We start from the raw sequence: 58,516 nt of genomic DNA, 5'->3' as shown, positions 1-58,516 counted from the left end.
CGAAAAATAACTTACGAAGACAGCTTAAATATATTTGTTATTGATAAAGCTTTCGATTCTATTATCAATCACTCGGTCAATTTAGGCGGGTTAAGGTGTCTCATATGATATTACCTGCTATATCAGCTCTAATCTTTGAACCAATCCGATATAGTTTCTTTTAATATTTGCTTTCAGATCATGGTCCACTTGGTATGACAAGTAGCAACATTATCTCAATGGGCTCAGAATCGACATCCTTGATTTCAAGACTTTGTAGCGGCATGGAAGTCTATGTAAGACTCTTACTGGTAAGACTGTCTCTTTAGAAGTGGACCCATCAGATTCGATCGAGATTTCAACGGGGCGGATGACAAAAATTAAAAAAAAAGAAGGAATCTCACCGGATCAACAAGGTCTCATCTTTGCTGGTAATAACCTCAGAAAGATGGCTTTACTCTGGGTGACTACACATGATATTATTGAAGAAGCGAGTTTACATGTGTTTTTAAAACTTCGTGGTGGCCTGAAAATCTATGTTAAGACTCCTATAGGTACAACTATCAGTTTAAGAGCGAAACCATCAGACTTGATCGAGGTTGTGAAAACAAAAGTTCAAGACCAAGAAGGAATCCCCCGGATTGCGGCAAGTTCTCATCCTTGCTGGTAAAGAACTTAAAGATGGTCTTGGTTCTGATGACTACAATATTAAAGGAGGAGACACTTAAAACTTAGTTCATTAACTTGTTTCTCTTGCCTATATTAGGAAGATGAAGGAACATCGCTCTTGAAATAGAACCATCTTTCCCTAATAACTTTGATTTATCGAAAGGCATCAGAATCTTGAAGTATGTAAAAAGATGTAAGAATTTAAATTATGATAGTCTTTTCCGTCTCTGCAACATATATCAAATTGACCACTTATCTGTACAAGACATTGTTTCCGGATTTGCGACAGTTTTAAGTATTTCCTTCTTTCTAATACTAGATTTGTAACACAAAAATTGAAACAAAACCTTAGTTTTCGCGCTTGAAAAACTTGAGCCCACACCGTTCTCTGATAGGAATTGAGCGTAAAATTATGGTGGCAATCGTAAATTTTTCCGTTGTTGCAAGTTTTGATTTTCCCTAAATATCAGAATTGTGATTTGACGGGCGGTGAGCGTTAACATTTATGAGAACTCTGAAACGTCTCAACTAAATAAGGAATTTTTCCACAAAGAAGGCGCGGAGTCAACGCGTGTAACTTTGGGGAAGTTGAAAGCAAATCGATGAGACGGCGGAGAGTTTTTCACATCTTCCCTTCCCTCGACTTCAATTTTTCAGAGGAGAATTGTCGACAAGATGCACTCTTACAATTTCGAAACATATTTTCTTGACCAGCTAAAATGTCAACGTAGATTGTCGCTATCGGCGGTCCAGCTGAGGCAGATTCCATAAATCTCTGGTGAAATAATGAGAAAAGATCATTTTCTCTGTGTTTCAAGCAGCTAAATCCAAAGTTTTCAGGCTCGATCGCAGCCTCATGACGGAAACACCGCATGATTTCCGAGACCAATGATAATATCCTGAAATTAATGGATTTTTTTAAAATGGTACGTTTCTTTAAAGTGCACCTACACCCAAAAATTTTTTTTCGCTCAACGAAGTAAGCTTATTTTTTTGAGTGTTTCTGCGCAAAAATTTTTTTATTTGCTCAAATCTTCAATTTTCTATGCCCAGTCAAAATACGGAAAATCGCCCGCCATCTTGCCCCACGACCGAGTTTAAAGAGGAATGGCTCTAGTGGGTAATGTGACGTCAAATCGAGAACACGAAAGTCTGCATTTCACACATTTTCACTTGTTTGGGAAGGTTGTAGTCGATAATTGTCCGAAAATATGCCGACTAAGTGTGTTGTAGAAGGATGTAGCAACGTGCGAAATTTGCAAGAGGGTATCGCGCTTCATACATTCTTCATACGACACACCTAGTCGGCATATTTCGGACAATATCGACGACAATCTTCCCAAACAAGTGAAAATGTGTGAGATGCAGACTTTCGTGTTCTCGATTTGACGTCACATTACCCGCTAGAGCCATTCTTCTTTAAACTCGGTCGTGGGGCAAGATGGCGGCCGATTTTCCGTATTTTGACTGGGCATAGAAAATTAAAGATTTGAGCAAATTAAAAAATTTTTGCACAGAAATACTCCAAAAAATAAGCTTATTTCGTTAAGCGAAAAAAAATTTTGGGTGTAGGTGCACTTTAAGAGGTAGAACGAAACATTTTGGTACAATGTGATCTGGGAACGAATTAGCGGTCGAACGCTTCTTTCAGCCGGTTCACTGATCCATAAAATTGGCTTATTCCGCCTCACCAAGGTTCCGTACTCAGCGACGCAGGACACTTCCCCCTCACTGCAAGAAATTTCTTCAGATAGCCAGAGGTATGTTGAAAATATAGCTTTCATTAGTTATTCATAACATTTCGTCACAAAGTTAGTAACAGTTCGCAGTTGTTGCAGGCTGAGTTGCACATTGTCAGCACAGATCTAATAACAGACTATTATCCGTGTATTCATGTTTCTAAAGTTGTCATTTTGAGAGCGTTTGTCAACACTATGCCCCTCAAAAGCTATAACCAATCACAAGAAAGACACCAGGGACAAATAAACCATAATGAAATGTAATTTCATTCGACTTTGTTGCATGTCAGTTTTATGCGTTCAGGTATAGACAGTAATTTGCATTTCCGCCTTTACGCGACCCTAAGAGCATAATGTTACCTTCTTTACAACTTAATACCAAGATCGTTCAGTTTAGAAAATAGATTGTATCAGATCAAGGTTCATAGTTGTGTTGGGACGTAAGTGTGGGAAGGGGGTGGGTGGGGGGAAACAACCTCGCTGTGTCGAGGCTTCCAAGAGTCTGAATCTAAGAACTCTGTACTTTGACGTGCCACAGCTTTGCCGCGAGAACTTCTACAAAATTTCCCTGTGATCTATTACTAAAAAGGTTCGTGCTTGTTTTATACTCGCCTGTTTAATTCGTGCTTTGTCCTTGGAAGGTAGCACTACAGCTTTACTCTACCCACTATAGTGTAGTACTTCGTGACAAACAAACTGAAGGCCAAAATGCTTGAAAAATGACCTCCGTCGTAATAAGTACTCGCAAGTGCGACCTAAATGATGATGCTATTTTGAGCAAATAAAGCAATTAAAAAGTGGAGGTCATAGAAACATAAAAATCGAGAACAAATTACAAAAATTTTAATTTAAAAATTAAATTCGTGTTCTAAACTATTCAACACAGTGTCTAATCGGAAAAAATCATACGTATTTAATACCGCAGTTCAAAATATATGAACTTCATATATTCATTGTATCTGATTTATCATCACGGATTTATTACGAATCAACTTAACGGCCTGCTCCCAGTTGGCTTGTTAGCTCAATTGGTAGAGCGCTGCACTAGTATCGCAGAGGTCAGTGGTTCGAATCCCGTACAGGCCTGATTTTTTTCAGGTCTGATTTTCGCTATTGCATAAATAGCGCTATCTACTGCGAAGGTCGTGCATCATATGTATTTAATACCGCAGTTCAAAATATATGAACTTCATATATTCATTGTATTATTCATCTTTGTTTGGAACATTTTCAGTGTCCTGGTTCTCGGTCGTTCATCATGCAATGAGCAAGAAATAACTCATTTGCATAGAAGATACAAATCATTGTTTGAAAATCACGAGTTCTAAGGTTTCGGTAGTCACTGAAATATTAAAAAAATACCCTCGAGTTGACAAAACAGCTGCTGTATGTCTTAATTTAGTGCCATTACATGTGTCTCACGAAACAACTGCTGTACTAAATAAATTACTCGTTTTTCGTTCTGTGTAAAAGTGCAGCAAGTCATACCCCACGCGTTTTAAAATGGAGTTGGTAATGCTTCGAACCGTGTGTAAATTAAAGGGTGCTTCCATTAGTCAACATTTGAGTCTTTGACGTCAGCTTGTGGTTACCAGGACGATATTTTTGTTTACAAAACATCGACGTTATGTTCTCTTTGTCAGTGAAATGGCAGACCCTTGAACAAAAGGAAGTAATCAAACAACAATAGTTAAGGTTACGGAAATAACCGGTACTATACTGAAAGAGTAGACTGTTATTCCTTGATGACGCCGGACCTATGTTTTTATTTGTTATCAGTATTTGCAACTTAGAAAACCCCTTAAATTTAAAATCGTGCTACATGTGTTGGTCTCGCTTTATATTTACTAAGTATTTATTTGAACAAAAATATAACTCACAGGAAGCACAACGATCGAAACCTCGGTGAGCTTGCCTAACGCTTCTACTATTTACGTGGAGCTTTTCAGCGAAGGGGCAAATAAAAAACAGGACCAGCGCTCGAAAACATCAAAACAAGTCATTCCTGATTCAAATTAAAGCAAAGCTTTCTGCTGTAGCCTGTTCGGTCAAAAAGGAACCCGGCCAGTATTCATCGATCTCGACCTCAGGCCTGCTTAATAACGCATTTGTAACATAGCCAGCGAGTGGAAGAAATTTTTTTTAAATGTTCTTAGATATATCAACGTGTATAAACAGCCGAGAATACCAGTTATCCTTTCATTGTTAACGCCTTGATAATCCTAAAATTGAAGAATCCTGGATCATCTACGAATCCGAAAAACTCGCCTCTAGTGTTAACTTCGTCTTATTTCAAATAGAAAGCTCTAGACAAAAAAAAATCAGGAAAGGGGAGTGTACAGGTATGAGACGATTTGCGTAGAATATAAAATAAAATAAAAATTTAAAAAGCGCTTTTGTAAAGGGTTCCACTCTTTGAACAATATAAGGTAAGCAATTGCATGTCTAGAAGTCTTGAAAAGTGAGACTGACCAAAGGACGACAATTCGATGCCCTACTATCCCTGCCCTTATAATATCTTTTCGTTTTGCTTTCCCGTGATACGTTGCTGACTCATTCACTTCCGCTTGTCACTGGTCTTGGGACGATCAAATTTGCAAAAACTGATTGCATACCTGAGATATAATTCGAAGGAACAGGTAAGACGCTTTCTTCTACATTTCCTCTGCATGGGCGTGACTCTAATCCTTTAGTTAAAGTTTTCTTGAAGATCTGTTGAAGTTGTAGATTTTTTTTATTGAGAAATCTGTCAGATGAGTGCGATGTAAGTGAGTGATCCACTTGTGAGAATCGGCATCAAAATCGAAAGTTGAGAGAGTTTCATAACTATAGAAATGTCATTTGTGATACTTGAAAGATGATTGACCAGCTCATTCAGTATATTACTAATATTTGGAGCCTCGTTCGGTTCCTGTTCGATGATAATTTCGGTTTATTTCTCGACATAGAATGATCAGAGCGGCCGGTGCATCGGGATATTTACTCATTATCATTATCCCGCTCAAGCGAATAAACAAAACCTTTGGTTTTGATAAATGATACATCATACACTTTTACCTCCGGAGAGAATGATGATATGTAATCTCTGTCGCACGGTCCAAACAAACATGGCGAGCAACTGCGCTACAAGTATATGTCCGTGTTAAAACACACGAAAGGACTCTAAAGCACACCTCACTCTGATTGGGCAGAAAAACACAAAGATTTTCTGGCACCAATCAGATGGCAGAACGACTGCGACCGTTTGGAACTAGTCTTGTAAGACAATGTCCCCAGGGGCTCTTCATGCCCTAACTTGAAATCTTCTCAGCCCCTGGGTCTCCGAGGATGTAATTAAGTATGTGGGACATGAGATTTCAAGTCACTCGTTGGACTCTATATATATTTCGCTGTTGCTAAAGGGACTAAGGTCAGAGTATTTCAGGTACTCTTGTAAGAATTCATCTTCTTACAGGATTAAAAAACACTTCAGAGTTGTTGAACAGCAGTTCCTTGCCAATAAAACCATACCCACATAACGTGGATAGAAAATTTCTAAGTATCATTGAGAGGAATCCGTTTTTATTCTCTCTTCTTAATCATCCACCCATCCTACTTAAGCAGGGAAGTGAGATTTACCGTTAACTCCGTTAATCTCTCGCACAGTTTGTCCTCTTTAAAAATGGCAGCCACTCTGGATCCAGATCTTTTAATGTTAGCAAATTTTATTCAACTTTGTAATTTTATTGGAAATGTGTATATGTAAATTTTATAGAAACCAGGGTCCCTAAGGATACCAGCCTCGCAGCTGACTGGGCCACCCTGGCTAAATAAAATTGTCTTGTCTTGCGTTGTCAGATGTGGTGCTTCGTTCTTCGAAAGGAAGAGATAATTTTCAACGAATGGCCCGGCTTTTAATAAGTGGAGGTACTGTGCTCTTGAGGGAGGTTTTTGACATCAGATGTCCACCGAGTAATCTTCCCACAATACTTCAGAATTCAGCCAGAAAGAAGTTGCTGAAGGCAGCAAAGCTCACCAAACCACAGTGAGACTGCCTGTGCCCTTCCCCGGGGGTGTATGGAGAGTCAACAGACTTTGATCTAACTCTCCTTTTCCGGTTGTTGAGGACGATATGCGGCCTCACCCCTCCTGCCACGGGCTGGGATTGTTAACCTGCAAGTACAGACCACAGCTTTGGAGCCGATTTAGCGAGAATTAATGGTCATGTGAACGAGAACTTGGAAGTAGTAGATGACGAGTTTTCAGATCTTTGGAGAGAAATCAGAGAGGCTCTGGTGAGAATTGCGGGTCAGATCAGCCCTGCAAAGGCAAAAGAATGGCAGAATGCTTTTGCTACATTTTTAAAAGATCCTCTTACTGAAGACGACATGAGACATGTGGAGGAATTGCAGCGCTGGTATCAGAATGATACAGAAGTAAAAGGAATCATGAAAAAGGTAGAATCTTCAATGAAACAATTGGAGAAAGAAGTCGAAGGAACTAAACGAGAATTAAAAGCTTCAACTTTGACTTGACTTTTTGACTTTATCATTATTTTTTTTTAAATTAAAGATATAAAGGCTTTTGTAGCCCGCAGTTAGCGTAGCTATTCTAGGCGGGCTACCTAAACAGACACTGTATAGGCTCTCACATACACACACACACACACACACACACACACACACACGCAAAAATGAAATAAATAGATAAATGAGCAAATAAAAATAAATAATAAATAATAGTAGTGATAATCATGTTCAGGGTTTTAACTGGGCCAGTCACACAAGGGAGTTTTTAATAGGTCAAAGAGAAAGCTAATCAGTTGAAATACAAATATAAGCTAGAAAGGTCAAGGTAGCGCACGTCAACATTCATCTCCTCAATCTCAAACATTTCAAAAGCAAGTGAGTTAGCTCACGTTTAAAAGGTGCTTTCCTAAGCTTACGAATTTCAGGGGGGATGCCATTCCATATTTTCGCACCAACTCTAGAAAAGTAAAGCAATTGATGATTTGTTCTCGCCTGTTTTATATAAAAGCTTCCAGCTACTGAGAAACGAGTAGAGTAGGAATGAACCTTTCAGAGTGAGTAAAAAGTTCAGAAATACTGGGAGGAGCACAGCGATTTTTGATGTCATGTAACAAAGAGGCAACCAATTTGAAGTAAAGCCTTTTTATCGGTAGAATTCCCGAACGACTAAAAAGAGGAGCACTGTGAGATGTATAATCGGAAAAGTACATTAGACGAAAAACCCGCTTTTGTAAAATGACGATTTTCTTTAGATGAGTATTCGCGGCTTGGCTCCAAGCAACGAGACTATAGGAAATATACGGTTCAATGAGCGAGCGGTAAATGTTTCAGCCCAAGAAGTTCTGTATTTAAGACAAGAAGTTCGAGATGAATCACAGGGAATCAAAGATCAGCTTGGAGAGAAAGTAGAATCTACAGCCCAAGAGGTACAGCGGTTAGGACAAGAAGTTCGAGAAGAAGCGCAGAGTATGAAAGATCAGTTCGGAGGAGAAGCAAAAACCACGACCGAAGAGGTACGACGCTTAGGTCAAGAAGTACGAGATGAAGCCCAAGGTATCAAAGATCAGCTTGGAGGGAAAGTAGAATCTACAGCCCAAGAAGTACAGCGCTTGAGGCAAGAGCTTCGAGATGAAGCCCAAGACATGAAAGATCAATTAGAATTGGGTGGCCGACCCAAGTCCGTAGGTGGAGGTCAGTTTGTTGATTTTTTCCCGTTATCTTTTATTTAAAGAGTATTTTTCCTCTAACACAGCCACTTACGCATCGTATCAGGGTTACCTTACAGCGCGCACTGTTCATTAATTTTGACAGAAACGGCCTCGCATATTTTTGAAGCGGAAAACGATGTCAATTTGTTATAGTTACCTGATTACACCCGGACGACCACTCATATTAACAATCTCTTTTGGCTTTGTTGTAAATGGCTAGTCGCTTCAATTAATGACACATTTTCTCCTTACAGTTAAACTTCTAATGTGGATGAATTTTGAGACCATCCCAGACCCTCATCCGCAACGAGAGACGTCAAGGACAGTAGCCATAGCCTCTCAAGGTACCCAGGCTTGTGTTGAGGAGCTGGGAGTTACTGGAACCTCAAAAAGAACGGATCTAGACACACAGGATACCAGGGCAGGAAGACACGAAAAAGTTGTTACCGGAGTAAAGCGTAAGGCAGTGGAGCCTGTTATATCCGTTGGTCTACAACGAGCAGGAAGGCCAGAAAGCGTCGGAGAAGCAGGTGTTGGAAGCGATGTTGTACCCAACTCACAACGAGTTATGAGTTTCATCGCACACATGTACTTTCAGACCGTTGACACAACCAAACCAGAGGAACTAATTTTGTACAGTATTTAAAAGATGTGCGCAAAGTTGTGGTCCTGGACTCTCAGATAGGAAGTTTGATGATAACAGTACTATGTACTTCACAGGAGATACTGGACGCCCTGTGGTAAGACTATTGCACAGGTCACCTGAATGATATGGCACAGAAATATCTTGTGACAAAGGACGTTCTAAAGGAGTTTGACGTTATTGAGGTGAATATGACGACAACTATTCAGATGGAGGATTATATGCCGGCACGTAAGTGTTTTTTGCAGGGTTCAGGTGAGCAGGTACAAAGTACGTTGGAGAGCTGCCTTTAACCGAATAAATGGAACATCCTCTTTCTTAGTGCTTTAAAAACATTAGGAGAGGTTTGTTTGTTATGTCTTTCTATTCTCTACCCCCGAGCCTGTTACAAATTTATTCTTTCACTAGATTCAGACAAGTATCATTCGAAAGAATGAACAACGAGAGGATATTGTCTCCATATAATTTTACGCCGATTTAAAGCAAACTTCTTTTAATGACCAGCAGAGAAGTGTACGGCGCCGGTGATTTCCCGGAGTTGCGCGTCTATTCCCAAGATCCCTTGGGTGTAGTGAACCTAGCATTCCATTTTGGTCGCGTTGGCAAGCGTTTGGTAGAATTGGCATGCGTGAGTACAAGCCTCACCCCTTGCTGTGCACAGGTGCCTTATAGTGCGGGCGGACTCACTCTCACGCATGCCACTCCGGCGCCCGTGATTTCCCGGAGTTGAGCGTCTATTCCCGAACTCCCTTGGAAAGAGTGAGCCTGGATTCCATTTTGGTCGCGTTGGTATGCATTTGCTAGAGGTGGCATGCGTGAGTACAAGCCTCACCCCTTGCTGTGCACAGGTGCCTCATAGTGCGGGGGACTCACTCTCACGCATGCCACTCCGGCACCCATGATTTCCCGAATTTGCGCGTCTATTCCCAAGTTCCCTTGGGTCTCGTGAGCCTGGGATTCCATTTTGGTCGCGTTGGCATGCGTTTGGCAAAAGTGGCATGCGTTAGTGCAAGCCTCCACCCCTTGCTGTGCACAGCTGCCTTATAGTGCGGGCGGACTCACTCTCACGCATGCCACTCCGGCACCCCTGATTTCTCGGGAATGCGCGTCTAATCCCAAGGTCCCTCGGGTCTAGTGAACCTGGGATTCCATTTTGGCCGCGTTGTTATCCGTTTCCTAGAAGTGGCATGCGTGAGTACAAGCCTCCACCTTTGTTTCGCACTTATGCCTCAGAATGCGGTGGGACTGACACTCACGCATGCCACTCCGGCGCCCGTGATTTCCCGGAGTTGTGCGTCTAATCCCGAGGTCCCTTGGGTCTAGTAAACCTGGGATTCTATTTTGGGCGCGTTGTCGTGCGTTTCCTAGAAGTGGCATGCGTGAGTACAAGCCTCACCCCTTGCTTTGCACACGTGCCTTTAACGCAGGTGGGACTGACACTCACGCATGCCACTCCGGCGCCCGTGATTTCCTGGAGTTGCGCGTCTATACCCGAGGTCTCTTGGGTCTAGTAAACCTGGGATTCCATTTTGGCCGCGTTGTCATACGTTTTCTAGAAGTGGCATGCGTGCGTGCAAGCCTCACCACTTGCCTTGCACATGTGCTTTTAACGCAGGTGGGACTGACTCTCACGCATGCCACTCCGGCGCCCGTAATTTTCCGGAAATGCGCGTATATTCCCGAACTCTTTTGGGTCTAGTGAACCTGGGATTCCATTTTCGCCGCGTTGTCATGCGTTTCCTAGAAGTGGCATGCGTGAGTACAAGCCTCCACCTTTGTTTCGCACTTGTGCCTCAGAGTGTGGTGGGACTGACTCTCACGCATGCCACTCCGGCACCCCTGATTTCCCGAAGTTGCACGTCTATTCCCGAACTCCCTTGGGTCTAGTGAACCTGGGATTCCATTTTGGCCGTGTTGTCATGCGTTTCCTAGAAGTGGCATGCGCGCGTGCAAGCCTCACCCCTTGCTTTGCACATGTGCCTTTAACGCGGGTGGGACTGACTCTCACGCATGCCACTCCGGCGCCCGTGATTTCCCGGAGTTGCGCGTCTATTCCCGAACCCCCTTGGGTCTAGTGAGTCTGGGATTCCATTTTGGCCGCGTTGTCATGCGTTTCCTAGAAGTGGCATGCGTGAGTACAAGCCTCCACCTTTGTTTCGCACTTGTGCCTCAGAGTGCGGTGGGACTGACACTCACGCATGCCACTCCGGCGGCCGTGATTTCCCGGAGTTGCACGTCTATTCCCGAACTCCCTTGGGTCTAGTGAAACTGGGATTCCAGTTTGGCCACGTTGTCATGCGTTTCCTGGAAGTGGCATGCGTGAGTACAAGCCTCCACCTTTGTTTCGCACTTGTGCCTCAGAGTGCGGTGAGAGTCACTCATTCTTACTATCATTAAATTTTTGCACTGCCTTGAATTGGGTGTCTTTTATTTTTAAATCTTTGAAAAGAAAAACAAAGGGGAAAATACAATGGAAAAGAAAGTGGTCTTTTCGATTGTATGGACACTAAAGATTGCTATATGATGCTTTATATGAGAATGCAGCTAAGTTAAACCAAACTACATAATTGTTTGGAAACTTAGAAACTCTATATAGGTGTTTTTTTTTTCTTACAATGACAATCTTTCATTTTCCGTCTATTCTTTTCTCATGTATAATTGTCTTTAATTTCGTTTTATTTCCAATGTAATTAGATTAAGTTAAGTAAGGTTTGACCCAATAGCAGGCAGGCAGGCAGGCAGGCAGGGAGGCAGGCAGGCAGGCAGGCAGGCAGGCAGGCAGGCAGGCAGGCAGGCAGGCAGGCAGGCAGGCGTTATACCTGCCACTTGCTGCCTGGTTGATATCTAGCTTTCTTTCTTCCTTGTACGTCCTTCCAAAATTTCGTATCTTAAAGGAATATCTTGTAGATATAGAGGAAAATAAAGTAGAAGTAATTATCATTTTTATTTTAATGCTGGCTGGCTGGCTGCCTGCTTGCCTGCCTGCCTGCCTGCCTTATTATTGACATAACTGCCTTGCAGTTATGTCAATTTGCAGGGTAAATTCTGGAATAACTGAACAACTAACATTTCATTTTTATCATTTCACACTTTCAACATCCTTCCTTTCCCCTTATTACCAATTATTGTAAATGAACCCACTATTTCATTCAAAGGTTGCTTGATAAATCTGTAGCATTTTTTAAAACAAGTCAATTTTACTTTCTTGTTATTTCTTAGCACTATTTCACAGTCAACAATTCTAGGCAGAACAGGAGGCAACTTTTTGCTTAGCAAATTTTTTCATCCATCAAATGCGGATATTCCAGTGAGTCAGGATATTCCACTGAGTCAGGGATGGGCATGGGTGTACCAGATAATTGTTCAAGGAATCTTACTTAAGGTAGCAGGATCTGTGATTCAATCACACAAAACTCTCCTGAAACCTTTCTTTGGTCTTTCTTTGGCGCATGTGCTACATTGAACCAACCTCTGCAAGTCCCTCCTTAATTTAAAAAGCACTTAACAATATAATCGACCAAACCACTATGGATGGGTCGCTTCTGAAGTCCCTTTCAGCATTAATCCTGAAGCAATTCCAACTTCTGTTTTCATTTGAGTTCCAACACTATTGTACTTATTCCAACTTTCCGAGGAATTTTTCTTATTCAATTGATGGCACCTGCATGCATCCACGAGAACAATGGATTTCGTGTAGCTTTTGTCATCAATTTTTCAATTCATGCAAATTCATGGCAGGGAGCTTCTCTCATGCCATATGGAAATAACTCATTTCCAATACACTCTTAGGACTGATTTCAAACCAATTTGTTCATGTAACACCATCTAGGATAGATTATTACGAAATTATTACCAAATTATTACCATTAATTACCAAAGCACGAAAGCATGGCATTAGTTACCTTGTATGAATTTGAATCTTAGCTTATTATCTGAAATTGAGAGATCGATTACATATACTCAAAGGAATATAATAAGCTTGGCATGGAATGCATCATCGTGTTTCACGGGTTGTCGATGAATACTGAAAGTTGTTGGCTGGCTCTTGAGCAAGCAAATAAACATTTATAAAAAATCATACGTTCGCTTAAGTAGCGTGCTTACATTCTAGTTTGAAAGGAAAAATATATCCGCGATTTAGATCGGCGATCAAACGATCGAACGGCTCGCGAACGACAACATAAACATGCTGACGCCACGCACGCGCAGACGTTTGTTGCTAGCGCTTATAAAATTTTATGGCAAGTAATTCATGGCAGTCTCCATATAGACTCCCTGTTACCCAGTCTCCATATAGACTCCGTGTCCCCCGTGTCCCCCGTGTCCCCCGTGTCCCCCGTGTCCCCCGTGTCCCCCGTGTCCCCCGTGTCCCCCGTGTCCCCCGTGTCCCCCGTGTCCCCCGTGTCCCCCGTGTCCCCCGTGTCCCCCGTGTCCCCCGTGTCCCCCGTGTCCCCCGTGTCCCCCGTGTCCCCCGTGTCCCCCGTGTCCCCCGTGTCCCCCGTGTCCCCCGTGTCCCCCGTGTCCCCCGTGTCCCCCGTGTCCCCCGTGTCCCCCGTGTCCCCCGTGTCCCCCGTGTCCCCCGTGTCCCCCGTGTCCCCCGTGTCCCCCGTGTCCCCCGTGTCCCCCGTGTCCCCCGTGTCCCCTGTGTACCCTGTGTACGCTGTGTACGCTGTCTCTTAGACTCCGTTGAGTCATTAATTTTGAACGCGTCTGTTCTCCCAAGTTACAGAAATATACCAATATTGTATAATTTATATTAATCTGGCTTTTAATCAAGGGTAAACATAATTTTGAATTGCATTAATTCCACATTCCAACTTCGACATTTTGTTATGTCTTAAGTCATTTCGGGATACAATGATTAGCAACTGTAATTAAATTGTAACAAATAAAAAAAACGTAAATCATAAGTATCGTTAAATAATTCTCTTAATTTCTTCCTTTGTACCCCTATAAGAGCGTAGTTAATTGAAGTGGAATGGTTGGGGAACCATTTGTTGAATTTCTGTTGGCCTTTTGACATAACCGTGCACAATGTTCAATTGTGTACCCTGTGTACCCTGTGTACACGGGGTACACGGGGTAGGCGGGGTAGGCGGGGTACGCGGGGTACGCGGGGTACACGGGGTACGCGGGGTAGGCGGGGTAGGCGTGGTACGCGGGGTAGGCGGGGTAGGCGGGGTAGGCGGGGTAGGCGGGGTAGGCGGGGTAGGCGGGGTAGGCGGGGTACGCGGGGTAGGCGGGGTACGCGGGGTACGCGGGGTAGGCGGGGTAGGCGGGGTACGCGGGGTACGCGGGGTAGGCGGGGTAGGCGGGGTACGCGGGGTAGGCGGGGTACGCGGGGTAGGCGGGGTAGGCGGGGTAGGCGGGGTAGGCGGGGTACGCGGGGAACGCGGGGTAGGCGGGGTAGGCGGGGTAGGCGGGGTACGCGGGGTACGCTGGGTAGGCGGGGTAGGCGGGGTACGCGGGGAACGCGGGGTAGGCGGGGTACGCGGGGTAGGCGGGGTAGGCGGGGTACGCGGGGTACGCGGGGTACGCGGGGTAGGCGCAGGGTACTTGGTAACTGGGAGTCTATATGGAGACTGCCAATTTCATGGTACAGCGGCAGGGCGCTGGACTAGTAATCTTAATATCAGAGTTCGAACTCCAGCGGTTGCATCCATCCAATACCACATTCCTTTTTTTTTCCTTTTTTTTTCCTTTTGTTTTTGTTTTTGTTTTTTTTTAAATTCTCTTCTTAGATTTTAATCCTCTTACCTTATTTTCTTTCTCCTTAGACACTTCTATACCTCATGTAAGATCTTTTGGACGAGAGTCGAGATTTCGGCTGTAATATTTATCAATCGATCGATGATCTACTTTGTTGCTTTGAAAAATATCTGCTTTCTTTTACTTTCAAGTAGTCTGCTTTTCTGCTTTGTGGAAACACACTCACTAGCTACTTATCTCTTTTATACTTAACTCTTTCAGAGTACCGATATCAACCTTACTGATCATAGTAATCTCATTTTTATATTTGCATATTAGAAAATTTATTCGCGAGCACCCATACCCCTTCTCGCATATACTGAACTCTATACAAGTCTAAAAGCAACTCGCCTCTCAAACACGACACTTAAAACCCCCACTCTACAAACCTCAAAACTCCCTTTGCCATGCTTATTTATTTGCGCATTCCACATAGAGAGTTGCTTTTACACTCTCCACCTGGCCCCCGTATTCTATCACTCCATTCTTTGAATGATACATAAGGCTTACGGACTTCCAGGCTTCATGATGCCCTTCCGTCACCAGGCGGCCCTCAACCCTAACCAAAACAACATCACTCCACCGTTTATTGCTTTTAAGCCGCCCGCAAATTACTAAAAATTCACTTCAGTTCACTTCACTACACTTTAGCGCGCAAATTTTGCGTCACAATGCCTGCATACGCGTCACCACCTACATACGGGTCGCTACAACAAATTTATTCATTGCCACGCCGATCGCCACGCTACTGTAATTGTAAGTGTCTATCCACAGGCCCGAGTGCTATAGAATCCTAAAGTGCTTACGTCACGTTTCCATAGCACCGGAATTCTATGGTCTAAACAAATCAATATGGCGCCCCTAGCGTGACACATTGTCGTTGACCTCGAGCACTTCAAGAGCTATAATAGCGCATTTTATCCTCCAATAATAGAAATAAGATAAAGTGAATCAAGATAACCTTCGGCCTTACTATTGAAGAGTATAATAAGCGGACAAAAGCACCTGGTGAGCAATAATTCGAGTCAAAACGCCACGGAGACGAAGTTTGCGATGGGCCAGTGTTTTCATCCAGATTGCAATCCCACATCTGAAAGCCACTGCTTCCGATTCTTTTCGTTTCCAGACCAGAAAAAACATAAAACACTCTTTGATAAGTGGATATCATTTGTAAGGTGAGTATTTCACGAAAAATATATATTTCGATGCTGTACCATCGATTAGAAATAGCTGTTTTTTTTTTATCTCAAACTGATTCACGATTAGCTGTTTCTCTTTCTTGTCTTATTTGTTTTCGCGGCTTTGCCTTTCCTTGTCTTCAGTCTTGATCTAAGATTATTTAGTTACTAAAAAACTATATGATAGTTGTGAGTATCAAAGCTTTTACACTAACTAGTATTAAGTAACAAGCTCAGAGAAATACTCGCTTCGCATTCACGTCTTAGACTACAAGGTTAAGCATGTGACCAACTAAACTTTGGGTTTTTTAAGCGCAAGTATAGTAACTGCTTCTGTCTTTTTCTGTTATAGGAGAGGAGATAGAAAGCCCGGCAAACATTCGCGACTTTGCAGTTGTCACTTTAAAGATGGGCGAAAAGAAAATATTCCAACCATCAGTGACAGAAACAGGCACAAGCTGTTTGATAGTTTGGACTTGCTGCCAGGTACAGGACCAACACCTCCCAGTACACCTACCCCCAAGAAAAAACGGAAAGTGTCTGCCGAGCCCACAAAATTACCAACTGTAGCATCTGTGCGTGAAGAGATTAAAGAGTTCTCTGAACCATGTTCCACTGAATGCTCACAAGAGGAAAAGACAAGTTCCAAAGAAGCTCTGCTGTCAATAGAGCTCGACACGACTTCAACAGAACTTGCTAAACACAAGGAAATGTCAAGTTACTATAGTGCACACTACTCTGCTAAGAACTTGAGCCCTGAGGTGATATGGATGGAGACAGGTCTACTGTTACGTGCACGAATGACCAACAAATGTCCGCTAACAAAGCATATATGAAAGTAGACTCCCGAGTACGATATATGGCACGCAACAAAAATGTAACAACAAGCAGTTACCCATTTTAACTATTATTTAATTAGTTTTACATTGTTTAATCTACTTAGGTTAGAGATTAAGTTAAGCAGTTCATAAAGCAGGCTTACAATCCTTCATGCCGTGTAAGTGTTCGTCGTCTTGATCAACTTCCAATTGCAACATCTGCCGACAGAAGACCACAGCGCTTGGCTTTCTTCATTCGTGACTTTCTTTCCGTGCACACAAATTCTTTCGGAGGACTTCATAGCGAACTCTGTATTCTTTATCTTTTTCCCTTCTCGGCTATCGTCTTTTTCATCTCTTTCTTCTCTCCGGATATCGCAAGGTCAAAAGGTCATAGCCTCGTCACATCATAGCTTCCACAAGTTCAGTCAGCAAGCCACGAGGGTAAGCCCTCGGGCAAATCTCCTTTGTACTTCTCACAAGCCAGCTTTTATACATTTACTTTAGTTATCTAGAATGTTCTATTACTATTTATAGCGTATTGCAAGTTGTACTATTTTTGGAAACTGTTGAGTCACATGAAAGAAGTATCTGGAATATTACAGATTATAGATAATTCAAGAGAAGTCTGGGATTGCGTGACAGATTCAGTAAAAATAATTCGATCCTCGTAACACTACCCACTAAGGATGTTTTTGATATTGTTGTGGGATATGTTTCAAGATTCAAGGGTGAAATAAACTATTATGCTGGATGGAAGGTTGAGGCGATCACACTTGAGGACCAGATATTTATCACTCTGATGAAACTGAAACAAAATTATACCAATCTACATTTAGCTCAGTTGTTTTCATGCAGTGTTGCAACTGTTGCTAACATAGTACTAACTTTTGTCCATGTTCTGCATTCTCTCCTGTTCAAAGACATCATGACAACTGTGCCATCTAGAGAAAAGAACAAGATGTGTTTGCCATCCTCTTTCACTGAGTACAGCAGTTGCCAGATTGTGATTGATTGTACAGACATTGAAATTGCTGCACCTAAGCTCATGTCCCAGCAGAATGCTACATATTCCACCTACAGGGGAATGTCTTTCAAAGTCATTATAGGGGTTGCCCCAAATGGAGTTATAACCTATGTTAGTGATCTTTTTCCTGGCTCAGTCAGTGACAAGGTCATGGTTAAAGAGTCTGGGTTTTGTAAACAATTGAGTGCTGGTGATCTTGTTCTGGCAGAAAAAGGTTTTCTCATCAGCGATGTAGTTCCAAGAGGTGTTTCAGTGAACATACCACCATTTCTCAACAATGGAAAGTTTACAGAGAGTGAGGCAAGGGCGACAAAATCAATAGCTCCATGTCGCATCCACGTAGAGCGTGCAAATGCAAGACTAAGAGTTTTCGCATCCTTGGCTTCATCCCAGCATTTTTGAGGTGCCATGCTGACAAGTGCAAAAGTTTTATTAAATGAAACCCTGTGCACGGGAGTTACTGAGCTCCCCTCTGGTTGGTTCGTTAACTACACGGGTGTTTAGCACGTACAATTTTTCTGATTAGCACGATTCCTTAGAACCACATTTTGTTCTAGTAAACGCAAGCGACAAAATTAACATATGAATTCTTTCATTTTTCCACTAAGACAAAATACAGCAGAACTCCTGGTCGACTTATCGCCCGAGTCTCAATTGATATATCGGTAGACACATCGACCGATATACCGATCGACTCTCGATCGATATAGCGGTCAATAAGATGACGTATCGGCCCAGCGAGAGTCGGTCGATATATCGGGTGATGTGCACATGATCCAGGGGTAGAGTTGGACAGATGTTAGAAGATGCTAGAGTAGGACTAAATATACAGAGTTTAACTTGTATGAACATTACATCCTGGTGTAATAGTCAAATGTCAGAGTAAATACAAGCATAAAGATTTGCGTTCATTTTTTTTTTAATGATGCCTTTCAGAGGGAATAAACTTAATCATATTTTTGTTACAAAAAATGTAGAGATTTTTATATCCATGATCCCAGAGAATACTTTCACCAATCGTTTCCAGTTTTGAAGCGTTTGTGTTGATATCAACTGAATTCAATATAGCTGCTTCACTAGAGGAAGTAAATTTATGAATTTGGCATTCATAAACACCATCACATTATGAAATTTTACCATAATTAAGTCTTTGTGTTGACTTGAGAATGACAACTCTCATGTCAATATACACCCAATGGTGCATTTGTATTTCTAAAAGGGTCCTCTAAAGGGTCTTAAAATCAAATTTGTTGTTTCGGTTATCAATCCCTGGCAGATGTTTTACTCTGGCAGGTTTTTTACTATTGCTCAGTGTTTTCTTCTCAATAAACGTGTTACTTTTTGTAGATGAGCTATTCCACCTCGCCGGGATGAGGAAGGTTCTACAAAGAAAACATTGTTTGAAATTAATCTAAATAAAGAGGAATACTTATCAAATGAGACCCAAAGTCAGTTTAGCAATAACTGTCATAGGACCACAGACTACTTCTTTAAGCACTAAAGCTAGAAACAAGCTCACACATAAACTCAATGATTTTAAAGCGGAAAGTAAGATTACCACTTTCTTGAACACCGAAGTTAGTGGACAACTTAATTTTGAAGTTTTCAACTAGCAGTCACTGAAATCAACTTTTCCCAGAGCAATAAGAGTAGTAACCCTTCTTAGTATGTAAATACCTATGAGCTTCTCTAATAATAATAATAATAACTATATAATAATAATAATAATAATAATAATAATTTAATATTTATATTGCGCAAATCAACATGTGGATATGATCAAATGCGCATCACAACACTTTTCGGGGTACTTTAGCCGGACTGCACCAGCAGTTTACAAACAATCGAAGGAAACTTATTTGAAGATGCCCCCTCCCCCCCCAATTCCCAGTAAACAGGCCAGACCACATCACAGTAATCTCGTGAGTGGGTTCTTTAACGCCCCCTGCCTAACCAAATTAACTAATTAATAGATGCAGGAGACGGGACCTACGGTTTATTCGTCCTTATCCGAGAATACTAGAATGTCTATCCATTTCTTGATATTATAGAAAGGTAGCGCATTCTCCTCAGTTATTTTAAGACCTTGAGTGTTGGTCCGGCCGGGGCTCGAACCATCGACCTCGACCTCCCGCACAACAGTCCAGCGCTCTAACCAATTGAGCTAACCGGGAGGCGGTTAGCTCAATCTGAAGCTTACACTCCAGTTAGGATCGGTTCTTCCTGGCCTAGAGCTCTATGGGAAAGTAAGAAAAATACTCGAACGATATCACCTTTGTTCCACAGTTCAGGTAAAACAACTTACTTGTAAATTTGTAGACTTCCATACTCCAAGGTCCTCCTCTTCCATCCACCTTGCACGCTCTTGAAGCTCCGTACATGTTATATGTCTGAAGTATATCTTTTCCACCAAGACACTGCCCTCCATTTTCAATTGCAAAGGCTGGAAATCCTTGTACTTTTGCTATGGTTGCACATTTCTTAATGGCAAATTTTCGGAATTTATAATCATTTCCGTCCAACATAGGAAATATTCCCTCCAAACTGGGTAGTGCTCTTTCTGGCTGATCCCTCCAACAGCCAATGCTGAAATAACCTGCAACCAGAACCATAGAATGCTTAAGATCACGTACAATGGTGTTAGTGTGTTTTGTCTGATTGAAAAGCAATTAGTCATTTTAAGAAATAGATGACAGAAACGCCATAAATTTTTGCCATTTATGATTGTTTTAGGACCATGCTGTCGGGGGGCCGATATATGGGACCTTCAAGGAACATTTGAATTACCGAGATATATTGGTTAGGATTGAGTCAGTTTGCTAGACATAACGTCTCGTAGTCACGTTCGACGCACTAAAAACTACTATAAAACGAATACAAGAATTGTAAAAACGTGTAAAATGGTATATAAAAGTCACTTGTAAAAATGTAGCGGAATTCCAAATCGATTTCGATCAATTACGATCCTCATCAGTAGTACTCCGCCATGTTTAAAATACTCATAAATAATTGTTCATATAAGTGACTCTGAAATGTCCACACTTCTTCCAGGCTTCATGTAAGCGGTCATGATGTATCAATCACAGCTCGTGGGATTTGAAAAAAGTTCCATTCGTTCTTGGAGTTCATAAGCGAGTCTTCGTTCACATTATTTATCCTCACTCCTTCAGTTATTTGTCTCAGCATCGCGTCATTGTGATAAACCCCCGTCACATCCATTCGGAACTGCTTTACCTCTCTATTGTGTTTCTCTTTACAGTGTTTCCACAATGCAGATCGTTCTTCCTTATTGTTAAGTGATTTCGTATGCTCTTTCCCTCTGGTATACGCGCTCCTGGCTGTTTCCCCTACGTATACGCTGTTACACTGGATACACTTAATCTCATACGTCACACTTTCTCTATCACACGGTCCTTTTCCACCTGTGCTACACACTGGGCAGTCTTCTCGTCCACACTGTCGCGGTTTAAATGGGTCGGACTTTTGGAGTAGTCGTTTAATGGCGATTCCGGCTTTCTCCACCACTTTAATATTGAAACCTTGCTGCTTTATTTCTGTCTGGTATTCCTTCCGTAACCGTGAGTTGGGCGTAGCTGGTACAAAAATTACTGATTCATTCCCGCCGCGTTTGTACCAGTTGGATTTCCTTTCGCTCTTTTCCTTTTCTCGTTCCACCTTTCTCCACTCCTTGGGTCGATGTAACGGTCTTTCTCCTTTTCGCTCAGCTCTTTGTCTCGCTCTAAAAGCTTTGAGGGCCGAATCTACAAGACGTTATGTCTACGAGACGTTATGTCTAGCAAACTGACTCAATTATCGAACACGTTCCTGGCCTCGGCCCACAAAATTTCATCACAATTGGTTAGGATTGTTTACATGAAATTGATTTTCAAACCTACAACAATGTGTGATGAAAATCTCTAACATTTCGATTGTTTCAAGTCATCTTCAATTAGTTGCTGTTGTTTTTTCACCCAGGAACCACTCATGTGTTGTTTAAATGGTATTGATAGAAATTATTTATAGTTATGCTCTATATTAGATATGTATATGCAAAATGTGTGTTATATGCAAACTTTGTTTCAATCTATAAATAATTCCTTACCTGGAGCATGTATTTCCTTGTTTAGTACACCTTAAAAAAAACTTTTGTCTTACTCAAGGGCAAACAAAGCAATGTGTTTAGAAATGAATGACAATTTTGAACCAGGACGTTACTCTTTTTAATGAAATGAGTATTTTGGTTTGAATATCAATAATCCCTAACAGTCAAACTACACTGATTTTATAATAACAGTCAACATTAGGATTTGGCTGTACGCACTCTAGTTGTTCATTCATTATTTCATATTATCTCGTTTTAACAGCCTGTATGTCTAGAGAAAAGAACAGTTAGTTTGTTGAGGACAACTTCACCAGCTGAAAAATTGTCTAAGAAATAAAATTTTTTAAATTTCATTTTTGATTTGTGAGGGGCTTTTTTTCCACTGAATATGTTTCAAAATAAATGATCTTACTGTGTGGCCGGGATGGCTCAAATTTTCTTGCTCTTGTATTATCAATAGGCTCTGGTAAAAAATAAATTTACATTTAGACATGCAGACTAGTTGTACTTAAGATGCAGAAAAAAATTGTAGCAACATGACACGTGATACATATGATACCGTCCAGTGTTATTTATGATTGTTGACTTCCATAAGCATACGTGTTAACTAATTTTCTATGTCTAGTATTTTGTTCATAAACCATTTACAGCTCTTTTGTGTCAATTACATGGTCTTCGTGTTTTTATTAAAGTTAGTTTTGTTTCCATAAACAATAACAAAAGACATGATTATGTCCTTGGCTAGGCTCCAACAGCGGCTACTTTGCGCATAGATTAATTAGAGTGCTTGAAACGTAGAAAATGGTTGGCAAAGAGTTGATACCTGGTAGTATTTGGGCAAGGTTGTTAAGCTGAAGAGGATTAAGCAACCGCTGACCTCCCGCTGTTTTTATAAGCTGTGGTTTTATTGGCAAGTTGAACTGTGGTGCTAAAATACAAAGTTTATTTGTAAGAAATAAAGTAAGAAATAGTTTCTAGTTTATTTCTTAAGGACAATTTAAAAGGGAAACTCCACTCTTTTAACAAGTAGCGCTCAAAATGTTCCAAATGTTCTTCTAAATAGATTCTTCAGACGACAAAAATATAGCATCGACAAGAGTGAAACACTACACCACAAGTACACCAAGCAATAGTACAACTCATCAGCGCAAAGTGCATTGCGCACTATTCATGTGGCTAGGCTTAGCCACAAGTTGCTCGGCAAGTTTTCGGCAACTTTTGAGATTTTCGGGAACTTTTTAGAATTTTGGAAACTTTTAGACTTTTCAGAAACTTTGAGCTTTTTGAGGTTCTTTGAAGCCACTTTCTTTACGTTTTGAGCCACATTGGTCAGTTTTCGATAGACATTTATTCAATTTATTCTAAAATACAATAATTAGAGCCCCCCCCATGGGTTGATTTTTGTGATGCCTTATAACGAGGTGAGCGGTATCACGTTGCACGTTTTTCAAGATGGCGGACAATTACAGTGACTATTTGTTGATCAAGTGAAATGGAAAGAACCTCTGATATTATCATTGGACTTTGACAAATAAAATTTTGATAAGAAGCAATGTGCGAGTTTTTAATCTTTAACACCCAAAAAAGGTACGAAAAGCAGAAACATTTTGGCAACTTTTCGGCAACTTTTTGGAAAATTTTAGAAACTTTTATCGGCAACCGTTTTAGGATTCATCGGCAACTTGTGGCTAGGCCTACATGTGGCGGCCGCGGGAAATTCGAAGTGGCTGTAAGACCCTTCTTTGGGAAACGATACAAAAATCAGATCGCTTGGTAAGGCAATCTTTTTATTCCACCAGATATATTGAGAACTACATTTGGAACATTTTGAGCGCTATTTATTAAAAGAGTGGAGTTTACCTTACAAAAATAAAAATCTTTTGACTTTGATTGAAAGGTTGCCGAGTGTCATCATAACAATTCTTCTTTGACTGTATTAGATGACCTAACTGGCAAGAAAGAATCAGGCATAATCAGCTGTAATTATTCAGTTGAGGACAGTGACCGTTGACGAACCGAATCAATAGAAAAAGTTATCATCTAAGGTTATTGACTATAGTGATACTTTTTATCTCATCAAAGTATGTTAGACTCACCTGTAGTTTGGTTAGGTGTGATATCAGCTGCTTCTATAAACAAAAAAACAAAGCCAGAAGACCATGAGATAAGAAAAGTTCTTCTCTTGATATCACGTATAAAAACAATTTGCTGGTGAAAACGTACATTATATAGCCAACGAATTTCCGTCGGTATCAAGGCTTAATAGGAACTAAGTTTTTCTTTAGGAGAAAGCATTGTGGCAATTCAGATTTGGGTGTCTTATTTACTTTTTTTTCATCTTCAAGCTTATATTAATCATGATTCAAAGAATTCAAATGTAGATATTTTTATCTAAGTGCTTCAACAAGTCACTAATGTGTAGTTTTGAAATTTTGGACTTTAACCTAGAAACATTACAAAAAGAGATTTCTCCTATAAAATATACCTCTTTTTAATTGATAACATACCTGGAATTTTTATTTTCAATCCTGGATTTGACGCTTTTGGTTTACCTGTTGATTTTCAAAATTTTTGGAGAGTTCGAGTGGGAGAGTTCATATTAGTTAAAACGTAATTGATATTACTACTACACATTTTAGAGAAGTGCCATTGACCTACTTGAAGTCCATCTCAAATACTGTCTTTGTATCATGCAATGGCTAACAAGTGACCTCATCAAATATAGCTGTACGATCTTGATAATGATTTGTCTTTCAGTTTTGCAAAAGAAACTTCAATTCATTTTTTACCTCTACTGGTTTTGTTTTTGTAGCTACTGCAACCTATAGGACATGTGTTGTCGAGATGAGTGAGTGAGTAAGTATAACAATAGAACTAACCCAATTTTGACCCGATATTTCCCGGTGCTACCGGAGTACCTAAATATTCCGATATCTGCACTCGATACACAGTTGAGTTCTCTCCTTTTGAGATTTCTGGCTCATAGCCACTTGCACATTATGTTTTCAGTTTTTTCCGTGACACTACGAAAGACAGCAGAAAGTGATAAACAACTCGCAATCTCTTCAGGACTGCGTGCGGTTTAAAACAAAGGTTTTCCTTGCAGAAATATCTTCATAGGTGTGATTGGTGCATCATAAAAATTGAGAGAAATATTTTTTTCTCAGAAGAAAGAGCATTTTATCATTTGTTCTCACCGTGACACTACAGAAGACTATAAACATATCAAACTAATTTCATAGTGGCATCCACCAAAGCATAATTCAAATATAGTAACGGTTTGTCAAACAAACTCAAGTTTAATGAGTCTCACGACAATTTTTCTTTAAAAACAGTCGATGATTTCACGGAAAGTATTTTTCATTTCCATCAACAGTTAATGAACGAAGAATATCCCTGCTCAGTTAGTGAATGGCTAGCAGAGTAATCATAAGTAAATTCAAATATATGTTTTAAAGTTGTGGGATTTTGCTCGTTTGTTTGCTGCAATGATCATGAAGTGTGTAAGTGTGGTCTTTCTTCCACCAAAAACTCAAGTCAAATGAGATACTTTAACTAGACCCAAGGGGATTTAATGGGGCTTTTCTCTTTGAATTCCTTCGGTTTCTGCTGTGCAGTTGACGGTGCAATGTCCAAATGAACGGACTTGCACAGACTTACCGAAAGCGTATCTTTGCTCATCGTTTTATAGCGAACTAGTACCTTTAGATTATTATTATTATATTATATTGTTATCATCATTATTATTGTTAATATTATTATTAGTTACCATGTAATTATTGGTTGAAAGTCAACAAGTGAGTAGAAGCTGTTGATATTCTCTTGATGTCAATGAGACAATACATTCTTGAATCATGTTTCTCCTGTGAAACAGGGTACTCATACATTTGTGGGATGCAGCAGGTTTCTTTTTTGCATACGAGACAAGTCTTTTGCTACACTACCTTCCAATGTCATTATACAACCTCTAGTTCTTTCCATTGTCATAAAAATTGTGCCATACAGGTAGCCACATGCAGTTTTGAATGTCTATTTTTTTCTCTATAACAAAAAGATCCTTCTCATTTCGTGGTTTAGGTAAATCAGTTTAAGTAACGTTTTGTGCTAAACAGCTAATGAAGGAATAAGACATTGCCTTTCTCTTTTTTCTTTGAAAGAAAATTTACTTCCATTTCCGCCTGTTTTTCAAGTGCTGTGAGTGATGGTGTGTCATCTTCCACAGGCTCCTTCTTTTGAGCGGCCTGAGTGGACGGTGCAGCCGGTTTTGGGAGCAGAGGCCTGGAACTAGGTGCAGGAGAGGGTTTATTTGACTCGATAAGTGCAAGTAAGTCGGTACCCAGGTCCTCAAGGGTGTTTGACTTGCTGGATTTGTTTCCATCCGATTCGGGGAATTTGTGAATGAAAATTAGCTTTTTTACACCTAAGAATTCACATAATAGCAAAATTAATATCAGGATTGGTATCGTTTCTTAGTAGATATTCCAAAAAGTCAAACTTGCAAACCTTTTCTTTTGCTCGCTTTCATAGCTTCAACCTGTAGTTCCCTGATGGCCTGTTCGGTTGCCCTCTTTAAATCCTGAAGTGTGGACATCTCCGACTTTTCAGATTCCTCTTCGTCCTCAGAATACTTATACTCAGCCTTGAGTTTCCGTAACTTTGCTCGCAGTCTTCGTAATTTCACTTTCAAATCCTGCAAATAACAATAACACTCAAACTTCACTCATCGTGACAGGTTGCTGTATTCATAAGTTGTTCAGTAAACCTCCTTTCCTCAATATTCGCTGAAAAAGGGTGACAAGACAGATCTGTTGAACCATGCGTAGGAACATATTTAGGAGCTAATGTTTAATTATCACCTTAAGTTTCTTTTGATGTTCCCTATTGGCCTTTAATTGAACCTTCAAAGCCATTTCTGCGGGCGAATACAATGCTGTTGAATAGCTCGGTCGTTTAGGCTTATCACTGGCATGTGCATGCACAGTTTGTCCAGGGACGATAGGTGCGATGGCCAAAGGACGCTGCATGTAATTAGGTAAACTCTGCTCATCGGGTGCATCAGAAGGCTGTGAATCCTCTAACTGCACAGAAGAAGGCAAAAGATAATCGTTGTATCGACATTTGAGCCTTTATATTTGAAAAAAGATTTTTTTTCAAAAGCGCAGATTAATAGACGATCGTTGTAATGAGCTTTAAATAAGCGCTCAAGTACACAGAAGTGATTAATTAAGCATAGAGTAAAACTCTTGATAGTGTTGAAGGTGCACTGTGATTGCCTACTCAAACTCGGAATATCCTTTGCAATTCACTTCCTGGCAACTCGCGCGGGAGTAGCGCCCTCAGAGTCGGTGGCTGAGGGTGGTTATTTACCTGGCCGTTTCGCAATTCGGTAAATGTCGTCTACTAGCCTCCTCCATTTAAGTAAATAGTTATTAAATATACAATATGTTTCTGCGACAAGAAGGGCCTTTGGTACTTCTCTTTCCAAATTTTCCAACTATGTATTATAGTTTCGGCGATAAGAGGGTTCGGGTAAAAATGCCTTTGCCATGTTGTAAGGTTCTGCTTACTTATTAATATTTTTGTTTTAAACGTTAACATTTCACTTACCTCAGAATTAGTGTCATCCTGGCCACCCATAGACCCTGCAGCATGCCCCATTCCTCCTACTTTCAACCTGTGTCCCATTGCACCCATTCCCATTCCCATTCCCATCCCATTTCCTATATTACCCATATCATTGCCCATACTATTCTCCATGTTTCCAATGCCTCCCAGTCCTTCCATCCCGTTTTCCATTCCATTTCCCATCCCATTTCCTCCCATTTTACTTCCCATCCCGTTCCCCATCCCAAGGTTAAGCCCCAGTGATCCAAGATCAAGGTTTCCCATTTCCCCTCCCATGTTGTCGTTGTTGCTACTCATGCGTCCGCCACCGCCAGCCATTCTTCCTCCGCCGCCGCCACCACCGCCACCACCACCTCCTTCACCTCCACCCCCACCTCCTCCCCCACCGGCCATGATTTGTCCCAGGAGCTGCTGCAAGGAACTATCAGACATGCCATTGCCACCAAGCTCGTCCATCCCAAGATCCATTGCTGTTAATTTACAAGACAGTTGACAATAACATCAGACAGAGTGTTAATCTCATATCATGTTTAATATATCCCCAAAGCAGTAAGTTTTAGGCCTTTGAATTCAATGTCTGTTCTAATTATGTCTTCAAATTGCTTCTTTTTTTACCTTTAACGAAGAGTTTTATAGTTAGAACTACATTTTAAGTGTTGAATTTATAGACAAAGAATTATGCCTGTCACTCCTTGACATCAATTGTTATGTTTTAGTATATGTCCTCGTAACCCGTTTATTTTTCAAAGTCTCTGTCTTAATTAGTACAACGATTTGTGGACTGTATCTCAGGATGTTTTTCATCTTATTATTCAAGTTGTATGTTCAAGTCAGCTAAATGTCGCTGATGTAGTCATTCCAATGCACTTGCATCTGAGCTTTTCCTTTGAACTCCCTTAGTTCAATCACTTGTCGACTAAAGTTTATAAGAGAACCAGTCCCGTTCACTTGAATATCCTGGCACTATTTATGAATTATTCATAACTTACCACCTATTCCCTGCCTTCCCCCTGCACCCATGTTAAGCTTCTCTTCCAGAGAGTTCAATAAATTTTCACTTCCGTCTCCAAGCTGTTGGCTTTGTGAGATTCCCCCTGAGAGTGAGTTAAAATCATTCAAACCAGTTGAGGCTGTGTTTCCTGTATTTCCCAGCATGTCCAACCCGTTATTTTGGTAGGAACTGAGCGAGTTAATTGAGTTCAATTCTGATACCCCTCCTGTTTCCCCTAAGTTTGACACAAAGGAGTTGACTCCACCAGCTTGTGGTGCGGATAACGAGTTTAGAGCTGCTGATGACAGATCACTTAACGCTGTTTGACTTTGCCCATTGCTTGTTGTAGCGCCGCCATAGTTTGAACCAAAGTTATGTCTGGCGTCTAGCACTGCATTTGAACCCAAAACGTTTGCGCCACCCGTCCCGTAACCAGTAGGTAGCAACGTCCCGAGGCTGGCACCATAGTCGTTGGAATAACTGGTACCAAGACCTGTTCCATACGCAGTTGTCCCAAGTCCCGTATTAAGACTGGAGTCATAACTGTCCGTCGTTGTGCCTGTTAGGCCTACTCCTAAACCATTTCCTAAACCTAACCCCCCCCAGTTTGCTACAATAAATTGTTTCTTCTTTTTGCGTTCTCCCCGACTCCTTGTCCATCGTGGATTTGCAAGTGTTGCTTTTTTGACCGGAGACCTGTCTCTGAGAGAGCCTTCCACACCTTTCGTGTTTAGTAGGCCTTTCGTCGTCAACGAAAATCTTGTCAGTTTTTTTGATGTGTTTCTTTGTGCCCGATGAACATTGTTCGATGGTTCCTTATCCCCTTTAATTTTTTTGTCCGTTTGAGAATCAGCTCCTCTTGTAAGACTTACAAGGTTGGCATTCCTTCTATTTGCGTTGTATTGAAATCTTGGGGAATACTCATCACTCCAGTCATTGTTTCTCGTATCAGTTCTTGGTGCATGTGCATATAACTTATGTGGTTTTGTCTCCGGTAGTTCTCTGTCCCTTGGGCTTTGGTAGTATGTTCTACTTCCGTATGATCCATTAGGAGCTTGCGAAAGCGCTACAATAAATTAAACATTTACATGAACTGTCTTTCGCACAATTTTAAGGCTAACAGATTGCAACACATTTTCTGGTCTCTGGAACTGACCGCAAAAGTTGTTGGTTATTGAGAGACAGGAATTTTGTTTCGATAAGTTTTTTCAGGGCCATTTAGTGAATATTTTTCTTTTCGTTAACACAGACAAACAAATAAAACAGAAGGAAAAATAAATATGAAAAGGAAATTCTTTGGGTTGGACTTCACTGGTAGAACCTTCTGTTATTACCTGATCTTGGTAAAGGCCATTCCACCAGTAAAATGAACAATAAGACCAGTAAATTATTCATTACAAGCCGTGATTTCTTCTAGTCTCTTCACATGGCTTTTGTCCTGGAGAGAAAATTAGAAATTTACCGTCTATATAAATAATACAGAGAGAAATGTTTAAGTTAATCATATCTTTAAGTTATATATATTTATAACAAAACCTACCACCTTTAGAGGAATACTAAAGGCTGCAGGTTTTCACCATACTGTGTCAACAAATAAAGGTTTAACTGGTGGTCATTTTCAGCATTTGTAACTACGCTGACTAAGCCGTGATTCCAGTTTAAGATCAACAAACCGTTGAAAGAACTAACAACTTGTTAGTAATTCTGTTAATATGGAGCACGGTTTCGTAAATGAGAGGTGAAATTGATCGTGTAAAATCGGTAAAAACCCCAACAACGCTAAAAGGAAAAAATTACGATGGCCATTTGTAATTTTGCTGTAGATACACTTTCCTAACCTCATGGCGTTTTGATCTTTGACATTTTTTGCTCTGACTTTAAACTAAATCACAACTTGATCATGGCTGTTTTCAACAGAGCAAATGGCTCAACACTACATATAAACATGTTGCGTTACCTTGCGAACTGTTCCTCTTTTGCATTCTTTAAAATATGCACAAATAAGCGTTCAATATAACAACAGGCTAAATCCTGAAACAAACGGACATCTAGAACAAAATCTCACCAGGTGTGGGATTGCCCCCTTTTTGGCGGGGATTCACAACACAAACTTAGAGTTATATTTATCATCAAGGAAGAAGAACCAGTCGAAGTCATTTTGTAATTAATTGCTCGGCTGTCATGTATTATACAGGATTTTTTACTAAAGACTTAGGTGAGAAAGATTTTGAAATACACAGCTTTAAAGATCGTAAAATAATATATATAGTTGATAATTATGACATTTTTCTTGCGCTGTAAATGTCGTAATTAGTAAACACAAACCAGGTCTTTGAATCGAAACCACTTGTCAAAACAAGTTGGGATCACAAATATATTCGCAAACCACTCATACAAATTTAAAATTTACTTACCATTTGCAAGTTTTTCCTAGACAAAACATTTCATTTGATATTCCTCCATTATCTTTCACGACTCACCAGGCTTGCGATATGACAAATTATGGACCCTGACAGAGAATGCCTAATTTGGACACGAAAAATTATCTGATACTTGATTTCATGAATTACCTCAGTAATGGAAGGACAGGAAAGCAGCTGGGCGGTACTCAAATTATGGATAACTTTTGTTAGATGGAAAATTTTGGGGCAAGTCTTAGGGAGGTTAATCCCCTGAGAGAAGGAAAGAGTGATAAAACTGTTGAAGAGACACCGGTTTGTACCAGTTATGACTGGTGGTTTTCCTTACATGAAGTGGGCTACAGCCAGCTCGACGAAGGAAACAGGAGACATTACCTTGCTAAGAATTAGGAAAAAGTTGTTCATCTTTTTTTGCTTTTTGTTTGTTTTTCCTTCCTTAGCATTTTGCGATCTTCTTAAAGCTTCTTGTCAAAGAAAATCCGTTGCCAAAAAATCAATCGATGAGGGCAAAGTTTTTAAACAGGTTAAGAGCGCAGTATGACCACCCGTTATCATTGACTTTGTTTTGACTTTCTTTTGTAGGACGTACTTTAGAAAGAAAAGTATCCTGGCTTACACCGGCTCTGTAAGTGATAAAGGGACCTAGTTGTTTATCATACGCGGCTGATGTGACAGTCACTTCGGGTTAGTCTTGAGCAGACTTTGCTTGTCCGCTTAAATGTTTTTTTTTTTCAAATGTATGGCATGTTTCAAAAGGTCGATGGAACATTAAAAGGCCATCTTACCCAGAGCTGTTGCATTCCTCGGGGTTTTTCAAAAGTAAAATCTATCCAGCCTGTCGCTCATTTCGCTCAACGTCTCATCTACTTACAAATACTATCATACTTTGCTGCCGTTTGCGTTAAAAGATGTTTTGAGAATTTCAGTACATCTGAATAAAGGTTTGTTACGTGAAACGAGTCATTAAACACAGAGATAAACTTTATAAACGCAGACCAAAAATTTATTAAAAGATAACGTCTATCGGGGTACAAGTCAATGTGTAGTGTTCAAGACAGACTATTAATCAGAGTAATCAAGCAGGATCGATCGGTATGTATAATTTGTCTACATGCATTCAGCATGAGGCCTTTTAAGTAACGCAGTTCTTCTAACATATCATTTCCAATTATTACTTGATCTTTCCATAGTTAATAGAGGAGACCTGTGATCTTTCAAAGACTTCTAACAAGTAGTTACCATTTTTTCGCCCATCTATAGCACGTTTCTTCTAACAAATATCAATACCTGTGTTTAATTAAATGATCCGTATGGCCACGACCACCCTTTTGGTGAAGTATACTTTGTAATTTAATCTCCTTACGAGGCCTGAACGCGATGGCGCGAGGAGAGTCGGAAGCAGCCTCACGGCTCTTATGGCCTTGTGAAATACAAAGTGGAAAGAATGCACGAAGAGAGGATTACATGGATAGAGCAGAAACGAAATGATAACATGCTTGTTGACTGAGTTTGGTCGGACGGGTTGGGAAATATTTGACCCTTAGTCATGCACTCGGTCCAAACGTCATGACTGGGAGTCATATATCTACTATTTGGCTTCCCACCCATAGAAGGTCATCATTATATACCTGACATGATATGAAGTAGCTTTGATATTTTAGCAAAGCTGTGCCTTCATTTATTATACTTTGGCATCAGAAGTTCGTTTATAACATTCCTCCGCCACACACACACACAACACGTTTTAATTTATTTCCGCTCTCCTGATTTAAATGCGAAGGTTTCAGTCGCTTCCTTCCTCCGTTGGCCAACTGTTGTACCCATTTCCCTCTCCGTCGTCCTCATCGACACCCGGGAACTCACCACCCGCTTGGCTTGCAGGGAATGGAATAGACTCGTCGGCGTCTACCTCTCTTCCAATGTCTTCGATCTGTTGACTTTTTTCTCTTGTGTCTTGTTGTATTTCGTCTCCTAAGTTGGCCACCTCTCTACTTTGCTCGCTGATCCGGGAGCTCATTTCGTCACCAAAAGCTTCGGTTTGATGGGATAAAAAGTTCACGCCACGTCCCCCCAGAAGGGCTAACGGAACTGGCACATAAAAGGGATCTCCCATTTCGTACTCAGTTGGACGGCAATTAACTTTAATAAAAAGATTAAGTTTATAGGTCTTAACGTCCAATAGCACATAAAATTGATCTCTACCACGAATCCTCGCTTCCAACAAAACTAACTACAACTTTAATTAAAGCTCAAACAACAAAATCAAAAGAAAACAGAAACTCGAACAAAATTTTTACTCAATAATATAACAATGGCTGCAAAGAAATTTAGCTAACTAATTAATTAATAAGCTGTAGCTCGTTGCTAAGCAAATTTAGTTTTACCATCTAAATCACAAATTTGGATTTGCGGGAAATCCTTCCCTCAAAAACTTTGAAACTCCTACCACATCCTCCACTGTACGTGTACAGTTTTTTAAGTATGATTTTTATCGTATGTTATTGCGGCTACTAAAAATTACGATTTATGTTTGATTTAACAACCTAGGACATTTCACATTGCTCATAAAAAAGTAACCTCAAGTTTTGTTTTAAGGCTTGCTGTCTTTATGCCAACTAGAAATAACTTTTAACTAAACATAACTTTTGTTTTCGTATGTCAATGATCCACAAGTAAACGAAACTTACCAGGCTTCAAGCAAAGACAAAATAACGCCAGAAACAAAAACATTGTCGTCAATCATTGCTATGCTTTAAATGTAAGTTATCTTTAACCTGGATGGCAGGGGAGATATCAACCAGTTATCCACCTGTGACTCACCCGACTGGTTTTCAAGGTTCCGTTTTTGAAAAAAATCATTTTTATTCATCACTCCTAGCGGTATCACCGGACTACATACACACAATATCGATTTTGCTAAAAAATTTTAGTCACTGAATACTTTTCAAACTGATATTCAAGATTAGAAAAAAAATTTTTTTGTACATTGAGTCTCTTGAACGCGCTCGTCAATGATAAAAACTCACCAAGAATCTTCAACTATTTGTGTTTCTATTGACTCCGACAAAGCTTTAAACAACAATATTGTTACGATAACACACTTGAGCTTTCATTATGCAGTTAAGAAGTTCTTGTCTATCTCATTTCGCCTCTGTTACATGCGTTAGCGTTTTAGTTTACAGTCTTCACTCGAACGCTTGGTGGTTAATGACATTTGACTACTCACAAAAGAACCAGAACGATTAGTTCTTATTTAGCCTTCAATTCTACGTTACTGCCAGTGCGAATACTTTGTCCACCTTTGAGCGGCCGGTGAGTATTTCCTGTTAGAGAAAGTTTTTTCATTAGCAAGGCTTTATTGCAACGCTTACAAGGTTTTTCTTTGAGTGATGAAAGATGTTTCTTGGTAGCTGCGGCCTTTGCTTGCTGTGAGTTTAGTTTATGACTAGCTCTTTGCCCTGCAACATCTGTTTTTACTCTATTTGATCGGCTAGCAACGAGCTGCTTTTGCTCGACTGCTTTGTCGAATTTCCTCTCGTATTTTCTTCCCGGGTAATTTTCTTTCACTTGATGACTTCGAATTAATACCAAGTGCCCTGTGTCGCTGTCGAAATCATTGTTGTGGTACATCGTAGTCCGTTGGGTGGCCTTCTCGTCTAGCAGCGGCTTAGAAAGCAAACTTGATTCATCAATATCTCGCTGTCCTGTCCCAAGCACCGAAGCAGCTTCACGTATTCCTTCTATAATATTGGTTGATTCCCCTTCATCCCTGAATTTCCCTTTATTTTTCTGAAGCAACTCTTCGGCTAGGGCGGCACCGAGGCCTTCTGAGGGCCCTGGAGGCGTGTCTAAGGGTGGCTTTGCAACACCACTGTGGGTGAGAAATTTCTGATTTCCATTAAAGAACACCTTTTCTTCCTCTTCCTGAGGTATAACACCATTTTCCTTCAAAGATTCCAGTTTATTTAGGAGACCGAGTTTTTCGCCACCCAACAAATTAGAGTTGTGCCTGATGCTCCCCATGTCGCCTCCGTCCAGTAATTCATGAGACCTACCGACAAAACGACTTTCTGAGTGAAGAAGATCATCTTGAGAATTTCTTGGCTCAGGAACAGCGACAGTTTTGCCATCTAAACTTTCATAACCATTAGCGTTCTTTCCTTCTGTTTTTGGATTCCACCAGCTTTTGTCGGTAAATGGAGTGTTCTCGTAATCGCTTTGACGTTGATCTCCTCCGACCGTGTCACCATAAGATCCATACGAATTCGTGCCCCATTCGTTGTTCATATGATGCTGCCTTGTCACACCTTCGTTCTCTAAATCGGAAATTCCCCCATTATACCCATCTCTTTCTCTTGTTTCTTGTCCCTTCGAAGCCTTTACCCCCGGGAACAAAACAGGATCCTCGGGATAAATGGTGGATGGATAAGACGAGGACGGCATTGGCTTATAATACTTGTGCCATTGGGTACTGCTTTGGATGAACGACACCTGAGCTGGGGACATGGTATCCACTCTGAGGCCACCTATTTCTTTTGAAGGAGGCTTGTTAAAGAATTTATTGGCTTCATATCTCTCTGGACTGACCAAGTTCTGTAAGCTGTACTCTGCTTGATCGATTCTGTTGGTATCCTCACCAAGGAGTTCCTCCTTCTTAGCGACATGAACTCTCTTAGCGAAACTGTGTCTTTCTCTTTCGCTTCTATCTGATATGTATAAAAAATGGTTTTGCAATCTAAGATATAAACCATCAAACTTTCTTCATTTTAACTGCTACTGCAAAACAATAAGAGGTGAACTTGGACGAGTTAAGTTGTCCCTGCATTGCGAAATAAATTGCTCTGTTTAATTTTTAAGAATTTATCACAATCACTAGGGAGGTTTCCAAAATGTTATGATGCATGGTCAGCATGTTTTGGTCAGACTTTATGCTTTCAGTCCTTTTAGTTGGTAAATAATTCGCAAAAACGGGCGTTTTAGTTTAGTCATGTTTGGCTCGAGGGAATTCGTGGAAAAATCTTGTTTATGTGGAAATCGAATTTCAAAGCTAGATCATCTGTCCTCACGTAAAGAATTGTCATGTCACATAGAAACGTCGCCATCTAAAATCGAAAACCGCAGTTTCGGTAGCAATAAAGCTGCCTAAATTTGTTTCTAACGTTTTTCAAACAGTACCATTTCCACCTACTAGACAGCGGAGGCAGACCCGGCATGTATCATTATGATACCTTTACGCCCCTTCAATTACAAATATGCCCACTCTTCAAAGTTACTCCAGGGCTCGCAAAGAATTTGATTTTGTTATTGCTTTTACTTCAAAATTTTATGGCATACATTGCTTAATTTTGATCAATTTCTTATCTTTTCGTATAACCTATTTTTATGATGTTGCCCCCTCTGATACACCTACCCTCTTTTCACAAAGGATATCTCATAACGAAGAAAATCTGACATGTTTTTTATTTAAGGGAAAAAGCATGTACAATTTCAGTGTTTATGATAAGGAAAATCGAAAGAGCTAGTAGATTTTCAGGGTTTAAATAAGATCGTCATTACTGAAATATTTTTAGACGTACTTAACATTGTCAAACAACACAACATTTCACTGTTCAGCTCACTTACCATGTCTGGAATGGATTGGAACAGCTAATCGTTGAAGTAGTATCACTAATAACAGGTAATGCATCGTATAGAAGAAAATCTTTAACCGAGAGGTACATTTATTAAGTTGAGCAACCCGGTATTTTCAACGGGTGTTTTGAACATCTTTACCGTGAGCCATCAATATTTAAAACTTTTTGACGTCACAGGATATATTTTATTTCGTCTGGGCAGGTTTGTTGTGGTTTTCTAATAGCTTTTTGTGTTTATAGCTTTATTTTCAAACCTTTTTTAGCTTTCAGAACAAATCATCGCCGCTCATTAAAACAAATGATTGGGAATTTTTCGTTTTCTGATTACGACAGTGCGTAAATTCGAGGAAGCTCTGTCGAAAGGAAGCAGGTGCCCCGTTTCGCTTCTTAACTCGTTTGGCTACAGGAATTATTTTCTTCCGTTAAAACTATTCTCGACTTGGAAAAAATTTTGACGGATAATTTTTAATGGTATATACCATGATTATTAAAATCACTGTAAATCCTAACATTATTCTCACCATTTAACAAAGAAAAACGATGCTATTTGATGGATTCGCGTGTTCTATAGAAGGATTTCAAATGTTTTAGCTTTGTGAAACGCTAGTTATAACGGTTAATTTAAGTTTTATTTATAGCAGAAACCAACAAGAACTTCAATGCAATTGCAGCTTTAACTGTAATATTCTGAGGAACATGGTCACGTGATCATTTCGAATTACATCATTCGTCTCCATTGAGTGTTGGTCTTCTCCGTCAAATAGGATTCTCTTCTAGAGAAATAATAAATGTTCGAAATGCTATAAAACAACCATGGTGGTGAATGAGCAGTAATGGTGTCCAGAAGCCGATGGACTGGCGGATTGTTTATTCTGTTGGCAACTCTGACAGGTCTGTGTTGTGAATCTTGAATCCCATCGTCACGGAAAATTATTTAAGAGTTGCTTGTGCTTGTCGTCATTTCAGACGCTCCACGCAAGCGGGCTCCGATTGCTTAATTTATATATTTTTTTTCTTTAAAGTAAAATTTTATTATGGTGTCTAGCTCAAATTGAAGGGGAAATAAGAAAATAAACTAAACTGTAGTGTCACATGCAGATCTCTGCCTTTACCATGTAAAATGGCCAAGGCAATTTGTCCTACTGGTAACTTCCAACACATGATGACATTTTGTTCCTTGAACTCCAACTCAAAACAACTTGGAATAATTGCCTGATTATATTTGGAAGGAATCACCGGCGTGGTTTTGAAATCAATTGACTCCTTATTTGTTCTACAAGTCGTCACACTTAATACAAACAAAAATCTGAAGTGGGCGTGACGAGTGTTAAATTTGTTGACATTTAGCGCCAGCGATCTCACTTGACCATAACTTTAAGGGAAACTATGACAATTCAGTAAATACCAGAAGTTTCAACAGTGAGATTCGCCACTTATTGTGAGAATAAATTTTGCCCGACTGCCCCGTTATGTTGCACTGTTTGGCTAATTTTTTACTTCTCCTGCACACTCTAGCAACTGCCCTACAGAATGCACCAGCACGCACTGCAGGAGCAGTCCATAGCCACAAAAATATTGCAGCCAACAAATCCCGCAAGCGTCAGGAAATTATATTTCTCCGAGATGACCTAACACGCAAGAGAAACCGGGAAGAAGATACAATGGCAAACATAGAAAAACATGGAAAAAGTGTGACCGCCGAGGGAAATGTTTTTAAAGGAAGTCCAATTACTTATAATTATGACGATTCGCCAGGTTATCAAGGACCTGCACTAAAGGGGCAATCTGTTAAGAAAGATGATGGGCCACCTGAAATCCAAGAGAATCAGAAGAAAAGCGATGCTTATGAGGTTGTGTCCGAAAATGGTGATAGTAAAAACACTGACACAGTCAGCGACGGAGACGATCAGGAACTGAAAGTAGTGAAAGTGGAACATCCTCGTGTCAGAGCACATGATTATGGCAGACATTCATCTCATTACAGAGGACATCACAAATCCGGACTTCACATTGTTTCTATTGATGATAACGATGAAACTAATGATAAAGATTATGACGAAAAGATATCGCGAGATAAAGACTTGAGACTTTACGGCTCTATTGGATCGCCTTCTCCAAACTCTGTAGGACATGAATCGCGCAAAATACATCATTCGATTTATCATGATGAGTTTCTTCCTTCAAATATTGTGTCTTTCTCCCAAGATGATTTCGCTGGCCCCATGCTAAGAGGTGCTGGTCACTCCACCGAGGAATTTTTTCCAAGTTTTAAAAGACGAGATTCTTTATTGTTTTCTGAACCTTCTCAATTACAACAAACGGAGGAGATAATGCAACAACAGTTTGCACCCGTGAACCCGAAATCGATGTCATTTGGTGAACGACCGGATATGCTTTTGCTTCCAATATATAATGGTTATGCAGGTACAAGTCCCACGGTTGTTCCCTTCACCACTCGGAGAACGTTTCCTTCATCCATGTCTCAGCTAGCATCTGCTCCTATCGATTATTCACCCTCTTCATCAACGGCGAACCTTGGTAACGGACTTTCACTGGGGCCGGCCTTTCAGGTTCCTCAAGTGCAAACGCCATCTGTAAGTTCGCCTTACATTCTACCATCGGAGGCTGAAGAAGAGATTTTGTTTAACAATCAGCAGCCTGATATACGATCACTTTACTCTCTTCAGGCTCAGTCACAAATACAAATCCCCCAGAGCAACTTTCCACATTTGGAACAACCACAACAGCCCATCATTTCAAGTGGAATGCAAATGACTCCTTCTATTCTTTCTCTGGTTGGTCAACGGGAGGTCGGTCCAGCGCATCGGTGGGTGGACGAGGATGGGCGCCAACGCAGTGAAGTCTTGGATCGTGGCACGGAAGGACAAGATGATAACAGGTCCCACGATGACGGAAACGAGGGTGATCATGACGAGGATGACGAAGATGATGAAAGACACCCAAATAGCAGATACCCCGGTAAAGGTGACAGCCCCAGTCCAGACGAAGGTGATGAAAGATACCCAAATAGCAGATACCCCGGTAAAGGTGACAGCCCCAGTCCAGACGAAGGTGATGAAAGATACCCAAATAGCAGATACCGCGGTAAAGGTGACAGCCCCAGTCCAGACGAAGGTGATGATGACGGGGCTGAAGAAAACCTTTCAGAGGAAGACTCCGAAGACGATGATGAAGCCGACGAGGAGACGTCTAACTACTTCAATGATAGAATGTATGGGTCTAAAGAAACAGGGGACTACCGTGGTCCAGATGCTCAACCTACTGAACAAAACGACGAGGACGAGGATGAAGATGAAGACCCAGAACCTTCCCAAGGCTTATCGCCACATGCAAAGATACGACCATCCAAATATAATCTAGCGGCTCGTTTCATGGCGTCAAGTCGCTATTTCCCTAGGTTTCCTCCTCCTCCGGAAACGTCAAATCTTATGGCTGCCCAAGCATTTTCAAGGTATCAGTTGATGTCTCCTTCCTCCGCCCTCAAGGAGAATATCCTACCTAAACCAGTGGAGAACCCAAAACCCTCTTCAAGCCTCCCCAACGCCAATTCAGACCTCAAAATCTCTCAGATGAGTCCTGCTGAAGCTCAGTTTTATGAAAACAAGGTAGCAATGGAACCAAACTTCACACCATCAATTGCTTCAAAAGACACCATTCCTGGAAAATCTCGTCGATTTCGAGTTGGGCTTGGTAAGGTGCTCATCCGACTGAACGGTAAACCTTTGGAGGACTCCTCTCAATTGCGGAGTAAAATAGAAAACGGACAGATCATACAAGGTAAAGGAAAAGTCATCAAATCCAAAGGTCCAGTGCGCGTTAAACTTTCTCATACCAAGGATTCAAAACACCTGAAGATAATAGACATCATAGCCCCAAAACAATTTGAGGTGTATGATACCAAAAGTAAGATCAGAAGACCCGTTAATTCCAAATAATTTAAAGGTTATCCTATTTCGTGCTAAGGAAAAACCGATAAAACGCCACGAAATGTAATGAATAACATATAATGTATGCAGTGTGAAATATGCGCACATCGCAGCCTGGGGGCACAACCCACAGCTGAATCTACTGTTAACTATCCGTAAAGCAATGCATGTCAGGGTAAATTATGTGCAACCGATTGAAACGGAGTATCAACATGTACAGAACACTTAACTTAAACTGAATGTGAAGGTGAAGAAATGCGGTTTTTATCCAAATCGTATAAATGCTACAGCCATAAGGTCGTTTCACTTGCTCTCACGTGGCTCAACTTCCCCCCACCCTTTTTCTGTACAATGCTCTGTTTGGTTCTTTGTAAAATCCCTCACAATTAAAAGTTTTTTCTCCTTTTTAATTAACAGCGAAACCTTAGTTGCAAAGCTAAGATGCCATGCAAGAGGTATCCCGTGGTCGAAATTTTCAATCATTACTATTTTACGTTGTTAAGCTTCAAGTAATCTTTGTTACGTTTGAAAGAGGTAACAACCGCCGAAAATGCCGGTTTTATACGGTAGATTCTACGCATTTGTAGCATGAGAAACCAAGTACTATCGCATGTTGTTGTTTCGTGGTAGCATGTTTTTGCAATGAGGTAACAGGCATTATAATCCATCAAGTATTTTTCAAACGTGATGATTGGTTCTAAAGTGTCACATGACTGAATATACTCCAGCTAAATCTGGGGTATATTCAAAGATATTTGGCTCAGCGATATTACATAATTGAAAACCTTTTGTCTTTCTTCCAGAAGTTATTCAAATTAAGAAAGCGGTTTGCTGTTATTACTGAAGAAGAAACTACCTCGTTTGTTCAAAAAGTCAATAACCGTTCTTGACGGTGAGCTGTGAGTGAACGTTTAGTTCCTCGCTCTGCGCTTAAATATTAAGAAGACAATAAGTATCATAGCTTTCATAGGATATGCTCATACATCATACATTATCGATTCCTCCAGCGTATCGGAGGATATTTGGGCCCCTTTTTTGGGCCCCTTTTTTGGGCCCCTTTTTTGCAAGGATACCTTGGTCTTGCTTGTGACTAGCAATCAGATAATTTTTGATGCGAGAGGTAACATTTTTCATTAATGCAAATCGAAGGTACATTAGCTTCCCTGCGTTTTATAAAATCAGTTAGTCGGATTCACGTTCCCTTTGCCTGCAACAGTGTTTTCGCTAATCTGTGGGCAACACACTGTTTTTTAAAATGATTTGTTGTTGCTGATGTCACAAAGGCCACCATGGTCATTTACTTTTACAGTCAATGAAATCTTTCACACCCTTAGCCTCCCCCCAAAACGCTGCGAGAAATAACGCTTCCTCCCAATAAATTCGGTCATTAAAAGTGGTACCTGGCCCCCTTAATTGGTTATGACATTCATGCCATCTCTCTTGTAGCAACATCGACTGAGAAGTCCTCTCAATCACTCTAGCTACTCTGAAACTGAAAGTCTTACTTGTAAAGACATGGTACAGTCTTCGGCGATTATTGCTTGTATTTTTTTTTAATTTTTACAAAACTAACAAGTCTTAAATGACCTCCCAATCCAGTTTGATTTTAAATTTTTGTTTCCATTTTTATCTACGCATAAGGTAAACTGACACCTGGATTAGGTCACACTTATAGCGCAGTGTTAGCGTTATAAATAATTAACATCCAGCTGGTTTTTAACCAATTGCAGTTTTCTTCACTAATAAGCAAAACTTTCCTTAGCTCTCATATTAAATGGCGTACTTCTTGTGAAGGTTTCCCCTCCCAGATGGGCGGGTAAACTGCTGTGAAATACGGCATAAATAGACATTTGACAGACTTAAAAGAGTGGTGAACGACTGGTTCTGGTTGCTGTATCGACGAAGTTGACTATGGCCAAACTTTTCCTTGTACTAGTTGTATCTGTTGTTCTGTGGATGGAAATGTCAGGTAATGTTTTCGCTTTAGATTCATAACTGTCGCAGATTATCGCTGTAAACTATCTTTCAGACTCGTTTACTTTATTACGAGGGCTTCCTCGTGAAGCAGGAACATTTTAAATGACAAAATTGAGATTGACGAGAAAGGTTTCACCGTATTTCAGCTCTTGAAACGATTTCTTTCCTTCAGCTTTGACTTTATTTTTAAGATCCACCGTAGACAAAGAGACATAGTAAATCAACTGATAGGGGGTTTACAACTTGTCTTGTAAATTCACGAGAACGTCTTGCAACTTCACAATTCAGTGGTTCTCCCGAACACAACCTGTCTGAGTAAATCCTGACTTGAGAGCAGGGTGTTTATTGTAGCCATAGAACGGCGGGTGGAGTTCATTGGTCTTTGACTGGCAAGCCATGATTTTCACGCGTTCCTCGATAATGAATATATACTGTTTTTAATTATAAGCCTGCGTATGTCGAATTAAATCGTATGAAATTTAATTTGACATAACATTGTACTTTTCAAGTTTGTAGCTCTGGTGTTATTTAGCTTTAATATGTAGCAAGTTTTTTGCTTTGGTTTAGACTAACCTTTCAAATCGATATTCTTAGATTTGAATGGTATGAATTTGATAGGTATTCCTTTACAGTAAAAAATCTAACTGCACTTAGGTTGGAATTTTTAGAAAATGACACCAAAGTTGTTACAAACACCGGTGAAATCAATTTTCATTTTGAATTAATTTTAAGGTGTAAAGTGAATTGGCAAAGAAGGCAAGGCAAAGAAAAGATTTGCGTCCTTTGCTAACATTTTTCATATGCGCGACACCAAGCAAGCAAAATATTTCATTGAAATTTTCGTGAAAACAATGTAAACTGTCGCTATAACCTTCCCCATGAACGCATTTACACTTATACCAGTATGTAGAGGGGCTGGTGTCTTCTAGCTTTTCACACCTGAATTGGGCCCCTAATATGCCTTGTTTGAGATTTTACGATTTATCATAACATCCTTAAAACTTCTTTTTTTCGATGAAGCCGATGAAGTAGAAAATAAAGCAGACAACATGGCCAAAGCTATTGAACAACAAAACAAGAAAGTTGAAGAGGAAAGTGAAGCTATGGAGAAAGCGATCGACAACAAAGGAAAACTTGTTGATGCCAAGGACGAGGAAGATAGATTTGAAAAAGCTAGTGAAAATATGGCTGCTGTAGGAGATGCCGCTGAGAAGAAACTAGATCAGAAAGGTATCAAACTCAGGAAAAAGCGTATACCTTGAGCTTACGTGTTTAGGTAGAATCCTGTACGGCCTGTACAACGATAAGCTTTCTAGTGACTGTGTACCTTTTCTTTAAACAGGCATTAGTTTCTTTCTCTTTGCAATGCTTAAACAGATTAGCCATCGAAACAGTTGTTATCTTCCTTTTCCTCTAATTTTGACTCTTCTATACTTCAGCCAATTTAGTTGACAAAATTGCCGATGATACTAATACAGCCATTGAAAACCAAGGGAAGAAGGTTGAAGCACTAGCTTCTGGGGCAGACCTGGCCGAAGATCGTACAAGCAAACTAGTGGAGAAAATTGGTTAGTTGTATTACGTTAGTTTATGTGGGACACGTGAGAAACCAGTTTGTGATATTCGTGCTTTGATATCCTTAAAGTCTGCATGATTCGGCTATTTGTATCATTTTTAGTTTTCAGTCTACCTCTATTTTACTTGGACACGACTTTCTTGACTTCAGTTCTTAACGGAAAACGATTTGCAACATGACTTTAAAACTCACGTGAACTTAGACGCAACCGCGACCACTATTGATTACGGGCACCTTACTGAAAACAACGATTAATCACCTTAGACCATTTGTGACACATATGATTATAAAAACAAACCTTGCTTTTGTAACGAAAGGAATATGGGCACTTCTTTTGTTTTCAGGATACGTCAAATGCTTCATTTGAGGTATTCAGTCTGGGCATGCTTATATCAACGGGCTTGCTTACTGTATTTTTGCAATGAAAGTCTTTGAATGTGTTTTTGCCTGAAATTTCAAATGTACTCCTGAAACTGACCTCGTAAAGGAATACTTTCACCGGATATGATTTTCCGTAATGAGCTTTAAACTAATAAAGGCTGATAGTTTCGAAAGAAACTGTTTGGGGCTGCGTCGGTGGGAGTAACGAAATAATTTGGATATATCAACAAAGTTGAAATGGTAAATTGGCCACCGTAATGATTACAAAAGCTGACGTTTCGAGCGTTAGCCCTTCGTCGGAGCGAATGACGAAGGGCTAACGCTCCGATTTGGTTTAGGGCTAACGCTCCGATACCGGTTTGGTCCTCCGCATTCGCTCCGACGAAGGGCTAACGCTCGAAACGTCAGCTTTTGTAATCATTACGGTGGCCAATTTACCATTTCAACTTTGTTGATATATCCAAATTATAGAGCTTTAAACTACTTTTACTTGCGGATGTCAAAAGTATCTTTAACAATTGAGTGACCTTCAAACTCTATTTTCTGAGTAATAATATCTGGATGTCGTCAGCAGACCACTTTTCGGGCTTTCAAACATACTGCCTATGAATTTGACGCTCTTATCGTTTGCGTTAATGACTATTTTCACGCAAAGAAAGCAATTTCGCAAATCCTGAGAGATTAAACGCGATTGAAGCAGAAGCTGAGTCAACAATTGTAGGCTATTTTCGTCATTTACATTAATCCAGAGGTTCGTTAACAGTTTGTTTTTACAAACGCCTGAATCAAAATAGTATCTGATGGAAAAATGAACTGGCTTTATCTTTGGCTCGGGTATCGACTGGTTTTGACGGAGCTTCGCACATTTTGGCTAGTAGGCCCTTGATATTCATTTATAAATTCCTTTTTTATTCATGTTTTTTAACATACAAACTAAAGTTTTTGTACGTGCATGCGGCGAACTGGTTTTATTGGAGAGTGTACTTCACATTTATCGCTCACTTCTGATTCATGAAGTTGCTCATCAGAATGTATTTTCGCTACTTCGTTTCACGAGGATAAAAGTCAAAACGTTGCCATTCGTTTTCCGTCGCGATCGGTAAAAAGAAAATCGTGTCAAGCATTTCTATTGTATTATTGAGTGTTATTTTCGTGTGAACTCACAAAGGCAATGACATCGAAAAAAAGATAAAGAGTACTGAGGAGTCGTCGAAACCTAAATCCCGGATGAGTATTTCATATACCGTCCCACTGACTCGTGAGGCGTCCGCTGACCAGATGTCAGAGAGAAACAAATATAACGAACAGATTAGATCCAATAAAGACGCAGAAAGGACTTACCCGTGGCCCGCTCGTCAAGAATTACAAGGATACATTCCAGACTTCCATAGTGACGAGGATCAGGAAACTACAAGTGACATGAGTCTGAAGCCATTTAAAGAAAGCAACGCAGAAGTCGACCATGATGCTTTGTCAGACGAGGGTTTCACGGAAACCCCCGGCTTACGTCGGCGCATTTCCAAGATGTCTTACGCTCTCCGAAGTCAGCAGCCTCCTGCAGAAAGCGTTCTCCTCTCAAATCATCTAGTCAGCTTTCCTCATCACAAGCGACTTGGCAGGCATCGCCATCATTTCAAGGGATATGGCCAGCAAATAAGAAAGATGGGATTGGTTCAACCTACCTCTAAAAGTAGCGAGACAGGTTTGCTTGTGTTACCAAGCGGTGGGCCCAATAAACTGTCTGAAGACATTAGGATACAATTAGAGGACGACCAGTTATTGAAGAAAGCGGCCAAACAGGCTTTTAACAATGATGAAGGTAATACTGATGTCTTGTGCCTTACTTCAACTATTTAAAAAAAAAAAGTCGTTGGTTAAAGGCGGGTGCAACTATAATCACCCGATAAAGATACAAGAAAGAATTTGAATATAACGTTCACGGGCTTGGCCGCGCAGCGTTTTGCTTAGGAAAATAAAATGAAAGCCCGATAACAGGTTTGCATGACACCAACTCCCGTAATTTCTGTTAATAAGTTGTTTACTTTACTCTTAGACTTGGATGTAACGCAAGAACTTGGAAAAACCTCGGCTGAGAACAATATGGAGAGACAGTGGATGAAAATAAACTCTATAGGTAGTCCTGAAATGTTACTCAACTGGCCGCGCACAAGCAAGAAACTGGGCTCCATCGGTCACCAGCAGGTCAGCGTTGTGAGTCCAGGTGAAGTTGATCTACTTCAAACAGAATACCCAGACTATCCAAGGCCGAAAGCTATGGGATCTGAGCTTTCTGGAATCGTAAGGAGTAGGATAAGTGGAAAAACAAAACCGAAGAACGGCGTCAAGAGAATTTAAGGTCTGAAATTCTGTGGAAGAAGTCGACTAGGAGCTGAAGATTGAAACCACAGAGGAGTAGAATCAGTGTTATACGGGGTCAGCAGATTTTCACGGGATAACTCAGTTAGAATTTCTTTTGTGGTCACCTTGGAAGGCTAGTCAGATTTTCCCTGACTATACTTTAAAGTTAGATTATTCCATAAGAGAAGTGAGCTATACCTTCCATTTAAGGAGCTCACACTAAGATCTTTTCTAAAACTGGTGCCCGGGTAACGCTCAAATTGAAATGCTTTATCAGTTGTTAAAAATGCTTTTTTGACAATCCTTTAAACTATAAGTTATCAAGCGACAAAGTGAATTAATATAATCGACACAGTGAAATCTTCAAGTAACAGAAATCATTCTGTCATTGTGGAAGTAAAATCACGTTCACTAATTTTACCCTTAATTATACAGCTTGAAGACTGTTCAATTACTATTCAACACTACAAAGAGCATAAAACGCGGAACGTTAACCCTGAATGTTACTACTTGAGCAATAGATAACGAATTAAAATGAAGCTTCCTCTAGTAATGCGATTGATGTGAAGAGTTAGTCAATTATCATTGTATTTTAAGTTACCTTCTGACGATTGGCTTTCAAAGTCCATATAAAGTCTCTGACGTTGGCGAAAACTGTCAATAATTTCACCTCGATCTTGCTAATGAAGTTGTGAGGTTATTTTCGTTCTTCCTTATTGTGGCTCGTGTACTTTTGAAATCTGAAAAACAGAAGTTGTTCTCATCGCACTGGAAAATTTATAAATCTTCTTTGCCTTTCCATACCGCACCCCTCAGGTACCCATTCCTCTCTTGCATATAATTTCAACAACACTAAAACATTTCTCACGATGATTTCGTTGATATAATTCTACTGCGACTTTCTTTATTTTTATGAACTACAACGGACTACTACAGCAAAACGACTCAACATAATATAGCATCACTGTCAAGCTCCTACAGTCACAACTGTTCATGCTAATCTTCGGACCAAGATCTGTTTTCTATGTAACATTAAACAGTTACATTCACGGTAGACGGCCCTTTAATACCATGGCCTCAGCTAAATCAGAATGAATTTTTTCAGACACAAACCTTAACTTTGTAACAACGAAGAAAGGGAATTTCAATCAAAGCCTCATATTTGCGGCTAAAAAGTGATCAATTGTTTTTCGTTATATTAAGAGTTAAACTTAAAGTTCTTAACGGTAAAAATTAAACAAATTGGCCCCTAAGTTCTTATCACAACAATTATAATAATAATAATTAAGAGTAGCAGATGGCAATATTTTTCTTTGTTCCACTTTGGTTCTTGTGAGACTTCTGCAAGTACTTTAACATTAAACTGTGGACGTCACACAGACTTTTATCTGTCTTATCCAAAGTACTTTCCTTGAATTGTGTCATCTTAAACCTTCTAATATTGTTTTTTCGTGCATGGAAATTTCAACTGCCTTCTGAACAGGGCCCGCAAAGCAAGCGATAGAGTCAGTGAAGAGAACAAGTGAAAAGATCGAGCCGAGCAAAGTGGTCGTATTCCCTGATTCAGCAGTCCGGGGAACTGACACCAGAAACATGCAGATCAAGGAATTTCATCCAAAAAATGGAAAAGGTAAATGGCTAGCTGTTCACATTCCTGACCATCTCAGCTATCCGCGGAAAAATGTGAAAATTATTGCTTCAAAAAAAGTCGCCAAGGAATTGCAGCATGTAGTAGGACCGAACAAGGATACCCTTGCTAAAGAGATCCAGTCTATTTTAGGCGTTGATGACCAAACTTTACAGAGAATGATCGCTGAAGGGCAAGAGGATGACGAGGACAAGATCGACGAGGATGACGACGATAATGATGACGATATTGAAGGTGATGATGATGACGACGAAATGAATGACGAGGACAGTCCAGTAAATGAGGATTATGATGATGATGAGAAAACGTCTCGAATGTGTGATTCGAAAACCTACCGCAACGCAAAAATCTGTCAATTGTTTCAAGAAATTAAGAAAAAGGTTAAAGATGGCTCTGGAGATGACAATGATAGCCCAAAAATCCACGTTGAACAACCAGAAGGCTTTGAACTGAGATGGGAAGATATTCTGAACAATTTTAAGCATTTTAATTCGAAAAGAAAAGAACAAATTTGCAAACTGTTTGGACTACATAACAGACGATGTCGCCGAATGAAAAATCGAAAGCGTGACTTTAAACGAAAGCTGAAGAAATACCTTCTTCGGATGTTAAGAAAATTCTTAAAAAATAACAAAAGTGAATTTGAAGACTATTTGAGTAAAAAGTTAAAGGATGCGCTTACTGGAAGACTTAAACCATCAGACGATGGTCTTTTGCATATTTATTCAAAGAATTCGGGGAAAATGAGCATGGAAGATTTCCTAAAAGATCTAAATGATGGTACACCCACTCGCCCTGGTATGAATTATCAATCCTCGTCCCTGTCCTCTCTCGGCCAAGATTCTCTCGCTCTAGATGACAATACAGTTAACGGTAATGTATTTCGAGTGACGCCACAAATTAATAAACTAGCTGGAGACGAGGGTCAGGACGCTCCTGATGCTGTTTCAGCGCTAAATAATATAATACATCCTTTGCTTAACGATCAAGACAACAAAATGGATGAGAAACTTCAAACAAAGATATTACAAGAGGAGCTTGGTAAGTTTTCTATTTCCCTTCCGGGAAACTAAAGATCAAAATTATAGTGAGGTGCGAGTAACATTCTAAGAGATCCGCGAATAGTTTTTAGAATCCTTAGATGTGAAAGGTTTTTGGAGTATTACGTTTTCCTTCAAGTTCTTTTCATTCATCAGTGTGAAGTTTTCATCTTTTAAGCTGTGAAAATGAATTTTCACCAACGTTTTCGTACGTTCAGTACTTTTCCCCTTTAAGCAGCGCCCCTTACCCCAGTCTGCTTAGTTATCGTTTCCCCTTGTGAAAGTGAATTCGTGACTTTTCAAAATTTTACTTTAATTTGGTTGAGAAGTTACATGATTCCATTCTTATCTTTGGAGCTGAGATGATGTGAATGCAACCCTTGAGAAGATCAACAAGCAGTTTTCTTTTTTGGTGTATTACCAACCAAGCTTTAAACTGTCTCAAAGTGCTGCACAAATTAGCTGCGAGTCCAATGGATGGTTAAACGGATATCTCAGGCCTTGAGGTTTAGCTAAATCGTTTTATTTTTCAGGCAACGTCAATGCTGAACAAGAAGAACAAGAACGACAGAAAATCAGAGATGCCTCAGTGAACGATCACTTAATGTACATGTATCAGTTACAGAATCTGGCCAACCACAGGGCTGGGGTGACGGCACCGAACGGAGTGATTGGGGGGCAGCCAATCAGCGTGGTGAGTCCACACCAGGTCTCTTTGATGCAGTTGAACCTGCCCGATAAAAACCCGGATATACCTTTGCTTGGTTCCGATTCTTCGAAACCTTCTGAGTCGGAGACAAAAACGAAGAAAAAGGCATTTCCTCTCAGAAAACCAGTTTTTGATTTCAGTAAACAAGTCTTCCCCTTTAGCAAACGGCTATTTCCACTCAGGAGCTCACCTGTCAGACCAAGGTTGGTTGGAACGTTCAGAATTAAGTCTCCAGGTCCCTGGAGACCAGTAACAAGGAGCTTTTGGAAACGAGACTTTGGAATTTACAATAAACAAATATCAAACAAACACTCACATCGGGTGGAGAGAAAGAGGTCAAAGAAAAATGTCTTAAAGACTGCTAAGTTTTGATAGCTATGTTTCTCAGTCACAATATTAATTTTTTTATGTTTTAATCCAACATCGATGTTCATTTTCGAAGATAATACTGGAGTTAATGTAATATACTTATTTAGGGAAACAGACCCAATTGTTATACAGTGATGCACTAAGTTGTTGAGGGAGGGTCTCAAACAATTGATACACCCTTTATGAAAAACTGATGTTATCTCCTTGGCTAGAATAAACATTTGAGTGCATGTAAGCGTTTTACGTAATGATAGAGGATTCGTATGATGCACGATCCTCGCAGTAGATAGCGCCATTTATGCAATAGCGAAAATCAGACCTGAAAAAAATCAGGCCTGTACGGGACTCGAACCACTGACCTCTGCGATACTAGTGCAGCGCTCTACCAATTGAGCTACCAAGCCAACTGGGAGCAGGCCGTTAAGTTGATTCGTAATAAACCCGTGAAAGTGATAAATGAGATACAATGAATATATGAAGATCATATATTTTGAACTGCGGTATTAGATACGTATGATGCACGATCCTCACAGTAGATAGCGCAAGTTCGAGTCCCGTACAGGCCTGATTTTTTTCAGGTCTGATTTTCGCTATTGCATAAATAGCGCTATCTACTGCGAGGATCGTGCATCATACGTATCTAATACCGCAGTTCAAAATATATGATCTTCATATATTCGTTGTATCTGATAGAGGATTGTTGTCTAGGTCTGCACAATTTTTTCCACGAAGATAAAAATGATCGTGTAAAAAGGTAAATGCATGATTGAGTTAATTAATGGACGCCTACTCTGCAGCATGTTTAAAACACAGTTGTTAATTTTTATTTTTTATTTTTTAAGAATGATAAATTTAAATTTTTTTGGCGAATCAACTGGACCGTGTACATGCAGAGACTACAAAGCACATATATTTGTACACAGTAGTATTAAAGTATCACCTGTTTCTTAATCCTTAATAAAGAAAATGTGTTAGATAGTTTTCTAAACTTCCTAGACGGCATAACTTTTGGTGGAAGTTGTGTTGATGCTGCCGAAATCAACGTGATCTACAAATTTGAAAAAATACAAAGTGATGAATCCTTAGGCCAAATATCAAATCTTTTTGGAGCACTATGAAATATTAAAAGAAAAGATCAAAAGTGGCAATTCCAACTGGTCTTCTTTTTTTGAGTAGACACTCTGCGATTCTCTTTTTATTCTATTGATAATTACATCATCTTTACTTCCTTGAAAGGAAAGAATTAAAACATTGTGTACTATAAGCACTGACTGGTTACAACATGAGCAGTGATAGACTTAGGCTTATGTCTCGGGACGTAAGAACACAGAAAGCACAGAACAAACAAGTTTAAACTTCTTGTCGATAACGATTAGGTTTTTTCTAAATATTTTGGAAATTTGAAAAAAGAATCTGAGATGGCTTTTTGCAATGTTACTACCTTAATCATGGTAATTTCCTTTTATATTCCTTGTCATTTCTTGACTCTTTTCGACGTAAAATGAAGTCAAACTTTGTTCCAAAGGAATTTGTAATTTTGACCAAAAACGCTTTGGAAGGGCGGAGAAAAGCTTGTGGAATGTCAGAAGACAACAGGTCAAACCATAAGACCCTCCTCCTCCTGAACCTATTTCTGAGAAATTACCTTATCTGCTCGTTCATTTCACATTACAGCTTAATGTGTCAAGTTCATCGCACTTACATTCCTTTCTACTTAAAATGGCGTGATTTTCAATGCGAAACTCTTTTTGATATTTCTGTAAATGGAGGTAAGTGTGACACTTTCATCACCATGCTCTTTGTAGTGAGATAAAAAAAACTTCTCTTCCCTAGGGCTAGGTGAGCCTCCTTCATTTACAATGAAGTTTGATCTTTTCTGCAAATCCATTTGTTCAGAGTCCAGACTCTTAGAGAGCTCAAACCATCATAAACACCGATACTTTCATCTACAGACAGTTTTAAGGGAGAATTTCTTGTTGTTGTGTATGTCGCTTTTTCAAATGGGCTGTCATATTACGTGTTACGAGTTAATTAAATTTATTCCTAAAAATTAACGACTAGGAACTTCTGAAAGAGTGCCAAGAAAACTAGAAACACGAACACAATTCAGCTTTGCTAATCAACTCATTTTTGCTGAAAATGTACATTTCGAAATTCAATTGATTCTTGAAAGTTTTCCTTTTTCAAGCCCAACCTTTTGTGTGTAATTCAGTACGTTTTAGAGCATGTTAGTGTATTAGCTCAACTGTATTTTTCAGTGAGACAAGGGAACTCATTCATGATAACATGGCGCCCACAATTTTACTGATATCTCTTGCGTGTTACCTCTGTATGGGTGAGTAAAGCTTTACAGTTTTGTTCTTCCTTTTGTAATTTATGTTTAATTGCCCAGCACATCATAGCATCACGACAATATGCATTGAAAGACGATGTTGACTTGAAATGATAGTGCGTGTTTAAACTATGCTTTATTGTGTATGTTGACTCAGTATTAGTTGTTGTCTTGCTTCAAAAAACTCGCCTTGCTGTTGATTACTCTGCGGTTTTGAGTGAAACATAACCATACTAATTGATCTAGTCCACTCTCGATTTTTCCCACGTTTTGAATCTTGAATATGCAAGTTCTCAGATTTGTCTCTTTAATGTATGGCTACTACTGCTCATCACTTGATCTATTCGAGGGATGACTCACAAGCGCTGGTCGGACACACTTGTTTCTACTTGTGCTTTTTTTATTGTAGTTACTCACTTTCTCTTTTACTTAGCGGTGGTGGGTCAAGACAACGAGCTCAAGAATATCAAAATGCTTTTTGTTCCGACGGAAGTTATGAAAGCTCTGCATAAGAACCTCACAGCAAAAGACTTGCCTCCGGGCTTACCCGGCCAGGGCACTCAGCGCTGGACCCCAGTCCAACTCCCCGGTGACAGGACTCATACATTCGAAATTCGCATCAATCCCGGCACGGCGCGGAAGTTAAACATAAACTTTCAGCGTTTTAGAATTGGTCGAGGCCACGGTCTTCTTCTAGAGTTGAAAAATGTATCTCTTTCGACGAAAGGAAAGACCGTGTTGGACAGATTAGTGGAGTTTTATAAAAATTGCGGAGGGGATAGAGATCATCGGCCAGGGACGCATATTGTACATCACTCATTACCCATGATACACCGCCACAATCCACATTCGCTCATATTGCCCGGTGACATTCCTTTGTTGAAGCGGATTCAAAACGCGCTCGAACGTTTTTTTCCAAAGCGCCACGACGGGTCGGTAGACGTTTTCCAGCACAAGGACTCGAGTGGAGCCGTCCATTTTCTTCCGTTTGAGGAAATTCGAAGGGAAGTTAACAATCTTATAAAGAGGACACTGGTCAAGAGAGACTGCGTTAAGATCAGCACAAATGCTTTGACTCGTGCTCTAAGTCAGTTCAGAAGGAAATATGATAACGATACAACAACAAGACCAAGATTAGATGAAGAGAATGATGAAGGTAATAAAACTGACAGTGAAGACAAGCGTGCACATAATGACGGTAAAGGTGAAGAGACAGACAAAGTCAATCAGGAGGGCGGTAAAGGTGAGAAGACAGACGGGATCAATCATAATGACGGTGAAGGGGAAGAGACAGACGAAGTTCTTTCTTTTTCTCGTGATCTTGATTCTCTCAACCCGCATCCAGTCAACAAAGTCGATCTTACTTCATCTTCCGCTATAAACGTACCAAGCGACGCAGCAGCGACGAAAATAGTTTCTGCATTAACAGATTTACGAAAAGAACTTAAAGATTTGTCAAGTGGCCTCATAAGCAAAGTGAGTCAGTCCTTCCCAAACAATTTTAAAGAAAGCGACAACAAGAGCACTTCAAATATTGGAATAAGTACAGATAGGAAAACAGGTGGTTCTTATGGGAATATGGGTAATAAAATAAAAAGTGATACTAATGAAACTACAGACGAGAAAAATAAATCCAACCATGCAAAGTTTGAGACAAGTAAAGTAAAGAACAGACGTAAAAAGATGAATAGTGAAGATGGAGGAAAACAAAACAAAACAATAAACAGAGTCGAGAACAAAAATGAAGACAATGACTATGCTACTAACGACTTGAACATTAACAGCAAAAGCATTGATAACGGCAGGAGCAAAGATGAGAAAGAAATTGCGGTGGTCTTGAGGCTGAAAAATGATCTACAAAAGGCTATGCTTAATTCCCCCAAGACTATTTCGAAAATTGACGGTGATCCTAGTTCTGTTATAAAGGGGAACAATGAACGACCTGTTAATCAAACTGCTAATTTTTTACAGCGACTCAAGACTGCAGAGGAATATAGAGTGACTGCAAACGTATCTGCTCATGCTAAAATTTCTGATGAAAAAAAAAAGGTGAAGAAACAAACGAGAACTAAGAGTACAAAGAATAACGCTAAGAACAAAGGAAAACACAAAGGTCGTCATAGGGATAAGAAAATTAAGAAACAAGCTTCATTTTCGTTTCACTATAAACCAAAATCATCGAGATTAAAGCTACATGCTAAGGGTGGAGATTATCTGACGGCGCAGGAAGGCAGTGACCATAAGAACAAGGGAAAGGGACGATTTGTGCATTTCATTCACATGCGAAGACCAAAGATCAAAGAGGTTATATTTCCAGATGAGGACGAATCTGATGCGTACAGACAAAGGAATTTTAACGACTCTCCCGTAGAAGCAGTCAACGATGAAGACAGCATAAAAGCTCGACTGCTAAGAAAGTTACGTTGGCTTCGAATCCACGGACATGCACCTGAAGTGCGCAGTCGGAAGAGTCCGAAACTTCGTGTGGTTGTATACAACGATGAAGACGAAGATAGAGAGCCACATCGGGAACGTTGGCACGATAGCAACACCGATGAGTATGCCGGAAAACTTCACGAAGATGAGAACGAGACCGACTTAGGACCCGAGTCAGTATCCGAATCAGAACACGTGTCTGACACATCTCATAGCTCAGCGTCATTGTTCACGGATGAGGATAATAACGAACAATTCAGTCAAGGAGAAGCGGGTGTTTCTAATTCGGACAGTGAGTCTAACATGCAGTATCTATCAGATAGCATAGGAGATGACACCACCCATATAGGACAGAGCGACAGCGGGTCCGATGTGCCTGACTTAGAACCTTATTTGAAAAAACATTATGGTAAGTCGATACGGGCAAGTTTCATCCATTAATGAATATTAGTAGCTCAGACTTTTTCCTTTCAAGGGTGGGATCTATTTAAACAGCTTACTTATGAATCACCCATCCAGAGTTTATTATTAACCATACCTGTTCTGAGTTTGTTTGTCACAATTCTGAATAAGCAACATTGTTCATAGTTTTTGTACCCATAAGAACAGTTACGGTAAACTGACATAACTTTTTCCAATCCGGTGGTGTTTGAACCCTTTTCCATTTAAGGTGCCCATATCAACCCCGATATATATCTTCGTGAGTTAAATAACTACAGAGTAAAGTTTTTTGGATTGTCATTTAATGTGACTGAGAATCCTTGTCGATTTCTTTCTTGGTATCATTGCTGACCTTAGCGTTTGTTATGGCTCATTATTATATGACCCGTCTGCCCCGCTCACGCAACCCTATAGACAACCATGGTGAAAACTGACGTATTTGGAGCCGGACGGGTTGACGTGAGCCCGTCCGGAAGAAGCCACCTTGCTCTGGTGGACTCGAGTGCACTTGTACGGCTTTGTTGCAAAAACATTGTTCGCTGTTGTCGCCAAAAAATGAGTGACAGCAGTGAACAGAGACGAGAGAATAGGTCATTTTTTTCGATGAATGTGAGTTGCTTGTTCTAGTTCGAAAATAAAAGAAAAGTTTTTATTGTACAATTTTTTTGTTGTTTTTCCTCGCGCGCCATCCTATTGCATCATATTCAGGTTAAAACAGAATTTCCGAAACTTTCAAAACTTAGCGGTCAAATATTCATAAAACAAATGCTTATTGACCGAGTTAGGTCGGGCTCGAAGGGAAAATGATTGGCTCTCGTTCATGAAACACTGACCTCGCTGCGCACGGTCAGTACGTCATGGCCTCCAGCCAAATCATGATTTTCCGTCCCGGCTCGACTAACAGGAACAAAGTATTATTCTTGATTCCTTTTTTAGTTCTAGACTCGATCTTATGCATCACTGAAACACAAAACAGCACCAATAGTTTCTTTGAACCGAAGATAACCTTGAATCGTTACAAAATCATCCAGCACGGCGGCTAATCTTGTACCGAATACGAGTTAAGAAAGCTTTGATTGAGAATCTCTTTAAACAAATGTACTTACATGGCTTCATTTTGCATATAGATGATGAAGAAGATGAAGAAAATGAGGAAATAAAAATGTATAATGAACAAGATGAAATCGATACACGAAAGTTGGGAGATTCGATGGAAAAACGTATTAGTAAGACTCCAAAGGACGATGACAAGATTTTCGACGAAAAGACGAACAATTTTGAAGAAAATAACGATGAAGATTCAGGTAAAATACATATCCACAAAATCCCATTTAAGATCCAAGAAGACTCAGACGGAGTGGACACCAATCTCTTACAAGAGCCTCAACACGATGCACTTGGACTACAGCGAGTCGTGGGGCCCGGACCCGATTTCTCATCCATGGCGTCACAGCCGATCCCTTTTGCGTCCAATCCGTCTACGACTACTCTAAATCAGAATGCCATGGATATGTCTCCAAACATGGTCGTACCACCCCAACAGTCAATGATGATACCTGCGGCGGGAGAACTGCCCGGAGCGAATGGGGCAACTACACCTGTGGAGAGGCCCAGCCCTGCGGTATTCACAGGGCTGAGTTTTCAACCCAGGGTAACAACACAAATTAACAGTATGATGCCGCAAACACCGTTTCCGCAAGTCAGCAGTATGATGCCCTTGAAATCAGCCTCGTCTGAAGAACCTCAAGTGGCTCCAATAGTTCCCATCATGCAACCGGGGCAAATAAGAGCAGTTATATCACGCAGTAAAACTCGGAATAGATTAAAGCAACACTCAAAACATGATAGCAAGATCTCGGGTGTTGGTAAAAAACACGGCAAATTTAGGAGAAAAGATGCAGTTGACTTGGAAACTAGCCATATGGAAGCCTTAAGGCAGAAATAGTATAGTTCAAGGACTAGAATGTAAGCTCTAAGTTACCTTTGAAAAACTAAAGGTAAGCAAAGGGGTGTTGTTCTTATGACTGTGATTGTTTACAAGTTTCATTATGTCAGCAGTATTTATAGCACATTCTAACTATTTTAGGTTTGATTTCTTCTCGTCACATTTCCTTGAATTATGTTTGTAGGATTAGCATATCGTACTGTTTTTTTGATTTAGTTTTAGTTTGATATTACTATCCAAACCTGTCATAATGCAGACCTGTCAGTAGGCAGCTTTGGGAACTCTGGATAACATGTAGCCATGAGCTTTTTATAGTTGTGCAGATTTCGCTGTACTAAAATCTAACTTGAAACACATACACATTTGAATAGCTATTTTCAATGTATGTCTCTTGCAATTAAATTCTAAACTCCGGATAACGTATTAGCATGGTCCGGATTGGCTTGCTCAATCCGGTTATCAACTCATAAGCTTAGTTTAACCTTATACAGAGATGAATTGTTCCTGGTATCGCTTAGCATTTTTCTTTTTGTGTTAACGTTTTTTTTTAACGTTGTACTTGCCTTGCGGTAACGGTGTTATGTGATCACTTGCCGTGATGGCGGGTAGATGTTCCTTAAGATGCGTCTCTAAAATCCGTCAAGTTCATGGACTGTCGTAAATTTTTAGATGTGAGAAAACATAGAAAGTTCTCAATACTATTTGTGATCAATTAACTATAACGTGTTACCTACTTCTACAAGAAAATTTTAAAGCTTGAAGTGAACTGAAATTAGTTAGTATGATCAATGTAAGCCATGAAACGAATATCTTTACTGCTTGAATAAACAATGAGAGGCTACTTTTACTGAGTGTGGTTTGGGTGTGGTCCGAGTGTGCAGGGGATATTCACTTCAAATTTACCCGTACTCCTCTCCTTTAAAAAGTCTGATACTGCTCTTATTAAAAGAGTAATATCATGCGTGGTTCATATAATTGGTTGCTTCCAAAGAAAAGTACCTTGCCTGATTGGTGGGTTCTGTGCGCTATTTCTACGTTGTGCCAGGTGCCGCTAAAAGAATTCTCCCCT

General features: G+C 40.2%; 6 protein-coding genes and 2 pseudogenes across 10 annotated transcripts; 5 read left to right on the top strand and 3 right to left on the bottom strand.

The window, feature by feature from the left end:
- The first annotated feature begins 6,211 nt into the window (after positions 1 to 6,211).
- On the top strand, positions 6,212 to 7,222 carry LOC148716079 (E3 ubiquitin-protein ligase DZIP3-like; annotated as a pseudogene).
- A 336-nt stretch (positions 7,223 to 7,558) lies between these two features.
- Positions 7,559 to 9,899, top strand: LOC148716078 (uncharacterized; annotated as a pseudogene). The gene is made up of 2 exons (XR_015995480.1): positions 7,559 to 8,086; positions 8,358 to 9,899. The product of XR_015995480.1 is annotated as an uncharacterized LOC148716078 (transcript).
- Positions 9,900 to 18,418: 8,519 nt separating this feature from the next.
- On the bottom strand, positions 18,419 to 30,788 carry LOC111338380 (uncharacterized). Of its 2 annotated transcripts, XM_088744811.1 has the most exons (14): positions 30,650 to 30,788; positions 29,570 to 29,673; positions 28,234 to 29,301; positions 27,227 to 27,714; positions 26,476 to 26,697; positions 26,123 to 26,309; positions 25,755 to 26,039; positions 24,127 to 24,171; positions 23,716 to 23,748; positions 22,443 to 22,547; positions 22,032 to 22,082; positions 21,620 to 21,649; positions 19,823 to 20,113; positions 18,419 to 18,899 (listed from the first exon to the last, which is right to left on the bottom strand). In XM_088744811.1, the coding sequence occupies exons 2-14, from the start codon at positions 29,628 to 29,630 to the stop codon at positions 18,826 to 18,828; spliced, it is 2,940 nt and encodes a 979-aa protein (XP_088600937.1). In that variant the 5' UTR covers positions 29,631 to 29,673; positions 30,650 to 30,788; the 3' UTR covers positions 18,419 to 18,825. The 2 variants fall into 2 exon arrangements, with proteins under 2 accessions (XP_088600937.1, XP_088600938.1); XM_088744812.1 differs by lacking the exon at positions 21,620 to 21,649.
- On the bottom strand, positions 30,649 to 33,469 carry LOC111338390 (uncharacterized). The gene is made up of 2 exons (XM_022944878.2): positions 33,343 to 33,469; positions 30,649 to 32,794 (listed from the first exon to the last, which is right to left on the bottom strand). The coding sequence occupies exons 1-2, from the start codon at positions 33,383 to 33,385 to the stop codon at positions 32,439 to 32,441; spliced, it is 399 nt and encodes a 132-aa protein (XP_022800613.2). The 5' UTR covers positions 33,386 to 33,469; the 3' UTR covers positions 30,649 to 32,438.
- On the bottom strand, positions 32,871 to 36,436 carry LOC111338397 (uncharacterized). The gene is made up of 2 exons (XM_022944885.2): positions 36,278 to 36,436; positions 32,871 to 35,361 (listed from the first exon to the last, which is right to left on the bottom strand). Exons 1-2 carry the CDS (start codon positions 36,339 to 36,341, stop codon positions 33,905 to 33,907), a joined length of 1,521 nt encoding a protein of 506 aa, XP_022800620.2. The 5' UTR covers positions 36,342 to 36,436; the 3' UTR covers positions 32,871 to 33,904.
- A 34-nt stretch (positions 36,437 to 36,470) lies between these two features.
- LOC111338389 (uncharacterized) lies at positions 36,471 to 40,645 on the top strand. 2 transcript variants are annotated; one of them, XM_088744813.1, is made up of 3 exons: positions 36,471 to 36,490; positions 37,053 to 37,179; positions 37,804 to 40,645. In XM_088744813.1, the coding sequence occupies exons 2-3, from the start codon at positions 37,122 to 37,124 to the stop codon at positions 40,242 to 40,244; spliced, it is 2,499 nt and encodes an 832-aa protein (XP_088600939.1). In that variant the 5' UTR covers positions 36,471 to 36,490; positions 37,053 to 37,121; the 3' UTR covers positions 40,245 to 40,645. The 2 variants fall into 2 exon arrangements, with proteins under 2 accessions (XP_088600939.1, XP_022800609.2); XM_022944874.2 differs by having other exon boundaries at positions 36,930 to 37,179.
- Positions 40,646 to 40,794: 149 nt separating this feature from the next.
- Positions 40,795 to 51,470, top strand: LOC111338395 (uncharacterized). 2 transcript variants are annotated; one of them, XM_088744814.1, is made up of 5 exons: positions 40,795 to 42,204; positions 43,233 to 43,442; positions 43,652 to 43,780; positions 48,011 to 49,216; positions 49,749 to 51,470. In XM_088744814.1, the coding sequence occupies exons 1-5, from the start codon at positions 42,147 to 42,149 to the stop codon at positions 50,294 to 50,296; spliced, it is 2,151 nt and encodes a 716-aa protein (XP_088600940.1). In that variant the 5' UTR covers positions 40,795 to 42,146; the 3' UTR covers positions 50,297 to 51,470. The 2 variants fall into 2 exon arrangements, with proteins under 2 accessions (XP_088600940.1, XP_022800617.2); XM_022944882.2 differs by lacking the exons at positions 48,011 to 49,216; positions 49,749 to 51,470 and adding exons at positions 45,338 to 45,988; positions 46,223 to 47,923.
- Positions 51,471 to 51,893: 423 nt separating this feature from the next.
- Positions 51,894 to 58,288, top strand: LOC111338401 (uncharacterized). Its single transcript, XM_022944889.2, has 4 exons — positions 51,894 to 52,062; positions 52,552 to 52,628; positions 53,059 to 55,470; positions 56,630 to 58,288. The coding sequence occupies exons 2-4, from the start codon at positions 52,580 to 52,582 to the stop codon at positions 57,445 to 57,447; spliced, it is 3,279 nt and encodes a 1,092-aa protein (XP_022800624.2). The 5' UTR covers positions 51,894 to 52,062; positions 52,552 to 52,579; the 3' UTR covers positions 57,448 to 58,288.
- Positions 58,289 to 58,516: the final 228 nt, after the last annotated feature.

This window comes from Stylophora pistillata, chromosome 14 (genome assembly GCF_964205215.1).
Source record: "Stylophora pistillata chromosome 14, jaStyPist1.2, whole genome shotgun sequence".
NCBI classification, from domain to species: Eukaryota; Metazoa; Cnidaria; class Anthozoa; order Scleractinia; family Pocilloporidae; genus Stylophora; species Stylophora pistillata.
The sequence above is the reverse complement of the archived record's forward strand: the minus strand, read 5'-3'. Positions and strand labels throughout refer to the sequence as shown.

Coding starts and splice junctions, on each gene's coding strand:
- LOC111338380 (XM_088744811.1), bottom strand. CDS start 29,630: ATGAATAATTTACTGGTCTTATTGTTCATTTTACTGGTGGAATGGCCT. Junction 29,302..29,569: donor ATGGCCTTTACCAAGATCAG/GTAATAACAGAA, acceptor AATTTATTGTAG/CGCTTTCGCAAGCTCCTAAT. Junction 23,749..24,126: donor ATTGAAAATAAAAATTCCAG/GTATGTTATCAA, acceptor TTTTGTTTATAG/AAGCAGCTGATATCACACCT.
- LOC111338390 (XM_022944878.2), bottom strand. CDS start 33,385: ATGTTTTTGTTTCTGGCGTTATTTTGTCTTTGCTTGAAGCCTG. Junction 32,795..33,342: donor TTGTCTTTGCTTGAAGCCTG/GTAAGTTTCGTT, acceptor TTTTTATTAAAG/TTAATTGCCGTCCAACTGAG.
- LOC111338397 (XM_022944885.2), bottom strand. CDS start 36,341: ATGCATTACCTGTTATTAGTGATACTACTTCAACGATTAGCTGTTCCA. Junction 35,362..36,277: donor TCCAATCCATTCCAGACATG/GTAAGTGAGCTG, acceptor TATACATATCAG/ATAGAAGCGAAAGAGAAAGA.
- LOC111338389 (XM_088744813.1), top strand. CDS start 37,122: ATGGTGTCCAGAAGCCGATGGACTGGCGGATTGTTTATTCTGTTGGCA. Junction 37,180..37,803: donor TCTGTTGGCAACTCTGACAG/GTCTGTGTTGTG, acceptor TGCACACTCTAG/CAACTGCCCTACAGAATGCA.
- LOC111338395 (XM_088744814.1), top strand. CDS start 42,147: ATGGCCAAACTTTTCCTTGTACTAGTTGTATCTGTTGTTCTGTGGATG. Junction 42,205..43,232: donor TCTGTGGATGGAAATGTCAG/GTAATGTTTTCG, acceptor TTTTCGATGAAG/CCGATGAAGTAGAAAATAAA. Junction 43,443..43,651: donor GAAGAAACTAGATCAGAAAG/GTATCAAACTCA, acceptor TCTATACTTCAG/CCAATTTAGTTGACAAAATT.
- LOC111338401 (XM_022944889.2), top strand. CDS start 52,580: ATGGCGCCCACAATTTTACTGATATCTCTTGCGTGTTACCTCTGTATG. Junction 52,629..53,058: donor TGCGTGTTACCTCTGTATGG/GTGAGTAAAGCT, acceptor TCTTTTACTTAG/CGGTGGTGGGTCAAGACAAC. Junction 55,471..56,629: donor TTATTTGAAAAAACATTATG/GTAAGTCGATAC, acceptor TTTTGCATATAG/ATGATGAAGAAGATGAAGAA.